General features: G+C 39.3%; 1 protein-coding gene across 1 annotated transcript; it reads left to right on the top strand.

The window, feature by feature from the left end:
• Positions 1–9,142: 9,142 nt before the first annotated feature.
• basp1 (brain abundant, membrane attached signal protein 1) lies at positions 9,143–63,629 on the top strand. Its single transcript, XM_044219254.1, has 2 exons — positions 9,143–9,294; positions 60,041–63,629. Exon 2 carries the CDS (start codon positions 60,057–60,059, stop codon positions 60,708–60,710), a length of 654 nt encoding a protein of 217 aa, XP_044075189.1. The 5' UTR covers positions 9,143–9,294; positions 60,041–60,056; the 3' UTR covers positions 60,711–63,629.
• The last annotated feature ends 1,640 nt before the right edge of the window (positions 63,630–65,269 follow it).

The following is a 65,269-nucleotide window of genomic DNA, read 5'->3' as shown; positions in this document are numbered from 1 at the left end:
CACTGGGAGCCCAAAATATATTGAGAGAGGTTTATATCAAACAGAAACATTTACACAATAGTGATGATGAAATTCTCATTCCACCAAACGTTTGTCATGTTGCTGCTGGGGAAGTGAGTTCTTCTTTGCTTTGGCTTAAAATATGAATTCTGTCTTTTTTACGGCCCAGTGCACTTTTGGAAACCGCTTCAGGTTTTCTGGTTTTTATTCCAGATCTCATGGCAAACATTTGACAAGATTTGAATTTTTGAAGTCTGTGATTTGGCACGGAGCAGCAGTGTGTATAATCTGAAAATGAGCATTATCATTGCAGCTGTAGGTTTACAACACTGAGCCTTCATGTCTAATCCAACCATAGGATTGTGTGTGTGTGTGTGTGTGTGTGTGTGTGTGGTTTTCCCCTTGCCTTACTCAGCACACAGAATGACCCCTGACCTTGCTGATTTGGGCCCCGGGGCTCCGCCAGACGTCCATCCTGTCCTTTGGGATTTAGCGCCCCCTGCTGCTGTTTGGCAGGAGAGCAGCAACCCTGAGTGCCGCCCCCTGACCCACAGCCCTCGATTGTTATCATTACAAACAACCATGAATGCAATCACAGCACACAGTCCATAGCTTCCTTACGATTGCATAAAGAAATTGCAAGGCAGAAAGATGAGAGAGGAAGGTGTGGAGTTATTGATATTCTAGACTCCTGAACAGTTTTATTCATAACCTCATGAGATGCAGGAGGCTTCTGAGCTGCTTCAGATGATATTCATGGTTTCACTGTGAAGCCTTTGTATTCAAACGCTATGGGCCTGTTTTGAACTTGTGCAACACCAAAATCACAATGTTGCATGTGGCTTTGCAATCCTGTGACTATCAGCAGCTGGTTAAAGAGTGGTAACACAATCTGAGCCAGCCACTGGGGGAAAAATGTAGGGGTGTATGAGAAGGAGGAGGTGGATGTTTGACATCTTATCCTCAGAAAGCTGAGCAGAAGAAGGTGAAGCAGGTCTGCAGTGATGCTCATATTCAGCTAATTCTACATGCGCTCTAACAGAAAGTCCATCAAGACAGCCACACAGATCGGGGTAGCTGCAGCTGAGGGGTTGGTGCACTTGGGTGTGTTCTGGCACCAGAGCCCATAGAAGGCTGCCAGATTTGAGAGGTTTTGAGGGGGCTCACTTGCACGCTGAATTGGGCTGAGAGCTACTGTAGATCCAGCTTTGGAACAAATGTGACCTTATTTCGCACACCATACACCTCGAATCTGGTATAGCTATATCTGCCGACAAGCATGCTAAATTTAGGCCAAAGCTGGACCGAGAATTTTTGGACCGAGAACTTCAGTCATCCTCATCTATGATTTGTTGTTTGTACTTTGTTTTGATAATCATATCAACTCTTTCCAAAATGCAGTATTTTAGATATGGAGTAACTGAGGTAAGTTTGATTAAAATATGAAAGCATGTTTAGACATCTTTCTATTGTTTCAGCAGCATTTCCATGACTATATATATATATACTATATAATGTCTAATTAGGACCCTTTTCACATTGAAATATAGTCATTAAGATCAAAGAACCGTTAAATATAACCTTGACATCTAAAAACCTCTCAATTTTTAACCAAAATGATCTCAGTTTTAACCCTCATGTCTCAACGTGACCTGCAAATCATCAAATCAATGCTGGGAAATGGAAGAAATATTAAAATTGCTACATTGCCAGCAATTCCAGTCTGGTTCAGACCAAAGAAAACCAAATGTAGGTGGGATGTCAATCTGAAATTATTCTTAAAAACAATACCTGATGGTGGACCTCCAAGTAAGTGCCTGCAGTTATTAGGCACTGGGTGTTTTTTCCCTTACCTCACCTCTTGTAAATGCATCTTCACAGCTGTCCTCTCTCCGAGGTGTTCTCCACCTGTTTTCACTCTCCACAGGTCACCTGTCTGGGCAATGTCACCTCAGTCACCCTTGACCTCTAATTCCCCACCGCTGACAGAAGTTAAGTAACACTCATTCCTTGTGGCGATGGTCTTTAAGCCTCTGAGGATTCCTCAGTCAGGGTCAAACTGGATTTAGTGAGGGGAATGAGCTCAACTCACCTTTACAAATGCACAATAAGGTGAACACAGCTCCACCTCTGGTCTCGAGCTTTTGTGTCAAGGATTTTTGGGCGTTGACATGTAGGTGTTGAGCTTGAGTGATGAAGAGTAATCCGTCTCTTGAGTGATGAGGAGCTGCAGAACCACTTAGCTGTTTGGCAACCTCTGCATGTTTTAGCCTGTTTACTACAAATCACACATGCCTTACATCACATGATGCTGGTTTTAGACATTCAAATGTTGTTTTTTTCTACTTTTCCAGGAATGCGTTGACACATCAATTTGCACTTTACATGACCAACAACTGTAACATCGACACAGAAATGTATATCCACTGTATTACACAAAGTTTCAAGAGTTTTCTATTTGAATTGAAACCCGAATCAGAAATGACTGGGAACCAGAAGATGCTCTGAGGTAGTTTGATGTTATGAATTCTTTTCCCTCCATTGCCTTCTCAATTCTCATGAAGTTTCTTACATGATCTATCATGAGTGTGGGAGTGTATCACGCCTAGATTAAAGCCACTACTGTATACGTAGAAATTGAAAATTTCCAGTGGTGGGATCAAAAAAGATACTACTACAGACTGCACGCTGGCAAGAACGGCATAAAAATGAACACGTAAAGCAACTGAACATCAGCACAAAATATTGACTTTTGACAGCTGAAATAAAGTATATCAGTACAGGCGGAGATCTCTGTCTGGTCAAACAAGCAGCAGCATGGCAGTAGATGGGACCACTTCTCCCTTGTTTCCCTGGACAGATCATCTCATCGCCGAGTACTGGAGGATTATAGGAGCCAGTTGCCTCTTGTTGTTTGATTCTTTGCCAGCATCTCCAAACTTCCAAACGCCCCAAAAACAGGATGAGGAAGACAAACATTTCCTGTGGCTGTTTCAGACTTCTACCAAAGATGTGAGATAACGTGGCCGGAATATTTGTTTCCCCTGCTAAGTGTGTTAGTGGTGAAGCCAAAAGAGACTTCCTCCAACCGGCATCATGCTGAGAGGAAGACAGAGAGTGGAGGACTGACACTGACATATAACAGACATACAACATCTGGAGTAGAAGGAGAGGATGGAGAGCCAGGTAATGTAAATTTGACCTTTTGTGTCACTTGCAAATTACAGAAAAATCACCAGATTTTCAACAGGATTTCTCATACAGTGTAAATAAACTGTCCACCCCTTGTTCATGAACAGTAGACCCTGCAGTGAAGATCATATGATAATCACATTTACAAAGTATCGCCTATCATCGTGCAGATTGAATATTAAACTAGAAAGATGGACTCAAATAAACGCCTGTGCTTGTGTGGCACTGACTTACAGAATGAACAATATGTACTATTATGTCCTCAAACTCATGTAATAAAATGAGCAACTTCAAAAGTCTTAGTATACTTGGCTGGAAATGTTGGAACATGGTCGTGTTGTGTTGATGTTTTATTTATGTTCTGACAGTTTGTATTTGTTTGGACATCAGCTTTGGAGCCTACGCATGGCAGCTACGCTGTGGCTGCCATTCACATACACATCAGGTCTGTGACGTCTACAGAGATACCTGTGTTTGTTTGTGTTCTCTCCTACAAGTTTATGATGCTGGTGGAGATTGTTGAGAGTGAAGACAACATTAAGTAAAGTGAAGAAAGTTATCGGCTCCTTTTCAGTGATACACATCAAAAACCATTTCCACTGCAAACCTTCCGCTCACCACGATCGTTGCGCTCTATCACAGTGAAAGAAACTGCACAGCAATAGTCTCCTATTCAGGAATGACTAGCTAACTAACTGTGACAAGACAGAGATTTGATTTTTCAAAGTGTTCTTTTATATCGAGGTTTACCAAAAGGACCCGTATGAAGTGTGAATGTGCCGCATGAAACGCAGCTGTTGGGGTTTAAATTCCAAATCACATGACCTGCCCAGCTAATGCTACTTTATTGCAAAATCACAGCATCGTGATATATTTTCATGGTGGGTCTCGCAAAGTAGCATGATGACATATAATTTATAAAATTAAGACACATTACACTCATTTTGTTGACAACTGCCTCAAAAACTGTGGACCAGCCCCGTACAATCCCGTCATTAATCATTTGGAGATGCCCTCAGTGGCTCCTGGTAAACCTACAAGGACCTCAACCCCCCCAAAGACTCCTGAAAGTCTCCTCAAAGACTGAAGGAGGGAGAGAGATAGAGGTTGACAATTACTTGCAGTCAAGCCTGTCTTCAACTCCCTGTGATTACCGAAGGCTAAATGTTAATCTTAACCACTTAACGACAAATGATGCCGCAGCAAACTATTTCAATCTGGGCAGGGCAGGACGAGCCCAGTTATTACTATTAACCCCGAACACTTGGAAATATAGAACGAAGGAGTGTTCTTCGTGGTCTGTTTTTTAGACTTACTTGTAAAGGCATTACATCGTTGCAGATGTTTGTCCACACTGATGTGGCAGTGTGTCTGTGTAAGTTAATCTCAGTCGTTCAGGTGGTATGAAGTCTGGAGAAAGTGGAATATAGATCAACAGAGTGAAGGTTTGATTTTGATTGAAATGGAAAGTGATTTGGTTACAAGTTAAAAATGAAAAAGTGGGAAAAGTAGATAACCTCATAATCATTAATAAAATGAACCATATTTAAAGAAGGAAAAAAGTCATCATAGCTAAAGCTGTTATGACATTTATAGCTACACTGATAAATACCCTTACACCCTTACTTAATTTCACTGAAACTGACGTAACATTCAATTGATGTGACGAAGGTCAGGTGAGGTGATTCCTGGAGGAATGCTATGTTGATTAGCAAGGAACATTGATAGTGCTAGCAGGGCCGCCCTCAGCAAGTCATAATATCACAACTACCCTTCCCGAGTTGATACAATGTTTTAAAAACCTAATAAATGGCATCAACACTTAATCATGTTATGTAGGACAGCAGGACATGCCTATGCATGAAAATGCCTGTATACTCTTTTCTGTCAGGTGGAAGTACTTCCAGTTACTCATGAAGTCCAGGCAGAGCTCCGAGGAAATGCCAGGTGCAAAACAAACACCCCCAAAGTGCACAAAACTTATATATATATAAATATTTATTCTAGCAGCCTTAATTATGGAAGTGCAACTGACTAACTCTTGAAACTGAAGACACTTGACTAGTTTGTGTGTGTAATAATAAAACTAAAAGATTTGTTACTGGCACAGGAAAGAGAAAAAATATGTCAACGGTTACAGTATACCAGCTCTGGCAAAACTTTTATCTCACCATGAAGTTATCACACATTATAGGTTAGCTGGTTAGACTAGCTTAGCCTCCAAGTTTAAGCCAGCCATATTAGCCTGCAGCTAGCCATGTAAGCTAGAAAGTGAGCCACTTTCAAAACGCATCTGATCATGAATGAAAATGGGGATTGATATTTAGATTTTTTATGTATTTATTTTGACCACAATTCGTTCTTTACCTTAGAGTTTCTCATAAATTACACAATGACAAAATCTGGTAATGTGGGTCCACCCAATGTCGTTTAACTCAACCAATGAAATCATGTAAGACTCTGAACTTCTATTTATGGTAATAAAATTAGACATTAAAAAGAATTGTAACGTTATAATCAAGCATTATTTGGTATACTGAATAAACAGCAGCAGTTCATGAAGCAGACTTTTAAGTTGAGGACAATCTGCACAGTATAATTAATGCTTAAATAACGGTGATGTCTGTGGTTTGTCTGTCATGGCTCGTCCACACCACACCACCAGAACCAAATGCTTCAAAGCTGCTTTTGAACTTGACTCAGATGTTTGAAAAAGGTTCTTCTTTTAACCTCAGGCCTAATCTTCTCTTCACTAAATGACGGACTCTTCAATTCAGAACAATAATCAAAGGTGTAGAAGTACCTTCATGATGAAGCACAGGAAGGGAAAGGCTGTCAAGTTGTGCTTGTCGTTGGTGCTCACATCATCACATGCACCCTTAGTTATCACAGGCTGTTGTGCACCAAACTTGCACCAAATTAACTGATATGTAAAGATAAAAATCCCATAAAAAGATGAATGAATAAAAATTAATGATTTGTGCAGGGAAGACAAACAATACAACTTTTTTTTACCTCAATACAGGCAAAAGAAGTGAGGAGAAGCAAAATGACATGCAAAGACACAACATGGTGGAACAACAAAGTTTAAATGACAGTAGTTGACATGATCGGGAAATGAAATCTCTCAGAAGAAGGGACGTACTTTGCTGTTGCTTTTCATGTTGGTATATTGTCAGAATGATTGGAATCTCAACTCTACTCCCAAATAAGTTTGTGTTTTCTGTTATGTTAAAAAAAAATGCAGCTGTAATAAAACGATTACTACAGTTATCCCATAATGCAATGCAATAGCATCTTTTACTAGACTACAGTGTCTCAAGGATGTTTCAAGCCCAATCAGAGATGACCCTGATGACATCATAAGGATTATTTTGACAAAACTGACAAAGTTCACCCAGAGTCACCGAAGACGTTAACTGTTTTCACAATATGAGTAGTGCAGTGGTAAAATTGGTGGAGTGTGCCTTTAACATAAACTACAATTAATTCCCTCCATTGTCCTCATGTGGTGGCATATCTCAGCACATGGCTTGATACCACTGTCAGTAAGTGAGTGTGTTTGCAATTTGGGTGAACTGACCCTTTAAGATAAAGAGAGGCTTGTGCAGCCATGTTGGTGGTATGTGCTCAGTGCTTTCAGGGTCAACACTGGATGTTAGGAAACAGAGAAGGGTGCGGGATCTGAAGGGTCAGTTATAGTTCATAAGCAGTCCTCTGCAGTGGGATCATCTCAGGACAGGCAGGATTTAGATGCAGCCATGAGCAGAGGTCAGGTACAGCCGGGTCAGTCAGGTCACAGCGTCTTCCAGAACAAACCGACCTCGCCCTAATCCGCTCATACTTCCTGCTGGGGGGAGGGGAGGGGGCTGCAGTTACCTGGTCTTCACCCTGGGAATCCCTCCAGAGCAGCTGAGATGTTGATAACAAACTGCTGAATCTCACTAACAATGGAGGAAGGCGTACAGTACTGTGCAAAAGGCACAGGCAGTTCAATTCAATTCAGTTTTATTTATATAGCGCCAATTCATAACAGAAGTGATCTCATTGCACTTTTCCTATAGAGCAGGTCTAGCTCTTTATAATATTAATTACAGAGACCCAACACCGTTCCTAAAAGGTTGGCCTTTTGGAGACACAAGGTTGTTTTCCTGCAGCACCCTAGTAATCTCGTCCTGAATGTCAACTTTTACTTTACAGAGTAACCAGCTGCTCCACTAAACGTCCAATTAAAAAGTAGAAGCACAGAACTGGAGGAAATGTGCTTCACAAAATGAAAGGTTCACAAAAAGCTTAAGGTACAGAAGAGGCGAGTTCATGGCTTAACACATTAATTCGCACACAGTCCCTTCAGGTAAGCTGACTGTTAGAGTGCTGGTTTTCATTGGTTCAATCAAACAAACACACGGGATCATCAGGAGACACTTCCTCAGCAGAATGTTTCATAGAGACAAATGAGATGTCTCAATTCTTTGCAAACACTACCATCTGGTGTCTAAGTGTCAGTACTGCAAAGAAACCACTGAGCAGCATGGAAAGCCCTGACATTGCACATTTTATTTTCAGCCAACAAGTACGACATTGACGCCTTCTTTTGGTAAACACAAAGTGCATCTTGAGACGCCTTCAGTAACTCTGGCAAAAGCACCAAACTCTTACTGTATCACTGTCATCTCTATCATTTTGTAGCAATTCTAGAAATTGGTTTAATCAAATGGATCGAACAGTTATATTTATGTATATATATATATATATATGTAATATATTACATTTTATTGAGCTTCATTTTGACACAGGAGATGTCAGGCCATGTTTTAGTATTATTACAATAACAAACAATAAGTCGAATCATTGATTTGTCAATGGACATAAATTCATTATAAAAAAAGATAATCGAGTCATCACATAGTTATTTATTATTAGTATTTATCAAGGCAGTATGCCCAATATCTTTTGGTTCCAGCTTCTCAAATGTGAGGCTTTACTGCTTCTCTCTGTTTTATATCATTGTGAACTAGAATATATTTAGATTTTAAACGTTTGGTGAAAACAAAGCACCGTACGTTCTCCAAACCTTTTCCACTGTGACAAAACAGATTATATCTGTGAGCTGGATGAAAAGGCTTTTGTTGCTTGAATGTAATGAACTAATAGTTATGATGCTTTACACAGATTAAACCCAACTTTGCTTACACACTAATGTATAAATAATTTAACATCCAGAAAGGGGAAAAACCTCCGAATGATGAACGGATTCTAGGTACATTTCACTTTCTTTCTTTTTCTTAACCTAAAATGCAGGACAAATGGAGTATTTACTGATCAGAGAGTTTAATTAGCTAAAGGATCGGAGTTCTAGTTCCACCTGTAGGGTGTCAAGTGCATCCAGAGTACCAACAAGTCCTCCACACTAAAGACAGGAACAGTCTGGAGCTGCAGTGAATGGCAGGGGGCGCACAGAGACAACAAACATTGAGACAGACTTATGATGGAGGAGTATTTCCACTAAAACAAGCGCAGAGACATTTACATTCCCATCCAGAGCGCAATAAAACATCTCGGGTAATTATTTACCAATAACACAAATCCACCACGAAGAAGAGATTTTACAAATACACATCAAGTGCCCTAAATATATTTGGTGCAAGTAACTTCCTCTTTGGAAACAGAGCTATTGTGATAAATGTTGGAATATTGTAGGAACATTACAGTGGTAGCACTGGCGATGAAATTACCATAAAGTACAATTGAATATCGTATATGATCATGAATCACCATAAAGTACCGTATTGTCTGCACAAACTCGCTCAAACTGTTGACGCGTCATAACGCTTTATTAGATATTATAGAAAGACCGTAAACCACATTTTCCTCGAGGGGACAATTTGGGTTGTGCATCTACTGTGTGCGTGCGTGCACAATGGACGCGCGTGCGTGTGCGTTTGGGTGCGTGTGCGCGCAGGCGGAGGATCGCCGAGTCGAACCGTACCGTGCAGCAGGCACAAGCCGCTGGGCGCGCAGGAGAAGCCGCAAAAAATTACAGCAGCCGCTACTTGAAACTGCGAGGAGAGCAGAGGGAGCGTCGGAACTTCAGTGTGCACGGTAAGGGTCCGTTTATTCCCCTCTGTTTCCCTCCAAAAGAGCGCTTTGGGTTGTGGCTATTTTATTTTTCTGTATTTTTTCATCCCTTTTGTCTTTTTTCCATCTCTCCATCTGGGGAGCCGGGGCGCACGCTGCGTGGATGAGTGTAGGAAATGAGACAAAAGATCCGGTCAATTTGATGGCAAAAAGCAAAACAACAAAAACTGAGCTGAATTGGAAAATTTAGAAATTCCAGAAATGTATTCTTCTTCTATCCTCCTTTTTTCCAGGCGAAAAAAAAAATGTGCACGAGCTTAAAAAAGGGGTGTGTACAGTCTCGAGGAACACGCGCTTCACCTTCAGACACAGATTCTCGTTTTTCACACTTTTATTGAGGAAAAATGCGCTTCGACTGCGCACAGAAGCGTCTCCTCACGCGCAACACGCACTGTATTATTTATTGATTGCCCTGAAATTGTTTATGATTATATAATTTCCGCAGGCTGCTAGGCAACGCAAAGGGGAGCGTTTTTTCTTCATAATTTACAGCCAGTAAACAGTTCAACATCCAGAGCCGAGAAGAGCCCTCTTCTGCTCGCCCCACCTCTTTGTCTGTGTGGAGGTGTGACACCATTTGGCTGCATGCAACTGGCACGCACGTATACACACTCTCACACACATTCAGTCTCTAACCAGATTATGTCATGATTCAGATGAATTATTGATCTCATATTTCCGTTTTATTGCACTGAGAAGGAGGGGGTGTCGATGGAGAATTGGCGGTTTACCTGAATCCCCCCCCCCCACGTACACAGACATTAAGTTCATCCTTTCACTCCGCTTCTGTTACTGCTGCGTCGATGTTGGATGTTATTTCAGCAGCAAACTTTATTAGCCATGTTCCGTCGGATAATTGCCTGGTCCTTTGTTTGCCGCGGCACGCATGCGCACTGGGAGTAGGGTGTGGATGGGAGAGATGCCACCTTGCCTATCAATAGGATGGAGAGGAGGAGGATGGAGAGATTTTAATTCTTGGTCTATTTGTTTGTTCAGTCCAGAGGAAAAAAAGATGATAGAAATAAAATGAGCTGCTTTTTGTTGCGGTGAGATCGCGCGCGCGTGTGTGTGTGTGTGTGTGTGTGTGTGTTGGAGGATGCTAGACGGAGCTTTGTGGGTGAATGGAGCCACAGTGATAGTGATGCTGTATCAGATGCTGTATTTTCACTGTAATATCATGCTGAAATAATGATTCAATTGGTCGATTAACCGATTAGTTGATGTAAAGAAAATTAATAAAGAGCAATGCTGATAATCAATTAATCGTTAAAGCAAAAATGCCAAATATTCTCTGCTTCCAGCTTTTCAGATGTGAAGATTTGCTGCTTTTCACTGCATTCTATCATTGTAAACTGAATATTTTTGGGTGTTGATGGAGATTTTTCAGTATCTTTCTGTCCTTTTATAGACTAAATGACTAATCGATTATTCAAAGAAATAAAAATTAGCATTAGCTGAAGCCCGAACTCCACCATGTGAGGTCAGTATAAAGGAATCCGACAGGACAGGTGCTTATACTGACCCAGATGGATGTCAGGTACTTTCTACCTCTATGATTTTCCTATGGTAGTCATATAGGGTATTGCTTATCTGCTGAATTCAACGTTGATATTTTAGTGAAATTGTTGTATGTAATATGTTTGTTATCTTCCATTATGTCACCATAATATACATGCAAAATGTATGTAATATTCCTTTAGGGTCATTAATTGTTTAATGATCTGCATTGATGAAAAGTAACTAAGCATTACTCAATTACAATTACAATTCTGGTGCTTGTGCGTGAGTATTTCCACTTAATGCTGCATTATATTTCTACTACACAACATTTTGCGAAATATACTTTTTACTCCACTGCAGCTTTAGTCACTAGTTACTTTACAGATTAACATTTTACATACAAAACCCATGATAAGCTTATTCAAAAATCATTAACCGTTTTATATCCTGTTGTAGGGTTTAAAATGAGCTCCACCATGACCAACTAATACATTCAAATGATGTTTACATGTTAACGCATCAGAACTACTAATCCAATTGTAGGTTATTGTATACTGGTCCATTCTGCATGTTGAGCATACTGAAGTACATTTAGCTGATAATTACTCCATTTTTGTTTAAGGAACAGCTGTGATTGCTGACGTGCACCTGCACATTGTGTTATTGTTTTCTTTACTTTAGAAAGTAATCAGAATATTTTGTCCGTAATCTGATTTCATACAGTAGTACTGTCCTATACAATGACTCTAATAGGTTTATAGTTTGTCCGGTATACTCAAAAACATAATTAATGGTATATTTTAATTTCCTTTGTATTACCACAACGTCCATGTAATATTGCAGTAGAGACTGGTTTTCTGCCTATGAAAATCAATGATGAGCTTTTAACTCTCTCATGGTATAGTTTGTGGTATACTAATAATACTCCAATATGGACTTATAGTATGTCTGTAGTGAGATTGTGCTCCCAGTTATGGGTTAGTTAGTTATTATAAGTATGGGTTCTTTCAGAAGGTTTTTAAACAGAAAAAAGTCATTAATAATGTGAATGTATGGAGCGTTCTGATTGGCTCATACACTGCAATGTGACTGTGATGTCATATGTCCTTATCATCATTGTATATCACGATATTAGAAAAAGCTAAAACCCAGACAATATCCAGTCTCGTATTGTGACATCAGTGTTACATCAATATACAACTCAGCTCTAACTCTAATATTCATGCAAAGCTCTATAGGTACTTGTTGAACTGGCGAAGTGTTTGCAGCAATGGTCTCCCTCTGAGCCATGTTATAAGATCTCCATGGTAACGGGGCGACTGTAGTAATGTGTCTGTCTGCTGATTGGCTCTCATAAATCCAGCCCTGAGTCCGCTCATTCATCCTGCTGGACGGAGACAAACAGCAACCTGATGAGAAGTTATGACGGTGTCTTATCCATTACCGCCACTGTCGGCTGCTCACGGTGTGTGTGTGAGAGAGAGAGAGAGAGAGAGAGAGAGAGACAGACTGTGTGTGTGTCAGAGAGCAGAGCAGAGACATAGGAATGATACCTCGCTCGCCCTCTCTCTCTGTGTGTCACATATACTGTCTGACACATGTACTGTCTATGACGACAGGACGTTATAGGGGTCGTAACAGAGATGTCCACAAACTTTTGTCAAACTAACAAGAGAGGCAGACAGACAGACAAATAAGTCCCCTCTTTGTCTGTCTTTGTGGTTCCCTCGTTGCAGAGATTTCAAATCTTTAAAAAAACAAATGCACTCTTTGACGAGGCTCCAGAGAGTCATGTGATCAACAGGATGAGTTTCATACGACGCAGCGTCCGTCTTAATTAAACCGTCAGCCTGTATGTGATGCAGACAGAGGCTCGTTAACTTACAGGAGAGGAGATGAAGCAGGATAATGGGAGGCTGCAGCTGCTGCTTAACGCACATGCAACTGAGTGTGTGCCTGTGTGTGTGTGTGTGTGTATGCAATGGATGCAGCTGCAGGTTGAGTCACCACTGCTGTTACTATTGTCACTGTACTGCTGAAAAAAATGTACATTCTGACACAAAAACTATGTTTTTGGGCCTAAAATTCTCATAAGATTCAGCATCTTGAAACACGACAGAATAAGGGTGATTGCTGCCTTAGAATGAAGGAAAAAATGGCCCTTTACTCTAGAAAAGTCTTGCATCAAGTTCTACAATAAGTATAAGAAACAGCAGGTGAAATAATCTCACCTCAATCTTTGATTTCTGGGATAGAGTGACAGACAAAATGAGCTGATGATGATGATGTCAGGTGGTGCTGTAAGACAGATTGCAGGAGTGCAGAGGGTGTGTCTCATGTTTAAGTACAGCAGGTATTATGGTAGCAGGCTGTGTTGTGTTTTACGCTATAAGGAAGTGCAGAGCTAGGGGGCCAGACGCTGACTGCCTTGCAGCATGCAGCGGTATCTGACTTGGGGCGCTGTTGAGGCTGGGATACTCTAAAACCAGCATGTTTAATTAATGTGGAGGGAGCTTTATTGTATTGTGTGTGCTTATGGCATGAACGTGAGGACATTTGAGGCTTATCTTGGTTGGCATGACTGGGCGTATGCTAAACGTTTATTGTGTTAGTGTGTGCATGTTTTATGTATTTGTTTGCTGTGTTGTATTTAATACATTTTCTCATTTTGGGGGAAATATGTGAAAAAAGCCTATTGTGGCTTCAGAGGTAGCTGCACAAAATATGATCAATGCCAGTTGGAGCTGAAGACTACAAGTCTGAAAAAGAAATAAATCTGGAGGCGTGGAGTTAGAAAGCAGTGAGCTTACCAGACCTCTGTAGCCCGCTGCTCATCTCTGCTGCAGGCTACAGGCTCCAGGCTACATTAGCCGCTAATAGCATGACACACCCGGATCTCTGGATTTGTTTGAGGAGTGGAAATTCCAAAAAACTGTCACTGTTGTAACAATATTTGTGCTATTCTTTGCAAATTAAAATGCAGCTTGTGTGGTGACAACCATTTTAGTGATTATCAGATGAACACGTAAAGAAATAATTTCTGATGAAGTGATCTGGCTAGGCTGCCTCCATTAGTGTGGGAACACATTCATGCAGCATAAACATAACAGCGAATGACAGCTGCCACTATTACTACTGCCATTAATGACGTGACGCCTGCGAGCTAGTTCAGGCAGTCAATTCGAATCAGCCGCTAGTCTCACATAACCTTTTCACTGCAATTTACATCTATATCCAACACTATATCCTAGCATGGTCATGCTACTGCACTTAAGCAGTCTCACCTGAAAGCTCTGCTGTCACTCGCTGCTCCTGCTGCCGTGGCTGCTGCTGATGTTCTTATAGCATTTCAAAAGCCACGTCTTCGCCCAGCATCCACCTGTAGACTCTGAGTTTACAGTCCCTGCTTGGTGCTTCCTAGTGGGGAGTGACGAGGTGAGAGCCTAGACCATATCATCATATCATATATTATATCATAATCCACTGAGTTGGCTGACTCAACTATTTTTTACTGCTACTAGGGCTACAACTAGTGAATTTCTCACATGTTAAGAATGTATTTATGGTTGTCCAACATCCAACATTTGGTCAAGAGTCAACAACCAATAAAACGTTTAAGTTCCACAGAGTTAAAATGTACTATTAGAACAGTTTTATTGGGATGCATTAATGTACATGTGTTTCTATTTTTCTGGTCACTCAATTTAATGCTAATGAGTACAGCTCCTATTTATATTAAATGAGTTTGGGTGTGAAATGGGGAAGTACATTTTTTTGGAAAGTAGCCACATAAATGTTGAGTGTTGGCTGAGTGTTTATTCTCTTAAAGAGTCCATGAGCTGCAGGGAAACCAGGAGAAGTAGCTGTTTCACACTTAGCTTTTAAACTCGATAAGACTTTCAGACTCTGCATTTGGCCAAACTGCCTTCATTTGATAACTGTTAAGTGTCCGTCCCTGCAGCATGCTGGTCTGACAGGAATGAGGAAGTTTTCATTTCATTGCAAAGGAAGCATGACACTGTATTAAATGCCTTTTCTAAAAGTTTATTTTGGTGCTGTGTATGCTGTAGTGGAGTCACAGTTCAGCAGAGGGTTTACAGGGAAGATGGAGGCGGTGTGACGATCATTAGGAATTTTCATTTCCCAACAACATGGTCATCTGCTGCCTCACAGTTTATATCTAACTCTCTTTTTATAGATGTTATAATGACTAGCACAGAGTCATAGTATGTCCCACTGAGCACACTGAGGTCGTGTCCTCACTGTTTTCTCTGGGAAGTTGGTGGTTTTAGTGACCTGAAGGAGATGATTACAGTTGAAAATTGAAAAGCAGGATTTTTTAAAGGCCGAGTCTAAATCCATTTTTAGATTCAGTATCTTTAAATATGACCACCTTTTACACAATTTTTATGTAATTCGTAGAAAATAGTTTCCACTGATTTTTTGCTATCCCATATATCTTGCATATGTGTTATCCTGAATAACCAGGACATTGTCTCTGGACAGGCATTGTAAAAATAAAATAAGATTCTGTTCACCTCCATTGTATTGGGGTGCTGGCAGAAAACCTTGCAGCAGAGATATCCAAAAGTCTGGAAGTAATACCAGAACCAGTAGAAATTAGCAGTGGGCGATATAGATACAATCCTCCATCACAGTATATGTACTTTTATATCATGATATCGATATATGTTGTGAGTCCATTTTCTGAAAAATCAAATGAGTGTTTTCAGATAAAATTGGCCTTATCCTGTGAATGATATCCCTGACAAATCAAGAAACTCACCTGACTTTTGTAGGGAACATTTTGGCTTCTTTTAGCCGTTAGTTTTGGTTTTAAGCTTTAACTAAATCTGAGTGCACCTTTAATTAATTAAAGGTCCAGTATGTAACATTTAGGAGGAGCTAATGGCAGAATTATGTATTAAAGTATGTTTTCATTAGTGTATAATCATCTGAAAATAAGAATTGTTGTGTTTTCATTACCTTAGAATAAGCCATTTTTATCGACAGAGGGAGCGGGTCCCCTTCCACGGAGGTCGCCATGTTGCACAGCCATGTTTCTACAGTAGCCCAGAATGGACAAACCAATCACTGGCTGTAGATAGGCCCTCACATAAGCTAAGCTCATGTCTTTGACCCAGGTTTTGATGTGTCTTGCAGTCAGTGTTTCTGCAGCAAAAGTGCAAGAAAATGAAAGTGGAAGTGGCTGCCGGCCCCTCCTTGTGTCCCTGCCTGCTCCAGTCCCGCCGGAGGTTTGACGGCGGTGCAACATGTCCTCGTCCTCAGCAGCTCTTTCACCATGAGCGCCATCTGTCACATTGCGCCTCGTCTTCCAGGAAATTACAGCTCAAACCGAAAGCGACAATGTTATCTGATATGTACCCCGGCGGGGTGGGAATGAACTCAGCAATCTCAGCTTGCTCTCTGCTGAATCCCAAAATCCACTCACTCACTCAGTCGTTCTTGTGGATTTGAAAATCATTTTGCAGAGGGCAGATAAAGGGACAATCCGGCCATATTTCTTCCACCGACCTGTCTGTCTGTGGAGGAGACAGACAGGTCTTCTCCACAGATTTCATCCTAAAAGCAAAGCAGGAATTACAACATTTTGAAAGTTATGACATTTTAATAACCTAACAATTTAATTTCAGACTTACTTAGAAAACTGGCACATGTTATTGCAAAGTAATTGCTATGAAAGTGGAACAGATTATGAAGTATTGTTAAGGTTTTGCAGCTATATCAACACCTGTGCTTGCAAAACAGGACCATTTTTACAGAGATATCTCTTGTGGTTTTGTTAAATAATAACCCTTGGCTTTGAATGAAAGTGAGTTTTTTCTCACCGGCTTCAGACTTGTTGACTTGAATGTACCCAGCAGGCACAGAGCAGTGAATCCAGTGAAAACCAAAAAATACGTGGCATTCCTGTCTCATGATTTCACCAGTTACAAGACTTCAGTAGACGCATTTCTGATATTTTATGTAAGAGTTCATTATTAACTGCTGGAATTTCCTGGTGCAAATACGCAGTGTGAATTATAGATCAGTGGGAACCTCAATAAAAGTTCACAGTCATGTTTGCTGGCTGCTGAACATATTCTTTTATCAGTGAGGTGGGCAGCAGCCATCTTGTTTCGGCCGACCAGTGCAACTGAGCACAAGCCTGTAACACCAATCTGATGCATAGCAGTGCTGCTGACAAACACTGATTACGTGTGTTTCCATAACAGTACTCTTAATCATCAGTGTCAGGTGATAATTTGATTGGAAGTAACAATATTGCAGCCTCACATGGATTAATTTAATCATCTGACAAATTAAATCATCAGTATTTGACACATAGCCTACATTTAACACTTGGTTGTGTGGAATAAATCAGACTGTTGCTTCAAGCAGCAATTTTATGTAGTTAATCATGTACTTCACTTACTAATATCGTCATTCTCTTTCTTCATATTGTTCAGTCGCTCCGCCATTTTGGTCCAGACTAAAATAACTTGATAATTGTTGTATGGATTACCATGAAATTATGTACAGACATTCATGGTCCTGAGAGGAAGAATCCTACTGACTTCGGTGATTGTCCGACTTTTCATCTAACGCCACCATGAGGTCAAAATTTCACTTTGTTTGTTATTAAATGCCTGCAAAACTAATGACATTCCCATCAGCCTCAGCTGTACTTTGTGTTTAGTGCTAATTAGCAAATGTTAGCATGCTAACACACTAAACTAAAATGGTAAACATTGTAAACATTACCATCTAAACATCAGCAAGATAGCATTGTCACTGTGAGCCTGTTAGCATGCTGACATTAGCATTTAGCTCAAAGCACCGCTGTGCCTGAGTACAGCCACACAGAACTGCGATCATGGCTGAAGGCTTCTAGGTGTGTTAGCTGTTGAGGAGGGTTTTTGTGTAGTTAGAGGGTGTCGTACGCCCTCTCAGACAGCGATGTGGTTTCGGGCATTATGAATAAAACGGAACTGACTTGAGCAAAAACAAGTGATCTTAGTGACATTAAAAGCAGCGTTATGGCTGGTAGTGGGCACTATTAAAAAGTACGCAAGTGTACGTAATAAAATAGTTACTAGGTGTAAAAAAAGAAGATCAGGCAAAAAAGAGAAGTCAGGGTGCATCAGCCAGATCATGTTTGATCTCATAATAATCTTACTTTGCTAAAAATAATTAGATATTAACACGACAGCTTTTGTAGTTGAGGTATTTCATTAATCAAGTAAAGATTTAATTAGAAGTGTATATAAGTGAGGACTGAACCAGTGACTGATCAGAATAAAATGCTTACAAAATAGTATTACCCAAAAACTTTGAAATCGATCATTGCTCATCGGGCCAGAAATTAGAATTTACAAATGAGGAAGCTCCTTCCAACGAGAATCAATTGATGGTCCAACAGATTGGATGAAAATGTCTCTTAAACCTGAAACCTTTTTTGGCCACTTCGGGGCAGCAGAAACAAGTTGTGAACGCAACATTGACATATCATCACATTTAAGTTGATATGTTGAACTTGTTATCAAACAGTTGCATATTTACACATCCAGCAGTTACGGAGCTACATAATCATTCATTTGGAGACGTGTTTGTGTCCATCTGATGAACGTGAGTCCAATTTTCATTCTTTTAGCTCTGTTTTTGGTCTCCACCAACTCCTGAGGGGAATATCTGGCTCTTCAGCAGCTAAATGCTCCACTATGTTCACCAGCTGCTCTCTGTGTCTGTCTGCTGTCTGCTGCTGAGCAGGTAGTGTACAGTGGCTTTTTACAGCTTTTTCTCTGAAAAACAGCTGCCTACGAAGCTCCATAAAGCCGAGCAGAGCTGCAGTTTGTTTTCATGTTGTTTTTACATTGTGTCACATTGTTTTCACATTGTCATTTCAGACATTGTTATTGTAAAAACTTTGATTATATTTTAGAATATTTTGTATTATATTTAAATCGACCATTTTCACCAAATATACTGTATTTGGTTCAAATTGGAGGACACTGAAATGCATTTAAAGGCAATGGTCAGCTCAGTGCAATAATAGAGCCAAGTACATTGAACAAAGGAGACAAAAAAACACAAAAATATACACACAGTAATACTAAAAAGGGAAGGTTCAATTCACTGAGGTGAAAAATCTCTCTATCAGAATGTCTCTCTATAAAAGACAGCAGATAGAAACATTACCATGTTTTGCCTGTTCAGAATCAACTTTTTTTTAGCAGCTCCTGTTATGGTTAGCATACAGCTGGAAAAATTGGACAAATAACATTATTCTATTCAGCAGTCACAATGAACATGGTGACAACATTTTGAGCTCCACAGCCTTCAGCAACTATCAGCATCCTCCATCTTCCTCTCTGTCTTAACATTTCTCTGTAAATCTGGACTACCAAGTCTAAAACATTACGGGCGCTGCTCTTTATGTGAATCTTAAACAGTCCAGAGACAGAGTCTGAGAATAATGAGATGGTACAACAGAGTTTAGACTCATAGGTGCTCGGCCTCCTCGCGTCTGTGTTGCAGTCCCAGTTCTGTCAGCTCCCATCAACAAGAGAGAAACTGACGACGAGAAGAAAATTACAAGAATATCTCTCACCGGGTATTTTTTTCCTCAAGTGCGAGACGTGATCAAGGGCTTGTCTCAAACACTCAGCGAACTGTGTGTGCGACATTAGACTATGAGGAGGTGGATATGTGTGTTTTCTACATGCATGCTAACAGTAAGGGTCTGATTTTACAACGATTTCTCAGTTTGGAGAAATCTTAGTGCTGTATTATTCAATATTTGACTATACTTATTAATTAATTTAAAAAATAATGTATTATTTCTTTGAATATTTTTTAAGAATAAAATAAATGCATTAATTGATAATTGTTTGAATAATATCTTAATAAATTATCATTGTAAAAAAATATTTATATTATTTATTTTTATTTTTTATTTTCTTAATAATCTAAATTTTTGAATTATTTAAAAATACATTAAAAATAAATATATTATAATTCACTGTCCCTCTTAAAAGCAGAATTATAATTAATTCTAATTTCAATTATATTTTTAATAGAAATTTTATGTAATAAAATATTTAAATAAATATTTTTAAAATTTGCATTTAACAACATTAATTTTAATTAAATCATATATGATGACAACACTTAATTTATCTGTTCATTTGAAGATCTAATAATTCTGAATATATAAAACCTGAATTATATATATATATATATATATATATATATATATATATATATTATATTTTGGGCTTAAACTTAAACCGATAACAAGCTTGGCATTGTTTAAACGACTGGATACCTAATTTTCCTACTTGCTCAGCTATAACACAGTTGATACCAGAAAGACCAATTAGAGGCCGTCTAGACTCTGTGCCCTGTGTCCTCAGTGAGCCCAGCCTGCCTGCGTGGTGCTGGATGATGTGTGTCTTGGCTCTCACCCCCCTGTGGCTCTTTTTCGGGGTTAGCTGGAGTTTAGAGTCGACTTTGTCCCGTCTCCTCGCCTGGCCTGCCACCCAGCGTCGCTGACTGCAGGGCTGCCCTCTCTCCCTCTCTCACTGTCTCACTGTTGTGGCTGGGGACAGCGGTCGCCCGCCACGTCCAATTTCGCTCCACCGGCGTCTGGCCACGAGCTGCCGACGCGCTGGTGACAGGGGTCATTTAGATGCGCCGCTGAGAGGGCCAGTTTAGCCAAGCCAGCCAGTCAGACAGACACACAGACAGACAAATGTAGGAAAACAAGGCTGGGGTGGATGTCTGAGTCTGCAGCTGATATGTTTGTAAGAAACAGATGCAGTTGTGTTGTTAGAGCACAGCCTGAAGTCCGTTTTTACTGCTGCGTCTGTGTATTTGAAGCTGAGTCCTGTTTCTGATGCCATTTTGAGGTCACAGTTGCCTTTCCTTCCTTCAGTTTGAGCTCTGGTGGAGACCAGGCAGGAGGTTCACGTGCAGCTTATTTATTAGACACTTCTGTTGACCTGTCAGCCCTCCAGGAGAGACATTTTGACATCAAAGGAAGTTCTTCTCTTGTAAGAACAAAGTAAGAAAGTTAGAAATAGAGGATGTAATAAAAGTGTGATATTTGCTGGCAGTTTTAAAGATGTGGATGCTCTTTTTGTTGTTGTCCACTATTTACTTGTGACCAAACTGCTAAAAGGCAATTATTAAAAATGTTGGGAACAAAACGACATCCTCCAGTCCAGTTCACCCCAAAGGTGTTGGATGGGGTGGAGGGCAGGGCTCTGTGCAGGCCAGTCCAGTTCTTCCACACCAAACTGGGAAAACCTTTTCTTTATGGAGCTGGCTTTGTGCACGGGGGCCCTGTCATGTTGAAAGAGGAAAAGGACAAACACAAACTGTTAATACAGAGTTGAATATATCATTGTATGCTTTGGCTTTAAGATTTCCCTTCATTGTAAATAAGAGACACAAACAAGGAAGAAAACAGAGTGCACTAAAGTATGTGAACAGGGGTGTCCTTTAAATAATTTTAAAGGTCTGAAGAAGTAAAACCATACAGTATTTACACATCACGTTTTATTTTTCTGTCATTTTCGATCCTGGTAGGTCTCAAACCCTAGCCTGGAAACCATTGGGTTAGATTGCATGTCACTCCTAATGAAATGCACTGCAATTCTCCCTGAAAGAGGGAAGTGAAAAATGCAGAGTGAGTGTGACATGTTTGGTCTGCGTGGGCAGTAGCAGCACTTGATAAGAGCTGTTTTTTTTAACAATAATCTTATGCTTGTGAACTCGCTGCCTCCTTTAAATGTCTGAGGGAATCTTTCTCTCCCTTCATGCGTCAGATTTATGGAAAGATATTAAAGATGATTCCAGTGAAGGTGCTTTATGTTTTCCTGTGCACTCGGATCTACAGTAGCTGGTAAAGCGGATCATAAACATCACAGAAAAGTCCCCAGAAAGCAGTCAGGAGTTATTACCTCCGTCTCTGGGCTCAGAGGCAGGAGGGGTAGAGCGTCAAAAGGATTTTTATAACAGACAGCCTGTGTCCTCAGTTCTGATTGACTGAGTCACATTTTAAGTCTTGTAAAATGCCCAAACAAACACAAACTTTTGACTAGCACATAAGTATCAAAGCCAGTCGGGTTGACAACAACAAGTACAATTATGAACACACTGAGAAGACTTTTCAGCCTTTATGCTGTACTTAATAATGTGAGCAGCCATGTTGGATATGGTTAGAGTCTGTTTGGTTGCTTTATGGCACAAAACAGGAACCTTTCGTAGTTCTTCATTCAAGTTCCACCATTCAAACTGCATAGTTTCATTACCATTTCAGTATGATTAATATTAACATTTTTTTGTCCAAGCCACTTTATCACCATAGGATGATGCAGGTAAATGCAGAGAGAGTTTAACATACTCTCAATGTGTAGTCCTGGCTGCTGAAACTCAGGAAATCAAACCCAGGATCAGCCAGAATAAGGCTGTGTCTGAAGTCACTCCCTATTTGCTACTTAGAGCACTTTTACCCTCAACCATTTTATTTGAATATCCAAACTGTGATTGTGAAATTTACGCATAACTGAGTGCTCAAGTTCCCATTTGATCATCGGGAAACGATGAATATCTCTGCAAGATTTTGGGCAATCCATCAAATACAGTGGTGTGCAAAAGTGTTTGCCCCCTTCCTGACTTCTTAATTTTTTGCATGTTTGTCACACTTAAATGTTTCAGATTATCAAACAAATTTTAATATTAGTCAAAGATAACACAAGTAAACACAAAATGCAGTTTTTAAATGAAGGTTGTTATTATTAAGGGAAAACAAAATCCAAACCAAACCTACATGGCCCTGTGTGAAAAAGCGATTGCCCCCTAAACCTAATAACTGGTTGGGCCACCCTTTCGAGCATGAACTGCCTTTTTAAGGTCATGCCACAGCATCTCAATAGGATTCAGGTCAGGACTTTGACTAGGCCACTCCAAAGTCTTCATTTTGTTCTTCAGCCATTCAGAGACCCCACAACAACATCCAAAGAACTGCAGGCCTCACTTGCCTCAGTTAAGGTCAGTGTTCATGACTCCACCATAAGAAAGAGACTGGGCAAAAATGGCCTGCATGGCAGAGTTCCAAGACGAAAACCACTGCTGAGCAAAAAGAACATTAAGGCTCGTCTCATTTTTGCCAGAAAACATCTTGATGATCCCCAAGACTTTTGGGAAAATACTCTGTGGACTGACGAGACAAAAGTTGAACTTTTTGGAAGGTGTGTGTCCCATTACATCTGGCGTAAAAGTAACATCGCATTTCAGAAAAAGAACATCATACCAACAGTAAAATATGGTGGTGGTAGTGTGATGGTCTGGGGCTGTTTTGCTGCTTCAGGACCTGGAAGACTTGCTGTGATAAATGGAACCATGAATTCTGCTGTCTACTAAAAATCTCCTGAAGGAGAATGTCTGGCCATCTGTTCGTGACCTCAAGCTGAAGCGAACTTGGGAAGCGAACACCTCTGAATGGCTGAAGAAGAACAAAATGAAGACTTTGGAGTGGCCTAGTCAAAGTCCTGACCTGAATCCTATTGTGATGCTGTGGCATGACCTTAAAAAGGCAGTTCATGCTCGAAAACCCTCCAATGTGGCTGAATTACAACAATTCTGCAAAGATGAGTGGGCCAAAATTCCTCCACAGCGCTGTAAAAGACTCACTGCAAGTTATCGTAAACGCTTGATTGCAGTTGTTGCTGCTAAGGGTGGCCCAACCAGTTATTAGGTTTAGGGGGCAATCACTTTTTCACACAGGGCCATGTAGGTTTGGATTTAGTTTTCCCTTAATAATAACAACCTTCATTTAAAAACTGCATTTTGTGTTTACTTGTGTTATCTTTGACTAATATTTAAATTTGTTTGATGATCTGAAAAATTTAAGTGTGACAAACATGCAAAAAAATAAGAAGTCAGCAAGGGGGCAAACACTTTTGCACACCACTGTATGTGTGAAGATATTTCAGTTAGATAATGTTTCATACCAACCATCTGACTGACATTGCCATAGAGCAACACCACTGTCATGGCTAAAAACAGCAGGAAGATTGTAAAGAGCAAATGTGAATTTGTTATTTTCTTGCATTAAAAAGCATTGCTCTTGAGCAAAAAATATGACTCTTAAACCTCCTCCTTTACTATGCAATGAAAAAGTAAGAAATAAAGTAGACGAGATGTTGTTTATCTCAGGCAAGTTTCTAGTCAATATGAATCCCATTCTGTACTGGAATAAATGGAAAACAATTGCTTTCTGAAAAGTAAGAAGCTTATGTAAAAACTGATGATAGTCATGGAAAATATGTGCACAATTTGCAGTTAATGAGCTAAAACATGCAAAACAACTGATAGTCATTTAAAATCCCTTTCCCGTCAGAATTTCTTGTTCCATTCCCAGAACTTTCTCAGAAATGTCACTCGGCTCTGATCCGTTCTGAGAAACCCGCTCTGCTCACCAGTGCAGCCCTGCAGAGATATTGATTGATGTTAGACCATGTCTGGCTCCGGGTGGAAGCCGGGGGCCTCAGGGATCCGTGCAGACAGATGGAAAGGAGGATGGTATGGGACACTGGGATGGCAGAGCTGCTAGTGGTGGGCTTAAAGCTGCAGTGCTATTGATTGACACAAGAGATAGAGCCCTCCAAAGCCAAGCTGATAGCTAGACAAAGAGAAAAGAAATATGCTGCTGTGAAATGATCCCTGAGTGGTTTTAGTTCGCCAAATGGAGCCTCTACCCCTATGTGATATGTGGAGATTATATCTACCTCTATAATATTTTTAGGACTCTCACTGGAGTTGGACAATGCTTCAGGAAACAGCAGATAAGCAGTAATTAGACATATCCCCAATCCAATATCTTATCACAGAAAAATAATCTACCTCTCAGTCTGACTTCTGATTTTCTCATTTCTTATAAAACTTTGGTCACTTCAAGGTTACAGTAATATTCACTGTTGTTCTTTGTACTGTTAATAATTCAGGAACTGAAGCATACTTTATCGTTGCCTTCACTGGAGAAAAAACAACTCTGCACACTTGAATCCAGTGCAATAAAGTTGAGCTTTCAGGCACTAAATCTTCATCAGGGCAAATGTTTGTCCCAGAGCTTATAATGGCATCAAATAAAACACACCTATGCTTTGTCATGCAGGTATGGGAAATGTAGTTCACAATTGTACCGTAGTTACTCTGGTATGTAACATGTAACAAAAACTGAGGATAACTCAATCAGGAAATCAAAAGAATGCAGAATGCAGAACTGAAGTGCTAAAAGGGAAGGAAATATTATACTGTTGCCTCGCTGTAAGCTGTTCTGGGTAACAGTGTCAGATAAATGTAAGATGTAAATGTGATTACCCCTTTTGGGAAAGCAGGCTGAACACAAACACCACAAATCTCAAACCAATCAGGAGACATTCTGACATCAATTAACTCTAACCTACAGGGCTCAGAGCTGTACTCATGCACCCTGATGAAATATTTCCATTTCTGTTGTGCATGTTTATTGTGTCGATGAAGGTTCATCTCAAACATTCAGGTGCTACAATCTCAAGTAAAAAAATAAGTAAAAATCCAAATCACTGGATTGGAGTTAAAATTTTTATTGTTCAATGATGTATAAATATGCAGCTACATTTACATAAACTACATTTTCAGAAAGGTGAAAAAAATAACCAGTAGAAGTATTAGAAATCACTCTTATAGTATGCACGATTTGTGAGACGATAGCTAACATTTGCTAGTTGTCAGTGTCCAGATGCACCATGGTTAGAAATAGTGACAAAGAACATGTGATGGAAGCATTTTATGGACGGACCTGAGAGAAATGGTGATACATCCTAACACAGTCAGAAAGTGAACATGAATCACTCACTAATGCTTTACACGTTACCATATTGTGAGTATGTACAGCATGTTACCACACCAGCAATGTTACATGCTCAATCTTTTAATGGCCAATAGTTTTAATAAGCATGCTAATATTAGCACACTAGTGTCAAGAACAGCAAAGTGCATGCAGCTCATGTTGGAGAAATGCAATCCTATAATTATATTCACAACACTGAACACACACAGTATTGATTCTATCATTTCACATGTCAAATATGTATATATATATATATATATATATATATATATATATATATTTCATGTCAAATGTCTGAAAGTCACATGCCTGTGTAATGTGAATTTTCATCACATAACATCTCATATGAAATAGTTGTTTTCACATGTGACATAATGTGAAAAATCTCATGTGAAATGTTGTTTCTGTTTCGCACGTAATAAATTAACATATTGTGTATGTATTTTGCATTGTGTGATAGTAACTCAAAATCCTGTCTGCTTAGAATCTCTGACAGATATCTAGTTATTAATAAACCCATTTTTATAATCAGATTACTGTAATTCCTTTATGTGTGTACTGTTGCTTCACATCTCTGTCTGTTGCTCTGTTAAACTACTCTACAGTGGTTCTTTGTCTCTTTATTGACACTGAACACCTGTTCAGGATTTTCTGGTATTCTATTGTTCTCTGTGTGCTTAAAACAAGACAGAAAAGGGAAGGTATTCAAATAATGCAAAGAACAAAGCTGCTGTATATTATCAATAGCATGCAAGCACAGCTGAGAACACAAAGCCCTTAGTCCTCAGTATTACATAATACAAACAGGGGTTATAACGAAGTGCACCATGTTTATGGGCTTATTTAAATCATTTTTTAATATATAATATAATCAATTAATTGTGGGCCATAAAATGAAAGTATCTGCATGCTTCCATTTATTTAGCAGGTGTTTTGTGTGTTTGGGATACCCAGTTTTCATAATGACCACACCACAGGTACATCAGATTTTTTCCACAGGTTGCCAGGTCAAAGGTGAACAAGTAATCCAAGTATATGGCTGGTGATTCACTGTTTATTCCCCAGTCTTGAGTCAAAAACGTCAAAAAAACACCCAGCTTGCCAGGCGGGTGGGCCTTCTCATTTAAATTCAGCAGCGCCTGCGAGGAAAGATGCAGAGACAAGATCACGATTCCTTTGAAAGTACACAAACTGAGTACTTGACAGCACTTGAAGTCTCCTGTCTTAACAGCGTGTATCTGAGGCTGGGTGGCGGCGGTGGTGTGTGTTGGGAGGAAGGATTATTGGCAGGAGCCTGTGATGGAGTGGAAGATAGAGCCGGCTGTCACAACACTTTGAGAAGAATCACTTTGAAATGACAGATAGGACTAATACATCCACCCTGCGCCGTCTCCGACTCCACTCAGGGTCCATTTTGATTTGCGGTTTATGATGTGCACTTTATTGCAGCTCATCTTACTGTACAGTGTGCACTACTGCTCAAAATGGCTGCCGTGTGGACTGATCAAAAAGGATGGCAGACCCTCAGCAAAGGACCATCATGCAACAGCTTTCCAGAAGGAAAAAAACTTGTGACAGCATGAACGCATCAAAGTATAAACAAAGGGAAATGAAGGTCCCATTCTGAGATTTCTCATTAGCATATATCATCCAGCTCAGCTAAGAATGAAAAACACACTTGAGATTAAAATTAACGTAGTCATTGATATACCACGAGGAATCCTGAAAACCAAGTCTGACTCGATAATTAGAAAGCTAATTTTATTCGGACAAACTGAGGAGAAAATTGACTTCACATTAAATTGAATGTTTTATGGAGATGAATGAGTTTAGTCTGTGATATTCCACCAACGCACTGCAGACACTAATTGCCAAACATCCTCATGCCCTTGTAGCTGGTCTATTACACTGTGATATAACACCAAAACACTGCAGTTAGTTTGGAAGATGTTTTCTTTTTGCCGCCTGATTTATCATGGTCTGAATGCAATTGACCCAACAAGCTTCCTGACAGTGTCATTGAATCAGACACGGTCTCAGTATTTAAGCCTATGGCCTACTATCCAAGAAAATATATTTGCACCGGGGCCAATCACATTTATGTTACGCTACAGTCAACATGGCTCTACATCCATTCAATTTAGGTTTAATTACCTTGAACGACAGACTTTGGCTAACATCAGTTTTTGTTTGCTTTTCAGCCACTTTTGTATTTATTTGGCATTTTTTGCCTTTATTGAATAGTGACAGGTAGAGGCATACAGGAAATGGGGAGAGAGAGAGAGGGGTATGACATGCAACAAAGGTCACCAGATGGAACCAAACCGCCAACGGTTGCAACTATGCAGCTATGCGGCATGCACTGTTACCATTCGGCTACCAAGGCTCTCCCGCTTTTGTATTTAAGCGCTAAGTTGGATATATCCGAGCTTTCAGGGATAGCAGAGTTGTCAGTTGTATTTATGACTTTGATGTTGATGTGAACGGTAACTCCCTCATGACATGAATGTGGGATCATGTCTAATGCTCTTTAAATGGAAACACCACTATCCTGTGATCCTGTGATCCTGTGATGAGGACCCTATGACAGAGTTGTGCATTTATCAGAAAATAACACATCTTAACTTTCTGCCAATTAATAGTGAATATAGTTTAGTAGGAAACAGGTGGCTATAGATAACAAACTAAAAGTTAGACACCTGACACAAGTGTAGTGGGGATCGCTGGTTCTGTAACTTTCTGAGTCAAAAAAATTACAAAACAAAATACAATATATCAATATATGTATTTTTTTATTATTACAGTAAACTGACTTGTCTAACTCCAAAGCCCGGTTAACCAAGATACATGCAGCAAAGTAAGTGCAGTAAAGTTGACTACTATAGCCACAGCTAACACTAGCTTGCACAAGCATTAGCTAGCTTGTCTACAGTAAAGCTCATATTTACCATATCTGCGTAGCTGTAAGGGTCTGGGTAGCGTAACATTTCGCCAGCTGCTAATGTCTGCAAGGATGCCCATTCAGGGGTTCAATCAAAATGTATGACTGGACTGCATGCACCTACAAGTGTGCAAACTGCACATGTGTGAAACACATCCGTGTACACAGACACCCAATGTAGTATTACAGAACTGTGTCCATGTCTGCATCCACTGTATACTGTCTATCTGGCAGTCCATGTCCATTTATATCAGAGACTTAATGGTTAGCTGACAACTCTGATTAGCTAACAATCTGCAAATATGAAAACACAAAATCAACCAGTAGCGAAATGATCACACAGCACATATACAGATATTAATCCAAGGAGGCTTTACTTCCTATTTGTTGAGAACTGTCTAGTTCAAACAATCAGCCATTCTTACTCGCCATTACCCATGATTGAGGCCCTCCAATATGGCTGCCAGAGACTGCATTATGTCAGCTGAAAGCCGTCAAACATTTAACATTAACAAAGACAATATAGAACAGCTGATCCATGACACACACTGTGTTCTTGTAAGACTGACACAATACTGGTCATTGTGTGGGCATAGACACAGAACAGGGAGTGAGCAGACAGTGCGCTCTGGTAGGAAGTGAGAATGGTTGCAAGTATGACTAATATGGTTGATCAGCCCATGCAGTCATATAAAAACTGTGACTGGTCAGGATTTACAGAATGTAAAAATATCCAAAAGTAACCAGAAGCACATGAAAATCTTTATTCAAACCTTGGTGTCATAACCAAAAGGTTTGATACTTAAACCAAAAGAAAGCTTAAACATTCACAGAGTTTATTAGAGGTTGTGAGTGGTGGCTGTCTGACAGGATCTCTGCAAAGATGTGATCCGTCCCTTTTCTGTTTATACATTATTAACATAATTAAAATGTGATGAATAATCAGGCTGCTTCCAAATCGACTCCATACCATTTCACTATTATTTAGAGAAAAAAAGAAAATATGTGTCAAAAGGATTGTTTATTTTGTGTTTTTTATTATTAATGACTGTACAAAAGGCAGCACAGACTTACATATTCGTTCTTCTATAAATGCATCTTCATTGCTTTTTCAAGTGTAGTCCTTCACTCAGCTGAAAAGGACTGTATAAATGAATATTTTATGGAAAAGAACACAGTGCTGCAGCCGCACTAGCCACTAATTTGCATCCCCATGTGCAGACTGCTATTCATTACTCTGTGGCATTTTCTATTTTCATACTCGACACATAATAGTCAGGATGGAAAGGATGGCTTTTTGTGTCCTTTTAGTACAAAATGAATAATTGCTAAATTTATAGCAGAAATTATGGCAAATTAAGTCCAGCGCTGCCCATATACATGGCATACAAAATGGACCCTCTACTAAATAGTAAGCATAAAATAATGACTTTGATTTCTTCAAAACTGATGTATAATGTTTGTAGCTCTCTAAAGCAGCATCACTTAATAGCTCTTGAGATTAGTACTTCAGCTTGTGTTTGGTTCCTCTTTGAAACCAAGAGACAATATTAATAAATTGGTATTATAAATAAATGACTCTGGCAGATTCACTGGTATGAAAACACCGGGGTGTTTTGGCTACACTTTGCAGCTCTCCTAATTGAGAGGATTCAGAGCAGAGGGGCAAGTTGCCAGACTGAAAACATTCGGAGGGTTGGCAGCATCCAGAGCTGCACTCAAAGGAAACGGCAGCGGGCAGCTCAGTGCTTCAATTATCGCTGTCTACATATTTGGTTCAATAGTCACTGATACGTAGTTGAGTTATAGTGTAGGTGTTGAATTGCTGATTTCTTAGGGCTGATATGGTTCATGTTGACAGTTGGGAGTTGTACATTGTTAACATATTAGTTTTCTGCAGATTTATTTGTTTGGTTTCTTTTGAAAAGGACATTTTTAAAGCTGCACTAAGCAATATTTTTGGAATGGATCAGATGACTATGGTGTTGCTTGTAGTGATAAACCCACAGAGAATCATCACCTGACTATGCATTCCCCTCAGCACTACAAAGCTTTTTAGCGTCTTCCAGCTAATTGTTTTGGTTGTACTACCCACAACTTTACTATATTGTTCAGTCTCATCGCTCTCATCAACCTCCTTTCCAGCAGAAGCAGGCAGCTGTTCTCAGCAAAACAGCTCTAATAAACGCACTGTACACGATCTGTTCAGCACCAAACGACAGACAAAAGTAATTTGCGACTAGCTGGTGAAGAAAGTGTAGCAGCTAAAGAGCCAAATATTTTTCTCAGGAGTTGGTGGAGACCAAACCAGAGCTAAAAGGGCAGTGACTTGCATTCATCAGGTGGACACAAACACGACTCCAAATGAATGTTAATGTGTGAATAGTCTACTGTTTACTAGCATGTTAGCCATATCAACTTGTTTTGCTGACCCCCCAAAAAATCTATTTATGTTGCTTTAAAACTGGAAATAAACCAAAAGAAGCATGTTGCCTCTGGTTGAATTTGATTCTGTATTAAGACAAAACTAATGTGTTTATACAACTTTTTTAGTTCCAGTCTTTAAAGTACCGATTCCAGGAACTGAAGCTCAGTTTCCATTCACTCTTCTTGCTAAACATTAGGCGCAATAATCCTGACCTGTAGTGTACCTGATCAGGATGCTAAAGCTACAGTCTAATTTAAAGTGTTGATCATTCTATATTTGTTTGCTTGTTTATCGTCTTTGAAATACATCTATTCATATATATATATATCCGGTTTCCCAATAAATATGAGTCACAGTGTGAACAGGAAGCTGTTATCTGCCCACACAACCAGTTCCTCTTCCGTCGATTTACTTCCGGACGCAGTGAAACTGAAGAACCTCATCAGACTCTTTGTCAGTCCAACAGGCCGAGCACCCAACCAGAACAAATGTCGTCTCACTGTAAGGCTGTCACATTTGTCTGCATGGTCCGTGTGTGTGTGTGTGTGTGTGTGTGTGTGTTCAAGCAGTTGCCTGCTTTGCACGGTTGGTAATCCAGCCTTGCACAACATAAACCAAACATCTCAATATTAAATATTGTTTAAACACAAGTATCTGTACAAGAACTTAACCTATAAAACTCATAACTGAGTTTCTCAGCTCTTTTTCAGTATTTTGAGATAAGTCTGAGTTGGTTTATCCATCTGCAGCATGATGTGATAAAGTATCAAGCATTCAACAAACAAATACAAAAATATTAATATATAATATCCTGTTGCATAATGTCAGGCAAACGCTCATATAGTTTAGAGTTGTAGCTCCACTTGCCCTTTTGAAGTAATTACTGAAAAGATCAACATTTGGCCAGACATTTTCATGTGGGGCAGGACACGTCTGAAAGTCCCTCTCAGGTCCCGTCACCGGGACATCAAAAAATGTAACAATTACCTCATCTGCTCCAAATAGTGACCCATAAGACCAGAAGTGATACAATACAGTTACATTTGAATGATTTCATAATCTGAAGACTGAAGATCTCCAGCTGTGTGCTTCAGGTTGCCTAAATGGACAATTTGTCTAGTTACAACAGGGTGATGGGGGAGTGTAGAAGCCTGGGTGTAGCTTAACCAAAAACGTGTGATAACTCTGCTCTGAAAAACATGACAAGAAGGTAAATGGCCTTTTTCAAGGAAGACATTTTGACATGTCACAGCAGGAAAAGCACAGGTGTGAATAATAAGGTCCAGGGTCCTGGTATTATGCATGCTGGCTCACTGTCACACTGTCATGGCTTACCAAGACACTTGGATAGAAAGGAGCCATTGTCAATGTTATTAGTAACATCCATGCTTTTCCTACTATGAAATCAAAATGTATGTTATGAAAAAGGCCAATTATAAATAGCACCAACACTTCTGAAGTGGAAATGGCAAGTTTTAAGAAATTAGTAAAATTGTGACATAAACTATTTGGAAACTTGCCGTCAACTCCATTTACCTTTTGTTGTTTGTTGTTGCTGAACAGTGCAATGAATTTGGCTTCAGTAACTTCTACAGCAAAAAGCTATCAGCCTTCTTCTCTCAGAGCTTCACCTGCTAGCATCCCTCTCCAACCATGATTGAAAACTCTGCCCTCATCCAGAGTCTTTCGAAGAAAAAGCAACAATACAACTGCGTGTGTTCAGTTTCTTTGAAGTGTGCCACAACTGTATTGCCAAGCACTTGCTAAGTGGTTTGTATTGTTTAGCTAGGATGTTGCTACAGTCTAACTAAGGCATTGCTAGGCTATTTGTGGATGGTTGCTAAAGTGTTGCTAAGTTGTTTCCACCTAAGGTAGAAGTAAGTGGTTGCCCGGTGGTTGCTAGGGTGTTCTGAGCTGCTGCTAGGTTATTACTATGCTCTTGTTTTGCTTTGCTGAGATAGGTAACATAATAAGGTTTACTGCAAACTATTAAAATACAGTAATAAATGATTCTGTAACAAAACCTCCTGTGAGCCAAGACTGATCATTTTAAAAACACTAATCCTCTTCACCATCACATCTACCCAAACAATATGAATTATTTATGTTATGATTCATAGTTTTATCCAGTATAAAAGAATAGAATAAAAGAAATGTATAACGCATTTCAGGGATTTGTTTTTCCTCATGGGGAACTCTCACTTGAAATAATTATATCTAATGATTGTGTTTTCAGGAGGAAATGTTCTGTTTCATGTGGACATGCTCCACTTTCTATTCCTGAAACCCATGATTTCCCAGAGGATCTGAATCCACTGAGGACTTTGCTGCTATTTTTGGAGAAACCATTTGGGAACATGCACATAAGTTTAATTTTCATAAAGAGGTAAATAAATGCATAAGTACTTTTTATGAGCTGCTCTTCTGCTTTGGCAATTTGGAGGCAAGTAACTCAAATATTTCTCTTCCCATGTTTTGTATCAAGTAGAACTAACTACAATGTATATCAGAAGGACACGAGTTTAATTTATCGCTTTCTTATCTTAAAACTCATCCAGACTCAACCAGTGCTCATTTCAGTGAGTTGTTTTTGAGAGTTGTTTCAGCTTCATATTCGAAGTATGTGAAGGTTTCTAGACTTTCTGCTTTCGAAACCAAAGCTGTCAAATCAAGGTTCATCAAGTTCATGACAACCCGAACAGGAAAGAAATACAAGAGTTATGGAAATCCATTAGCTCAAGTCCAGAGTAAACAGTGGAAATCACATAAACCAAACAACCAGGCAAGAAAGTAACTGAGACAGCGGCTCAGTAGCTTCCTCTTCTTCAAATTAAACTTGGTTTGTTTAAAGCTTCAAGTTTGCATGTGAGGGGAGAATGAGGCTGACAGCCAACATCCACAAACACAATGGATAGTTACAGTTCATTATTTCCAGTGTGACTTTTAATGCCATTGGTCTTGACCTTTTCTCTGCTGGTCATTAGGCATTGTTATTGTCATTAAACCTGTCAGTCAGCTTTTAGGTTAAAAAGGCACACTTCTGACCATAGTGGTGCAGGCTCAAATCTTAAGTGAAGAGGAAACATTTTCTCTCCCAACAGTAGACTGTTGCACGGAGCAGTATCTTGTTTGAATATCAAAGCAGGATGGAGCATACAGTGCATGGACATTGCATTCTTGGACATGGACAAAGCTGGGAGACTCTCCACTCAAGGGACCATTACGACCTGCAAGGCAAGGATCACGTGATCAACATAGGCAGCCAAGCTAGCAGTAGCGCTAATACTGCTAGCCTGTTTACTGTCGGCTGACCACTATAGGCTGTTGGAACTATTATTAGAATGTTATTTTATACAAATCACCATTGATGTTGTTTTATGGATTATTATTGAAAATTACATTTGATGACTTTTTACCTTTCTAAAAGATGTTGGAGATGTGCTTTTGCTGAACACCTCACATATCTGGAGAGTGTCGTCCCGAGAAGAACGTCAGAGCAAGCTGTTTCAAACCAACAGTCAACATTGTTTGGGGTTTTTTTTGTAAAGCGTGACCACAATCGTTCATAACTTTAACCAAGTGTTTACTATTGTCACCATGACGACGAAGCTCCCCTAACCTTAGCGAAGTCATTTTAACCCGAACCCAGATGTTTGCCTAACCTTTCCAAAGAAAAAAGATCGCATTCCAAACAAACCCTACAGCTTTTTCTCTTTACTGTAGATTTCTAACTTGCATAGACAGTTGTATTGTGCGCTTATCCAGTACAACATTTACAGTTCATATACCCCAGCTAGCAAGAAGGCTACCAAAAAGCCTGCGGATATTTTCAGCTGCCTCTGTCTGTAACGTCACTATCGCCTTGCAGGTAGCAGTCCCTTGAGTCTCCCATAAAACGCCCTTTAAACTGCACTATTTCCTCTTTGAGTATAGGATAAATTAACACTGTGTGACAACATTTTTATATATATATATTCTTTTCCTGCTTTTTCCAAGAGTTCATTGAAGCAATATCAAACTTAAAGTTTCAAACCCAAGAGGTTTCACCATTACATCAAAAGCTACAGGTCTTATATAAATTTCCCTGCAGTTCAGTGTGACTTGTGTCTTATCTTTGGAAATCTCCTGATGAGAATTTAAATTGAACTTCTGTCAGTTTGAGCAAGGCTTGGCCACTGAAAGTGTCTTGATGATGGAAACAATGTGTGGGAAAGAAAAAGCAAAAACGAAAGAAAGATAACTAACAAAGTCTTTAATATAAAAGTAAAGTACTTCAGGTTCGTGTAAAAAGGAAAACTTTTCTACCCTTTCACCCTGGCTTGTTTTCTTCTTTCAAGGTCTTTATTCTTTCATAGTCACGTTAAGAATACAGAAGTGTTTCATTGCCAAAGCGCTACCACTTTGACCTGAAGTGGTTTCTGTAATGCTGCTGATAGACAAAACTATCCTTATTGTGGGGACTGTATTTTGAAGGGCATCAGCTAAAAGTCTTAAATGTAGAAGGTGGTGCAGATTTGTCGAGGCCACTCGTGACATTTACTAGGTGACATGGAAGCAGGATCTGCTGATGGGGGTGACTGCTTAAAACCACTTCAGAGACAAAGAGAGGATAAGAAGAATAGATAAGGAGATAAAGTTTGATAAACGGCTGCAGAGGATCTGTTATCCACAGATACTGATGAAGGCTGCAGAGCTGAAGAATGAAATCTATGTAAACTGATCATAAAGGTTTCTCCATGTCATTTATGACAGTAGATAAGAAGTGCGATAGAGAACCACAAGTGGTTAACAGCAGATCACAAGTTCGGTCCTGTGAACATTGTGTGGGAGGTGGAGCCGGTACAAGTTTGTGCCTCACAGGTTATCATAGGATTATATTAGAACTATGATTCATATTTTTATTATTGTCAACAAATCCCATGAACAGTCTTCTCTACCCTGTCTGAGGCTCTCAGCTCCTGAAGATGTAAATCTTCACCTCACAAATATATAGTTTCATTTTTTTTGTATTTTTGGTCAAACATTACTCAAACAGGAGGAAATAGTACATTTGTTAGGATCTATTTTCAGCCGCGGATTTATACACAGATTGAAGATTCATTTTTATTTCTTTACCACAGTAAATATGCAACCTGATGAGTAAGAAGCAATCATTTCTGGCACCTTTGTTTGGTCATGCAATTCATTTGTGTAACAACCTAATGAGGTTAAGAAAAATGTTGACATACTGCTGACTGCCCTTTCTGAGGACATTGAGATGCTAGACATGCTTTGGGAGTGATCTGTGGCCATTATCATCATCTGAGCAAGTCCCTCCCTTAACTATATCTGAAGGAGTCTGATTATTAGATGATTTTGTCTTTATATATATGCTTGCTGATAAACTGCAGCTTTATGATTTGTCGTTTCCTGCACAGATGACACGTGATGGAGATAGTTCTATGAGAATAGCAGAAGTTTAGATGACAGGAAATGACCTGACAGGTAACTTGGTGACCTTATTTTGGGATTGACAATTTACCTGACACCGTCTGAACTGCACTGACGTAGTAAACACCACCCATCTGGTACTGCAGGCAGTTAAAAACAAACACCAAATATGGTCTGACCCTGGGCTTGTGCTGAAGGAGAGATGTGGAGAAGAGGAAAGGTAACTTCAGTCTCTCGTAGGGAGAGTCTTTGAATTATGGTCATGAGCTGGATCCAGACTATCCAGTCTATGAAATGTGTATATTCACTGGATTAAAACAAGGCCACAGGTCACCTACTGCTCCATAAATAGTACCACAAAGAGAGGAATGATGCTCTTTAGCTCATCCAGCTCATTCATGCGTCCGGCGAGGACTCCCACCCCGCGGCGTCTAGTAGAGCATATTCTACATCGCATGGCTTCTCATAAACAAGTGATGACTCATGGAGCAGCCTGAAGCTGCGGGTTGTCAGCAGGTTCAGCATCAGGACCTAAAATCACTCCCCTTCATGGAAAGTTAGAACCCAGTGAATCAGATCAGTCTGTATTTCCTCAGGTTCTATGTTTTATTGAGAGTAATTTATCAGTCTAAAGGTTAACACACGAGATGCTACAAGTCTTAGGTTTTTTTACCTTCTACATGGCTCTACCTTCTTCAGGCACTGCAGAATTCATGCGCTTATTTATTTTGTTCATCATGCAATTATCAGATTTATCTTTAAAGAACCATACCAGTTGTTTTGCATGTATTAACCCATTTACGACAAGTCATATGTCCTTTACATCTCAGTTAACTACTTTGCAAACAACGCTGTTGTGTTGTAGAAATTTTAACATATGAACATCCCACTATTATTTTTGTGGTAATGCAATGCAGATCTTTCAAGTCAATCTTGACCTTATAACCACCTCTCGCTGAATCTCTGACTCTCTGAAGAAAGTCTAAACTCAATTCATACCTGTTCCTCTGCAGACATTTTTAGCCGTGCTGCCTCTTTAAATGTGAATGTTTGGTTGAGTTTACATTTTGCAGCGCAGGGCCCCTTCTTGTTTTCTTAATGGCAACCTTGAGGCTGACGGATGGCTGTGTGTGTGTGTGTGTGTGTGTGTTAGCAGAGAGCAGAACTGTGGGCCAGTCAGAGGTCACATATTTCTCAGAAAAACTGTCCACATCACTCATTAATAAATATTGTGTGTGTTTATATTAGTATGTGTGTGTGTGTGTGTGTGTGTGTGTGTGTGAGAGAGAGAGAGAGAGAGAGAGAGCACATGCGTCAGTGGTGCCTCTGTGGCCTTCTGTAGAAACATAGATTGTCACACTGCTGACTAGAAACGTCTTATACTGTTTGGTTTTAATCACTTCCTAACCTTAACACACACACATTTGTACTTCTACACATGTGAGGACCCTCATTGGCATCATGCATTCTCTAGCCCCTAACCCCAACCTGATCTGAAGGGTTGTAAGATGATTATGGGACGAGAAAGAAAAAAAAGTAATTTTCTTTATCTTGATTGTCGCCAAAGGAAACAAGTTAACTAAGTTAGTCACATATCAGCTAAAATAAAAAAATAAAACAACTTTTCTCACTTTCTGACAAGCAAATAGTCAAAATTAGTGATAAGTGTTGCTTATTTCTTGTGAAATACTGATACTTTAACATATTCAGGCCTTGACAAAAACTTCAAATAAACAATCTGACTTGCTTCAACTGATCACAACTAATGTTGACACTAAGGCCATAAGGGCCACAGTTTTGCCAAAAAGGTCGGAAACCACTGCCCTAACCCCGGTTAACCTGAGCCTCATTCTAACATGAACCCCTAAAGTCTTAACCCTCAAACAGTCATTTGAAGAAGTGACGACCAGACAAAGCACCCTAAAATGACTAGAAAAGAATCAACACTTTCCAGAAATTCCCCCACTCTCAAGGTCTAGAGGTCAAAGGCCGTCACAAAGGCAGAACACACACACTAAATATTAAATATTTAATTCACCAAATTCATTGCTGAGGTCTGAGGATGCAGCAACGGCAGGGTAGGAGCACAAGCGGTCAGTTTAGTCATTTTATCTGAACTGACTGACATGTCTGAATGTGAAACAGAAAGTGAGGAGTTGAACCAGGGATGTTGCAATTGCATGCTCAGCATCTTAAACTCCTAGGTCACCCGGACTTCCCAGAAAGACACTTTTACAAACAACATGTGATATTAAATCAAAAGGACATATTTGATTTATTGATGCTGGTGGAAAGTCAGCAGGTCACCAAGTAATAGGTAACTAGATTATCTATACGGCTATAGGCTAGTTTCTATTTTATCTCTTAACATGTAGTAAGATCATTTCGTTAGAGTAGTTTTTCAGCTTTGAAGTATAACTCAGCTCAGTTGGGGCTTTGTTCACTTGAGTGCACTGATCAGACACTCTGACATGATGGAAAATCCTTCCCCTAACATCTGTACACTCACTGTTAAAATATTTAGAAAGGTGAGGCCACTGTATTCCCTTTTCCTCCGCACGTAACTGCTACAACTCTGACCTACAGTCACAGTACAAATGTATTACTCCAGCCTCCAGACACTGACACTTCTTCTCTACAGATATTTTAAGCCTTTGTGAGCTTACTATTTTGGCACACTTATTGTTGTTCAGATTCAGCGCTCTCATCATCAGGTTTCCAGCAGCACGCAGCTGTTTTCAGCAAACATACTCCAATAAATCCAATGTACACTACCAGTCCAGCACGAAACAGCAGACAAAGTTAGCGACTAGCTAACTTTTTTCAGGAGTTGGTGGAGACCAATCCAGAGCTAAAAGAGAATATTGGACTTACAGTCATCAGGTGTAAACAAACTGATAGAGTGATCATGTTGCTCTGTCTCCTGGATGTAGAAGTAGGAAAATGTTTGCTAACACATTAGCCATAAGCAATTAATAAGCTGACAATATGTCAGAGCTGTGTCTGTCAGCTTGTTATGGAGTTCTTCTGCCCCCTAGTGGCCAATAAATCAATAAATGCCTCTTTAAATATGATTTGGGACTAAAATGATCACAAAATGTGTAGCTTCAGATGGCTACACCGCCATCTGATCAGTCACTCTGAGCCAGAAAAGCCAAGTTTGAGCAAAAAGTAGAGTTGAGGTGGGACAAACAAGTGGAGGCCTCGACAGATGAGACAAACCCCCAAGCATCACCTTAATATCCTTTAAATCAAACAACAGTTTTCTAAACCACCGCTGACAGACACATTAGCAGAAGTGAAATTAGACATTGAGACCACTGAAACTCTTACGTTGTATTTTTATCAAGAAGTTGGGGTTTTAATGAGCACTAGAGGAACTTCAGACTGAAGAATAAAAAACACTACCAGTGTAGGATTACCAAAAAAAAAAACACCAAAAATGCACCAAACATCAATTGCTGCAGATGGTTTTGCCATCAGTCCTCTTTGCAGTGTCCTTAAAAACATGATGCGTCAGTCCATCACCGATGAATCAATCCAGAACAGCTCCCAAAAATCTTTAAAAAAAAAATAAAAATTTATGTTGTTGACAAACAGTTCATCAGGCCACCCAGGAAATGGATGCCAGCCAAACAGTGGCCCATTATTGCATTCAGTTAAATCAGACTGCATCAACCGAGTGGATGGAGTGAAAGTTGTTCTGTAGTTGAACTGTGAGGCTGCGTGTGTGCATGTTAACATTAGTCTTGGGGACACTGAGCTGCACACATTGTAGCTGAAATGCACAAAACTGCAAATCAAAGCGCTCAAATGGCACTGAATTTCAAGAACAACATGCAGTTTGGTTTTAGGGTGTGTTGTGATTGATTACTGCAACACAACACAGAAGAAGAAAATAGGACACAGTTCTCTTTTCCTTCCAAAAGTCAAAGTAGATGAGGTTTGCAAGAGAAAACTTTGTGACAAATGTGTTTTAATATTTAATCAGGAGTCAGCATTTTACTGGTGGCCTGCAACATGTTTCAGCCACAAATGTCTCCATGTAGATTTTTTGGTGCATTAATTATCAAAACCTGGGGAGGCTCACATCCTATATGTTGGTCAAAACTTGTATTCGCACTACACTGCTCTGACATTTAATCATCACATTCAAACATCATCCTGTTTCAGAAACCTGGATAAGCTCATTTCCCAGTTTTGAGAAACCTGGATATGCTAGCTGAAGTACCCCAATAGAGACCAGGATACTATGGCTGCTAAATACCTTCTCCAGGTTTTTGGTCACTGTCTGCTATCTAGTCAAGTGCATCCTCAACTCAAGTTTCATATTAGTTTGTCAATAAAACAAAAAATAGGACTATACAGAATGATTGCAAACATACTGAAATTAACACATTTGGTGATTAAATGGAGAAGCTAAATCTAACAGTAGTAAAAACATGAGTTCTATAGCTGCAGTTTTATAACGAGAGCATTCTGAATTGTCACATATATTTATGAATCGACTGTTGGGATGAACAGTTTCTCCTGATTATCAGACATATTATGAACTGTAAGCTGCAGCTTGTGTGTGTGTGTGTGGGTGGTGGTGGTGGTGGTGGTGGTGGGGTGGCTGTAAACTCTCTGGATGGGAATGGAACCTTTCCCTTTCAGAAGAAATATGGCAGAGTTTGATTTCCTGCCAATAAACAATAGTCCTGTGTTGGTTGCACTGCAGTCCTCTCTTTTTAACCGCATCTGCCATATGCGGCTCATGAATATATGTATGTGCACATGTAAACCAGTGCACACAGTTATCTACTTATGATCAGATATCTGTGTCATCCATTGGATCGATGGGCCTCCTGTTTTAATACAGTACTACTGGCGTTACTGAGCAGACAACTGTCCCTCTGTTGCCGTGAAAGCAATGACTGTACCTGTTGAAAAATAGCTCCCCTGAGGAAGTTGCATCACTTGGAAATGTGGCATGAAGCGCTCGTAAATAAAAAACAACTGTAGCAAGAGTGATGGGTCTTCACTGGAGAATGCCTTTGATTAACTCAAGTTGGCAAGGTTGCACAAAGTGAGTATAGATAGTAAAACATATCTAAAATTGAATTACTAAATTATTTGTTGAAAGGGCTTTTCAATGTTTTAGTATATTATTTGTGGAATTAAAAGTAAAATATCAATTGTTTCTCAAAACCATACAATGTAGAAATGTAGAGTGAGCTAATATAAAGTATGCTATATGAATATGTTGCATTCCTCACCTCCATTTGTCCAAGATAAAGAGGAAGCCTCATGCTCTCTGTGTTAACTCCGACCTGTTTGCTCTCAAAGACTGAACTTGAACTTGACTGAGCTACATATGGATAAGTTACATATTTACCTCTGAAGTTCATGTTTGTCCAGCGTTATCCTGTGTTGCCTCATCTTATCTTCTCGTTATATGCTGTATGGGTCAATACAGGTGTCATAGTTAGTGCTGCTCACATAACAACATGTGTATCAGATGTTTAGAGCCCACAAGAAGGGTCTTTCTTTTTTTCCTTGTGTCCCACTGATTTTTATGGAATTTGATTGGATTTGAAGTCCAGTTGCTCCCAGTGTTGTCCGTCTTGATTTTATACTCAAGGGTTCTTAGTCGCAGTAATCTAGGTATACGTTTCTGGTTCTGCAGTGTTAGCTGATATCGCTAGTCTACTTAGTCTTGTAAGCCAAAGGTCAAGAGTTTTATCCCTGTCCATGTTTTCAAATGAAACGTGAATGCAAGTGCAAACTACTTGTCAGGCAGTTTGGAGTGAGTTTGGAAATATGAACATACCACTGGGATAGAAATATAAAGGTGCATTGCATTCATTAGTGTCCTGCACGGTAGCACTGAACAGCTTTCTCTATAGCTCAGATGTTAAATATACTTATTCTAAGAGGCTTAGGACAAAATTCAAACAAATGTTGTGTAATTTAAAAATTGAGGGACAAAACCCTCGTTGCACACCAAAACCTTTTGCATGACGGCTTTGTTGCTCGAACTTGAAAACTAGGTAGGCTTTTTATAGCCCAAACAATTATGTTAAAAAGAGAGTACCTTTGGAAAGTACACGCTTCAATCAGCTAACTGTTAGTGCTGAAGCATATTTTAGCTTAAGCTGAATGTTGAAATGTGTTTTTTGCTAAATGAGGATTGTAGACTTGCGGATTGTGGATTTGTGTCCCTCACATCCTAGTGTGGACTAGGTAGTGTACGTAGAACCAAAATTGCTTTCTACATGTTATGTGCAGTAAGGATAAAATCAGGATAGAGTTTACAAACCTAGCCTCACTACGTACTTTCATGCTAGCTCTGCTCAAGAAGATCCATTTCTACTCTTTGCAATCAACATTATCTGGATCAGGTGTGAGGAGCTGGAACAAAACACACACCTGGACTCTTGACTTGAAATCACACGGCTTCAGAGACCAAAGGTTGAACGCTGTACATATTTTTTCAGACTATGGATCCGTACGAGCATCTTCAGAGCTGCAGCCTCTCTGTCGCTGCCACATCCATCAGGAATGTGTAAAGTTCAAACGCAGGTCGATTTGCGGTATTCATGCAATTCACAAAGAACTAAAAAGTCAGTGTGTCACCCTACATATTTCTGAAGACGTGTAGAAGACGCCTGTCTTCTCTGAATGCCCTCACAGCTCTCTTAACTGTTAAATCATTAAAGTCTAATTGTCTAATGTTCTGAAGTTTGAAAGAGGCAGACAAGTCACATCAATGCTCATTACGTAACAATACTTCTCCATAAACATGTTTGCATTGTGGAGTTGTCAAGTATTATACAGATGTACCGGACACTTTAAAGTAGCCTGGTGGTGCGAACACAGTCAAGTTAACATAAAATGTATTTACAGTGTGACGCTGCTGCTCGCTCAAAATGGAGACCATTTTCATCATTTGTTTGCTCCATCCAGCTTCTATGTACTCAACTGCTTTTTCACTGTGATGAATTCAGGAGGGTTTAGTGAGCAGTTTTTTCTCCACCAGCAGGGTATTTAAAATGCCAAAGTGCTACAGCTATATTTGGAGAATAGGTAAAGTAAGCGTCAGCAGAATACGCAAAAGAAGTTCTTCTCAAACTCCTACAGTTTGAGACGAAAACTTTTGATGTGCAATATGCTGCAGAATGATTATAAACTGAAGAAACTGGTGAAGCTTACTGAATCGAAAGCAATTGCCAGACCTGATGCTTCTGTAGTGTCCATGTTGTTTAATGTTTGTTGTGAACCATAAAACTCTTTGCTCAGTTGGTTAAATGTCGCTGGTGATCTAAATCTTTCTTTAGCTACAGCTATTATGCTGCGTTCATGTGCTTGTCTGAAAGTCCTCATTCCCCAGTTGACCTGTGAAGCAGTGTTGCATTCACACACCTTTTTGTTACAAAGTGATGAAAAAGAAAACATTACCTGTTCCAGAAGATGCAGCTTTGTGTTTAAAATTGTTCACCTTTGGTGGAAGTTTGTGTTCTACCATGTATTGTTAGTTTTGTCATGTCTGCCTCTAACTGTCTGAGCTGTTGACATTTTGGCATCTAAACGAATCAGAGATTAAAAAGTCACATTCAATGTTGCATAACTTTACATAATTTGTTGTTGGAAAATTACTTATTTTTCAACCTATGTCTTCATAGTTTTGTCCATTCTTCCTATCAGTTATGATACGATTTTAAATGATTTTATCATCTAAAACACTTCTTTGGTGGGGAAACTGAAAGCTTTATCAAACCCAAAATATTGGTTATAATTTCTTGCTGCAAATAAAAACTACGTGCATTGTTGAACCAGTCGGTCTACAAGATGTTTGATTATCTAACTGCTCATATTCCTGTCCTTTTTGATCCCAACATCTCATTGAGTTAAATGTTTTCAAAATTATTAGAAATGATGCCCAAAGTATAAAAATAAGACCCAGGACTCAACAAAAATGTAATTTTCCTTTAAGTACTGATGTGACAGTAAACTAATCACTACACACACGACAGCCAATAAAATTTGAATGTAGCATTTTGATTGGCGAGTCGGATCATGCCTCTTCACACAGCTCCTCACCGGGGTACAGACTGAGGCTCAGTCCCTGTGGATCTCGGAGCTTACAGCCATTATGAAGGCTGATACACCTGAGGCTCTTCAAATGAACAGATGATGAGTCTCCAGGTCCGGGCGTGTTGGCAGTCATCGATAATGTCAGTGAATTAATTCATAATTATCTCAAGAATTTACTTCATAATGCATTCCAAACAGGAAGAACATGTATAAGTATTAATTCAGAAATCATCAAAGTCATGTCTCCAGTTGAGAAAACAAATTAGACAGCGCTTCTCTGAGGCTGGCTGGTCAGACAGAACTGTCCGTGAAAACACTGAACAGGCCTTGGGGTTCACTGGCGAGCCCTGGCTTCCCTGAGTCTCTTATCTGCCTGAGAAAACAGCTGAGGCACCGAACGCATCTGACAAGTCCAATCAGTCACATTAACCGCAGCGTTGGTGGGATCTACTGTCTTTACAAGTAAACAACGTGAAGTGGCCAGGTGTGGAGGTATTGTATTACAGTGCACGTGACATTCATTGCCTTTATAGCTGACTGCTAATCATGAACCTTTAAATGTTAGAAGCTGACAATTCACATGAGCTTTGTCACTGCGTCCATTTTGTTTAATGGTTGTTTTGTTCACATTTTAAAATTTTCAGTCAACACAAAAAAAATCTAAGAATTGTGATATAATTTGGAAAGTGGCCAGCTGCTAATATTTTTAATACTACTAATATTTTTGTTTTATGATTTTAAAATATGCATATTATGCATACCTTTTTTATTATACTGCTTCTAATTTCGTTTTTTTTTTTTGTCACCCAGTGAGCTACATTTCAAATTATTATCATTACATTTTTTGTAAAATGGCGCCCTCCAGTGGTAGATTAAATAGAACAGGCATTGTGGCTCACAGCTATGAACACAGCAGTTTGCCAAACTAAATTGAACGAAATTCAAGTCAAGAGTCAAGTAAAAAATTTAGACTGATCAAGTCAAAATTGTAACAAAATATCAGATAATGAGGACTTTGTAAGTTGAAAGTTTTCTCCAACCGTCTAAATGCTTTCCCAATAAAAAATTTTCATTTAGTATCTTTTTTATTTAGTTTCTCGTAATGACATAATATGATATACTGTATAATGTATGTGTATAGATAAATAGATAGATAGATTAAATATCCATATACACAGAACCAATCACCTGAAAATCCCGTTCTCACTCCGAGTACATCAAATATGCCCGCACGCTTCAAACTATGACGCCGTAGGTACCCTTAGCGTCGGTTTTGTACATGCAGGGCTCTGCTGTCAAGTTAGCAATAATAAATAATAATAATAATAAATATGCAACATACGCTTAGACTTTCAAAATAAAGCTTGCTGAGAAACATTTTGTCACACGTTAACGTTGTGAAACGGTCACAGTTTAGTTAGGTTTAGGCACCATAACTACTTGGTTAGGTTTAGGAAAAGCTCATGGTTTGGATTAAAATAAGTACTTTAGTTACTTAAGTTAAAAAGAAGTCAGCATTGACTATTGGTTTCACACGGGAAACGAACAGCAGTCGCATGGGTGTAAGTCCTGTGTTTGACACATCTGACTACCCCGACCCCCGTACGTGTCTGAGGAAATGTGCAAATGACAATCTGAGAAGCAAAAGACACGTTATTGATATGAAAAAATAGTCATTTTTTCTGTCTGGCTGTATAAACTGATGCTGATCATTTTGTAGCTGATAGTAGCATAGTAGCATACTTGATGTTAGTGCCCATTCAGATACATAGAAATATACTATGATATAGTAGTCATTATTGTTTGGAAGTTCAAAGGTGGAAAGAAGACTGTAACATTTTCAAAACTACACATTTTAGATAGATTTTGAGGTCAATAAACCATCGGGATTACTAGAAGTTTTCTACTGTTGCTACATAAGACATGTGTGAATGATTGGCTCAGAGGTGTCCATTTAAACTGCATATCAGGAAGTTTGAGATACTGTGGTTCGGGTCAATAGTTTAACCACTGTTCTGATGGTAACCGTGGCAATAATATTGATGCACCAGGTTAACATTTAACTTCCTGTTGAAACTTAAAGTTACACTGAACTTAACACATGAACTTAAAGTTCATGAAAAATGACAATTTACAGTAACTATAGCCTCGTTTTTCCTTTGGAGTTCCTTATTGCTATTATACCACAGCCACTTAACAAAGTGTTCCAATATAATAAAATATTGGACTGAAATATTCTGCTTCTCGTCGTGGTGTTTTTTCACCTCCACTTCATCAGTTATTTTCTTGTCCATTATTTCCTTATTTCCATGGTGCATTATCATTATAATGATCATAACATAGTGCATGTATACAGGTTTTTAGTTAAATATATATTACTATATACTATATATACTATTCAGTCATAAAACTCCAAAACTCTGCTTTTCTTTCTTAAAGAATAATTTAAAATGTAGTTTGACAAAAACAATAACTACTCAAACAGCTGTTTCCATAAATGAACTTTCTCTCATTTAAAAGTAGTTTTGGTACAGAAATCTACAAAAGCAGAGTATTTCCATCCAGACAAACTTCTGCCAGCTTTGCAGACATGGAGGTCATTTGAGTGTTTGAGGAGGAGAGGATTCTGCAGAGTGAAATGCCACTGAATCCACAGAGAGGGACGTAATCCGTTTCACTTTTGTGTTTTGTTTTGTCTGCTTTTGGTTTCCTCTGCAGCCAACAACGCGTTCAGAGCGATTTTGTATTCAGTAATAAACGTCTCAGTAAAAACCATCACAAAGCGCCTCGCTGGCTTTCATCTATGCTGAGTGCATCCTCTGACTCGTAAGCAGCAGCTGAACACACAGCGGCACTCTGTGGTCGCACCGCACTGATCAATAACCATTTCCAACCCAGGAGTTTTCTCAAGCTCTGTCAATTTGAGGATTGATCCTCTAAACACCATTGAATGTGTGTGTGTGTGTTTACTCATCGCTGTGTATGTGTGTTTAGCATTTGTTTGAATGCACATGGTTGTGTGTGTGTGTGTGTGTTCAGCCCGAGGCCACGATAAGCAATGGGCAGTCTGTGTGTACTCTGGGTAATTAGACTGCTCTCCAGAACAAAGTGACAACTTTGTTTCGATCACTTACTGCTTCAGTATAAAATCCAAAACAAGCTAACAGGTCCACTGTTCAAAAATAAAGTAATACTTGACAAAATAAACGCTGTCTCAAAAATAAAACTTGGAGGTAAGACACACCAAAAATGTTGCTTTACTTCCTTTGTGCCAAATGTATTAACATTCAAAACAAGTAAAATAAATACAAGAATTTCAACGTGAAACTGTAGCCTATTTGCAAGGATTGATTTGCAAGCATTCTTTCAGTTTCACCAGTTTTAGCCACAGTAGCAGCTATGGTAATCGGTCGGCCATTTTGTTTTAGAGTAAAATATCTCAACAACTACATGGTCCCTATTGGATGAAATCTAATAACTGTGGTGATCCCCTGACTTTTCATCTAGCGCCATCATCAGGTCAAAATTTCTGTTTGGTTTATGATCAAATGCTTGCAAACCAATGACATTCCCATCAGCTTCAACTGTACTTTGTGTTTAGTGCTAATTAGCAAATTTTAGCATGCTAACATGTCAAACACCATAAACATGACCTTCAAAATCTCACCATGCATGTTGGCATGCTGAGTTTTCTAAGTTGGCTAATAACATGAATTAAAATAAGTTTTCCTTTTTGATGAATCTTGGCTACTCTGATCACTGATTCATTCATTAATATTAGCAGATTAGCAATCAACATCAAACATAAAACAGGACCTGTTTTTGGTCTGCAAAAAAAATCTTTATTCCAATTTTCTGACTCAAGTTTTAACTTCATATTACTTTACTTGGTTTAAATTGGTTGACTTTAACTCATATCCTCCTTTTGATCCTTAAAACCAACGAATTGGAAAGTTAGCACCGTACTCTTTGCAACATAAAGGTAAGGTTTCATGGGAAACATACTTCTTACGTTTGAGACACACAATTCTATATGTAGCAGCTTCAAACACATTAATTCTCCTGTTAATCCTGAGTTACACATGAAATTAGCTTCACGCAGCTGGAAGCCACTGTAGGCTGAAAGTGTTTACTGTTGGACAGAAATAGCTGTAGCTGCCGGTCCTGCTGCTTGCTTTGACACAGGGGACCAGTACTGACTTCCACTGATGTTACGCTTTGTGACTACCACTATATCCTGAAAATTCAGTAGCAGCTCTACGTTTTCAGGCTGGAATAAAAGTGCTAAATATGTGGTGGGAACGGTGGGAGAAAATACTTTAGCATCATATTTGGCTCTGATGGCGTAAGGCTCGCCAGGGTTCGCAGCGCTGCGTTTTAAAATAGCACACTTCTGTGGGAAAATCATGTGAGAATCTCACCTCCTGAAACCTTCGTCATGGACTCCAATCTGTCATCTAGCTACTTAAATATTTCAAATCGGCCTGTGCTGACTGTGAGCTCCCAACTCCCAGCATCCTTTGCTTCCCCCTGTTTCTTCCAACTCAGTGCAGAGAACCAGTGCAGAAGTTCTTTTTTTTTTTTTTTATTTGTGTGTCTGTGTGTGTGTGACTGGGCCAAATTTTCTGCTCCAGTTTTCCAGCCTGTCCACTCAGCTCCCTGCACTCGCCTGCTGCAGTTTGGTGAAACAGACTCGTCTTAAATCAGCCAGCTACATGGCAGCGGGAGGAAGTGTTCAGGCCTGTGTTAAGAATTATAGTGTTACATTCATGTTGGGAGCACACAGGGCAGATACTTCACTGAACTACTCGTATTCCTTCACATATCAATGGCTTTAGATGGTTTTAAATGAAATAATATTATTACATTTATTTATGTAGCAATTTTACAACATACTTTACAAAATGACACATCAAAACGACAATTTGTGCTTTTAAGGGGAGTTTTGTGCTGGAACTGTTTCTTCGCGGCGCACTGACTGTGTGCTGCTTCCTGAGGTCGTGTTGTAACAGTAAGGTGTCCAGGTTAGGAGCATATACAGACAACAAAATCAAAATAATAAAACCTTGGCGACCATATCTGGCAAACTGGGCTATATATCCGAGACACTGCAAAGAATTGTTGGGCGGATGGATAAACTGCTGTTCTTCAAGAAGTAGTTCCAGCGTGTAAACCACAAATTGTCATTTTTACATTTATGCTTGTGTACGGGTTACACAGACAAGATTCGTGTTGATTAGTAAACTTTACAGGTGCTGGTGGTTTTTCACTTATGCAGAGCCAGGATAGCTGTTTCTCCCTGCTTCCAATATTTATGCTAAGCTAGGCTAACCATATCAATCTGAATCCAGCTCAATATACAGAAGATTAGATGGATATCAATATTTGCATCTATCTCTCAGAAAGAAAGCAAATAAGCATATTTCCCTCAATGTTTTCAACTATTCCAATTACGTCTTTTTCATACTGTCATTTGACATTTGTTAAAACATGAATTTCACAAGTGCCTTTTTGTAAGGCATAATGAAATCAGTCAATACCTAATTTCCAACATGTGTTTTCAGAAGTGACTTTTTTTTTAATGCAGTTTGCCGCCCTGATCAAGTCATTTCAAAGTCCAGAAGAGCTGCACAGCAAGAGCAGCAAGAGAATTTATTATATATAACCTCATTAATTAGACAACCAGCAGGTAGCCATGATTTCACTTTAGGACTAATAAGATCTAAATTAGTTTTGATGTGCAGAGTAATAACATCAGAGCACGATAGAACAAGTTAGCTAAGAGAGAAATAGGTTTTCACAGGTTTACAGGTTTCACCGATGTGTGATTACAATACAGACAAAACCCCCAATATTCTCTGTTTACAGCTGGTATACTTATTTATGCGTGATTTGTAATTTTTAGTATTCAACAGTAATTTGTTCAGGTATTTGTTCGGGTATTATGTATATTAAAACATGCATATACAAAAATATTTATGTTACAGAACATGCACATGCAAATGTGTACTGTTAGGTATGCACGCTAAAAACATGAAAAACACTATGTGAAGCTTTGGAGTTGCGTTATTAATCTGACAGCTGCTGTGTCATAGAGGTCAGGTGAAGAACTGACTGGGCACTGACGCCAACCAGGCTGAAACAGATCGGTTCAGTAACACTCTGATAAGGCAGAACTGTTTGAAAATGGAGGTCATTGTAACATGGGAGGTGAAACTGTGTTCAGCCACAGGCTGGATTCAAAATGGCATACTATCTCTGTCAGTGTCCCTTGAAAACCATGTTTCTCCAAAATGTTTCTTGGAACAAAGAAACAGTTCTGCTAATGCCAAGTGATGCATTTGTGATTTTTTGTCATTAAAGCCAAGTTTTTTTTAATAGGCCAGTATCACATACAGTGTCTCAGTGGGTTTACAGGCGGACAACAGCGACAGTTCCTGACGGAGCCCAAGCTCTAGCGCTAGTTCGTTTACTCTGGTCCGAATCAGTGGATGAGCTGGTAAACCCGATGCATTTTCCCCTTGGTTCAGCCAGGGACCAAAATGCATCCCTAAAAGCCAGGTGAGAACATTCACTACGCTCTTTGGTTAGATATCTGGGGCACAAGCGAGAAAGTAAACCCAGGAAGAATGTCCTGAAGAAAGTCCTACCTGTATCAAGAAGACAACATACTCGGTTGCTAGTCCAGGTCAGACCTCATGCCGTCTAGGCTCTGACCCTGTCACTCCCCACAAGAACAGACCAAGCTTAGCACAGCAAGGAGTGGGGAGTGACGATAATGTGACAACAAATTCTTTCTAGGATGGAAGGGAAAAGGGGTGCTTGTTTTGTTACGCCCTTGTGGCCAGTATGGGTGGTAATGCTCTCTGCAGTCTTGCTCACATGGCCGTCACCTGGACATTGTTCTCAATTTTATCTGCAAACGTCAAAATGGGCACTAATGGCATTTCCCAGCAATAGTAATAAACTACACAAGCGGACCGAGGATTGCAACGACAGTAAACAAGTCTCCAGCGATCAAACTCTGATTAGGACTCAAACTAACAAAAACAGTGTAAAAATACTCTAAAAGACAACACTAGACGAAACCTTAGAAAAGAAATTGAATAAAAGAAACTGATTCTCGCTTCTTGGGAGGGTGGGGTAGAAGAAGAGCCTTACAGAAAAAGTTCAACTGTACTGTGAAAAATTATAATGTATGACTAATGGTGAATCCAGTATTAAGAAGTCAAACACAGAACACACAAGTCTAGTACAAACACACAGCAATGAAGCTGGGGAATGTGAAACACCAGGTGAAGGTGACGGGTCTGTTCTTTTCACTTTTCATCAAGTCCCAGAAGACAGAGTGGGAGCTCAGCGGCAATTGTTTTACTTTATTTTATGCAGATGTGGAGGGGGAAAATAGATTTTCATGACATGATCTAAAAAAAGCATCATCTAGTTCCTTGGTCCCGAAAACCAAACTGTCGTAAGTGCTCCTGCAACTCCTCCTGCTTTCTGCTGTCAAGTTGATTTTCCAAGTGTGACCGAGCAGGACGGGGAGTCGGGCAGTGACAGCTTTGACCTTTAACGTGTCATCTTGGACGGCAGGAACAGAGAACCTGCCAGGTCGGGCTCTCCACTGCTCAGATTTACTGAGACCCCAGGACCTCCTGGAGACCTCCATCTGCCTGACCAGAGGGACAGGAGAAAGGGATTACAATCTGACCTGCAAAAAAATGTGCCAAGAGGAATACAATATCTGGGCACTATTTACACTTACCTCTTCAATCTTGCCAAAACCATGTGTGTGAGGAGTGAAAGTGAAAACCAAAACCATCAATTCACAGTCTGAGCTAAAATCAAATACAGCACCAGGTAGCTAGGGTTCCAGAGGTTAAGGGCTATTCATTTCCCCCAAAGATGGCTGTCAAATGGAGCGTTTTGATGGAGACGAGACTCTTCTTGTTGAAACAATTAACAGCTAAAAAATGACATCAAGCACTTGTAGGTTGAAAAGTCAACTACATTCCCCAGAGAGCATTGCTTTAAGAAACATCCAATCACTGATCTTAAAATGATGTTGCGTGCGGCAAATAGCAGCGTGAAGTGAAGTTAGGGGTTGAACTTTGTAGACTTTGTTTAGTATAATTCAGCAATTCTAATCAATTCACTTTTGGATTTTGAGTTAAGTTAAAACACAGTTCATAAACATCTGTAACATACTGTAACATTTTAATACTATAAGGTTGAATTTATCCAGGAGATTTATCTTTCTGTGTGAGAAAAAAAATTGATCTCGAGAAAAATCTTTAAAGCTACATTTATTTAGCCTCTTTACATCGGCTCCCTGTTTGTTTTAGGATCGATTTTAAGATCTTGTTGATTACTTTTAAGGCTCTTCATGGCCTGGCTCCAGACTATATTTTAGACCTTGTAATCCCTTATGAACCTTCACGTAGTCTGAGATCTTCGGGCAGGAGTCTCCTGTCTGTTCCTGAGTCCAGGATGGAAACTAAGGGGGACATAGCTTTTGCTATCAGGGCCCCGAGGCTCTGGAACAACGAAGAAATTAGGTTGTCTGAGTCAGTGTCTTCGTTTACGTCTTGTCTCAAAACACATTTTTATCTGAAAGCAGATCCTGATTTTACCTGAACTGGCTGTTTATTTTACTGTTTATTTTATTGCTTTTGTGTATATCGTGTGTTTTATTTCTTGTGGTATTTTATTTCTCTTGTTGTGAAACACTTTGTACTTTGTTTTGAGTACAAGTGCTCTATAAATAAAGTTTTATTATTATTTTATTATTTTTTATGTATTTGTTTTTGGCCACTTGGGGGCAGCGGAACAATATTGACATTATCACCATATAAAGTTGTTGTGGCAAACTTGTTAGCAAGCAATTGCCTATTTACGCATTAAAGCTATTGCAGGTAACGTTGGAGAAACTAGCAAGAGACAATTATTTGAAAGTATCCAACTGAAGAAATCCCACCCCTTCCCTTCAGGCTTCCCTCCAAAGCTACTTCCCCAAAACACATATTCATGCGCAATGAGTGCACGGGCAGAGTGCGCGCAGGTAGGCAGGTAGGCAGGCAGGTAGGGCAGGCCTGCGAGACCCACAGATACCAGATTTTTTTCAGAGCATTTGATTTATTCTTCTGAAACACATGACCTACTCTAGCTTTAAGAAAGAAGAGGATCCAGCTGAGAGAAAACACAGAGAAGGTGCATCCACAGACTGAAAGAGAAAGAGAAAAATAATCCCAGGAGAGAGAGTCAAATTTAGATGTGCCAAAGAAAATATGAAGAGAGAGAGACTGGCTGCAGAGTAGGGAGGCGAAGCAATTCGGAGGATTGAAATTACACACTCAGGACAGAAAACACTGCAGGTGACGACGAGAGCAAAGACATGGAGAGGAGGGGAGGCTGGAGTGATGATGGAGGGATTATTGCATGGAGAAGAAAGTCGGAGGCGAGTGGTGTAACGTATAGACGGGGAAAAGAGAGCAGAGCCGAGCGGTGGCGTCAGTGTGTGGGCGTGACAGATAACTCGCCAGAGAGAGTGAGAGTTTGAGAAAAATCTGAGGAGAACTATCTGTTCCTTCAGGGATTTTTGCTCATCTTAAACCGCTTTGCCATCTTTCGACTCGCCAGACACAAATTTGATCATTCATTAATAATGTTGTAAACATACTTTTTCACTGAACGCCGCTGTGATCAATCATGTGTTTTGTTAACTCAGCAGCTTGCAGGGTTGAGGGATTGGAGAGTCGGTGGTTAAGGGAGGCAACTGCTGAACACAGTGGAAAATACAGGAGGAAAAAATGCAGGTGGTGTTAATCATGGTATGTGCACTCTCAGGAAAAATAAATGGACCTTAGTTTTCACTGAGGTCTGTAAAGATTGCATTAAAAAACAGAGTGCAGAGCCTTAAAGGAATCTCAGTAGTGTCTAAAATTCATCTGATCATGAAACTCATTGCAACAAGTCCTCATCCCTAAATCACAAAACAGGTTGTTTGTCAGTGCCTTCCAAAACAAATCATATCAGTGATTTCTTACGTGCCACCTCTATTGTTAAGTTTTGGTTAAGTTTAAGCAACTAACACCACTCGGTTAAGGTTGTTCATGGTTAAAAGAAACCAACGTTAACTGTTGGTTGGAAGTAGTACGTGAAAAATGGTCCTCAGTGTCAAAGTCAGGCACAGAAGAGTGCACATGTAACAGTCACATCACTGCAGCAAGTGAAACCACCGCAGGGCAGCAAACTGAAGGCTGTTGAGTTACTCTTAAGGTGTTTGAACAAATTATTTTTTCGTAGTTTTTCTGGTGAGCATGGTCTCTTAAATTGAATTCACAAGGTCCTCATTGATCTGATCTGATCTCTTTTGGGGGGGTTTCTTGAATAATATTAAAAATAATTTATTTTCCAAAAAAGTGTTTAAAGTATTTAATTTAACCCTGAAAAGAAGTGCAGAGGTTTCTGGGCAGGGCCAAAAATGAACGGACAAATTGTTTAATGGCAGGTGAAATCTTTTTGACTAATAGTTTTATACAGATCAACCTTGGTCAGGAAACAAGAACTTATTTCACAGTGATTGAGATCCGGGATTTACATGGTTAGAGGATTAGCTTTTTACAACTGTAACAATGAAATTGTCTAAATAGATTGAGACACTTGATTCCAAATTCTTATGAAAGGTCAGAAAACCAATTTAACTTAATTAATTTAAAGATGAAATGATAGGAATGATGTCTTTGGGTGTAACGGCAAGTTAGAGAATTTGTTTAGACCTTGGACATTTGCTCATTGCCTTGTAGTTGTATTTTTTTCTCAGGGATCTATAGGTTTCACTTTTTCCTGATTGTCACTTTCAAGCTGTCCCATCCAGGAATTTAACATTATGCTTCTGTTGGACTCATTCCATGACATTTATCATCTCAATTTAAGACACTTTGGGTAGGAGTGTCAGCTAAACGTCTACCCAAACTTGTGTTTTTCCTCAGCACTGATACCATCATCCACATAAAGTGATGCTGGAAGTCCACAGCTGGCAGATCAGACTTCCTTTTGTGCTTCCTTGACTGTAGTTTGCAGGTTAAATTAAGTCTTTTGTGCGACCCAGAGCATTTTCTCCAGGTTGTCTCGGCCCTGCCCCAGCTCTTCAAACACTAAAACCACACGCCCAGCAGCGAGAAAGCGTGCCTTTGGTTGAAAAGAAGCCATTGTCTGCCCCAGATGATTGTGAGTCATTGTGCTGGCAGCACAAGCTGGGAGTCAAATGATGTGATGTAGCAGAGACCTCCATTGTGGCTCGTATAAAGCTGGGGCAGGAACGCCAGCCCTGGCAGATACCGACTGTTGGACGTTCAGGGGAGTTTTGCATGAATAGAGGAGTAATTCAGTCAGTGGCGACGAGGTGATTAGCATTTTGAGTGGATTCACCGCCGGCTCTGTCCCATTCACAGGGCGAATCTGTGAGTAGCCAGCAGAATCTCTCAGTGGTCTGGTTTGTTTGAGAGGAAAAGATCACGTCTGCTTTCAGAGACGTTTTGACAGATTTCACATTTACAGATGGCAGAACAAATATTATTTTGGTGTCAACCAAGAATAAGGTCAAGGTGAAGTTAGTCCATAAAAATCACCACATTTGAAAAACATGACTTTCATATGGTGATTTTACATTTTACACCATTTTCATTCAGTGCTGTTTTAGCTATTTACAATAGCTTCTGTTTAAACAGTTTTTTTAAATGGTCAAGAAAACTAATATTGGCCATTTTATAACATTTGCACTTTGAGATGTACACATTACAAAATGCCATGCCAACTAGCAAAATAATGGTGTGCTTGTTTACCCTGAGACTGGGGACCAGGCTCATTCAAGTTCTTTTTATTGCTCATACATTTATAACTCATTTTATGTGGGAAAAACTCAAAAAGTAGGACGCATGGAAAATGAATGAAAAAGAACATTCATAAATATGTAAATTTAACAATTTCTTCCCAAAATGCACAATTTACCATTTGAGAAACTCAAACTGAGAAAGCAAGGAGGGTGTGTTTTTTGTTCCCTTTTGCTTCCTAGTCAGCAAAATATCTCAAAGCTTGTTGACAAGGCAAGTGCTTTACAAATTGCATAATAGAAGTTAAATGGGATACGACACAATAAAACTACAAACCTTAGTGGAGACAGAAGTTCAAAAGTTCACTTGCATGCAACGGTTCTGGTCTGATTCACCTGATTTTATGAAATTTGGACGAAGTTCAAAAAGAACCAACTGATTACAGTTGAATCCAGGAATTTTTTAAAGGATTTCTTAACATTGTGAGATATTTTCACTATTTTCTCATGAGCTGCTGCACATAGTTGAATAAATGAAAGAGATTTGGCACTTATATCCCATGGCTGTCTGTCACTTTGAGCGTTTAGATGCATCTTCGGATCCAAGAGTAGACTGAACACGTTTATACTATAAAAAAGCAAATTATGAGGATTGTGTTTAGGCGGAGGTATGTGCTCTCTTGAGTGCTTTCTAGTCATAAAACTAAGATTGTTGCTTTTTTAGGGACAATAAGTAAATAGTTTATGTATTTCCTTGTCAAAATACTGTCAAGGTTGGAAAACAGATCTTTAGTTTTTAGGTTGGCAGTTTGGAATTCAGAGGCAGAATTTTAAACATACACAGCACATTTCTTTCTGGCTTTTCCTAATGAGCAGGATATACTGCCAAGTTGTTTTTGGCAGTTTTAAGCATCAACATACATACATACATATACAACAAATTGTACCGTTCTTGAGTCTTTGCTCCTAATAAGCCTGATTTGTTGTGTCATTGAAGTCCTCTCCCCCATCGAGCAGACAGATGGTAATATCCATGAAAAAATGCTTCAACTGAAGGAGTAAGCCAGGAATCTGCAGGTGTGTGTGTGTGTGTGTGTGTGTGTGTGTGTATTGAGCCTGCCTACACACAGTGTTATCTACCGGCGCAATGACTGTTTACCTACAGCTCTTAATCACATGAAATACAATCTTGGAGTCCCTTCACACAGAGCTCTACAGATCCCATTCAGTTTGCTAAAAAAATTATTCTTTTGCTGATGATACAATATTTTACATGTTTTACAATATCTACATCCATTTGGATACTGCTGGTAGCTTTGTCATGTTTTTTGATTTCATAAGTTAAATGTCAGCCAACTCATGTGGAATGGGTTTCTTATTAAAGGATTGTTTTACCCAAATAACATAAAAAAAAATATTTTCTCACTTACCCACGGTGTTATCAATTCAGGCAGATAGTTATGGTTTTATTTGCTTTGTTTTTTGAGACAATGATTCTGAAAACAGATGTTGCTGTTGAATCTTTTAATGCTGTGAGCACCGCAAGCAAAATTCCATTTATCACCATTGTAATGTATTGGAGGTAAACATCTCAGAGACAAATCCTGCCGCCTTAAAAATACATTTTATACTACTAAATGGTTTTGTTAAATAGGTTTTGGAGGAAACGTAATTTTTGTCCACTGTCAATCAGTATGACTGGGAGGTTCTTGTACCACACAGACGTCGTAGGGAGGTGGTTGGGGTGAATAGTTGGACAAAGCTTAGGACTTCGATACCAGTGACCAGGGTGTGTGTCCTGCGTCCCATGTGTGGATAAGGTTAAAGAAAGTTTGCAGTTTTGGTTAAATATTGAAAAAGGTCTTACGCTTGAAGTTACTGTTGACTTTTTCAATATTTAACCAAAATGACGATCTTTCTCTAACCTTAACCAAGTGCTTTGAGTTGCCTAAATATAACTATAGAAACATTAACCATACTTTTGTTGCTACAAGCTGATATTATTTTTTTTTAAACTATTGACATTTCCAGATATGTTCAATATGAACATATATATGTTTGTTAAAATATTTCTTCATTATGTTGATGAAAAAGAAACATAATCCGGAGGGCATTATTTTTCCCTCAAAACATGTTTTTTTTTTTGCTGCAAATTAGTTATATATAAGAGTAATTTTCAGGATATAGGATTTCAAGGAGAGGTGTCTCCAAACCTGGACAAATAAAACCAAAATGATCTGCACCGCTAAGTGCCACTAGTAAGTAAAGAAAGAAAGAAAATATCTTTTCGTAATTTGGGTGAACAGAACTTTTAAGTTAATGCAGATAAGTACAGAATGTATATTTTGCATCAAAACTCTGACCTTGTCACTCCCTATCACGATATACTAAACTCAGAAGTGATCAGAAGAGATTGGGGAGTGATGATAAAAACTTCACTCCCAAAAATCCCATTCCACAGAGCTACGGCCAAAAATAAATTTTTTCATGCTTTCCTTAAAAAAATAAATAAATAAAAAAGATTAGATTTGTTACAAATAGCCGAATTTTAACTCTTTCCTATTGACCAACTATTGATTGTTCATTGAGGATGAATTTGAGAATTCATTCTCCGAGTCTAATTCACTACATGAGTAGCATGTAAAAAGTATTCAAATGTATTACTAGCTTAGCTTAAAACGCTATTTGACAGCAGTGTCGTCTCAGTAACAGATATTTTAATTTCCTCTTGCTCTTAGCATCTCAGCCGTGGAAGTACTTTTTGCATACTTCATTAGAAGTTCTTGATCTGAGAGGTGAGAAACTAGATGAGAGAGTCACTGTAGTCCAGGATGATGGAATATATGACCAAGTTTGTCTCTTTTTGTTATTTGCATTTATACTGTAAAGGCCTCAGCATATTTTTCAAGATGAACATCACAGATTCTAACTACTATTACTGTTTTCTTCAGTTTTTTTTTTCTCTGTAGCATTTGAACTCACATTACTGTCTCCTCTCCTCATGTTTAAATAAGCTTTGCCAGATCTGGAAGAGGAAAATATCATGCTGAGAGGGTCTCTGAGGAGCATGTGGTTCAGGTTGGGAGAATACATCAAAAATGCAATATGAGAGATGTTTCTCCATAAATGCATGACTACTGCATAATTTGTGTATGCATTTTGATGAGCATTTTATTCTTCTTCTTCTTGATCTGTTCCCTTATGAAAGCTCATGCAGACATGTCAAATTGTGCACTTGCTGTCTCATACAGAAAAGTCTGTACACTGTGAGGCTGCTGGTGCAATAAATAGATTCATTGTTACCACAGAGAGAGACTGCTCTTCATCATAAATCATCTTCTGAAGTAGAAGTAGAGCAGTGCTTGAAACATCTCTTAGTCATTTGTGATATTTCATTATTTTCTATCAGGAGCTTCCGATGTGCTCAAGACTTGATTTTTGTGGTTCTTGCTCACATTTGGGTCCTTGGTCTATTTGTGTAGAATGTGCTTCCTTCTTATTGTACTTTCGTAATGAATGAGTAATTGTTTCTATTATAAACATTATTATATACATTTCTATTATAATGAATTATTAAAATTCATTTATTTTTATTTCCTGTTTCAGAGGCCAGAGATCTAAAATGGGAGGCAAGCTCAGCAAAAAGAAGAAGGGATACAACGTAAACGATGACAAGGCCAAAGACAAGGATGCCAAAGCAGAGGGGGCCTCTGCTGAGGAGAGCGAAGCACCGAAAGACAACAAAGATGAGGCCCCGGCTGCCACCGATGCTAAGGAGGTAGCGAACGACACGGCGGCCAAGGAGGCGCCGGCAGCAGATGCTGCAGCGCCCAAAGAGGAGGAAAAGAACGCAGCTCCCGCTGCAAAGGAGCCCGAGAAACCTGCCGCCAACGCTGAGCCGAAAACAGAGGCGTCCAAGAGCGCAGAGCCCGCCAAGGCTGAGGAGAAACCAGCTGCCCCCGCCCCGGCCAAAGAATCGGCCCCTGCCGCCAAGGAGCCCGAGGCTAAGGCCGCGGCGCCCGCCCCAGCTGCTGAGAGTAAAGATGAGGCCGATGCCAAAAAGACTGAGGCCCCCGCGGCACCAGCAGCCAAAGCCGAGGCAGCCCCTGCTACCTCCCCTGACCCCAAGCCCACAGAGGCGGCAGTGGCAGCTCCCGCACCGGCAAAGGAGGCCGCTGCAGCCCCTATTTCAACACCAGCCGCCGAGCCACCCACCAAGGAGGCGAACGCCACAGAGGCACCAAGCAAGGATCAAACCGTAGCAGTTCAAGATTAATGGACAGCTTCTTTTCGGAAATGAAAAAATAAAGTACCTAACTCAACGACGATGAAGATTAAAAAAAAAGAAAATGAAATTAACTAGCCCACCCATATTATGATAATAATAATAATAATAATTGTAATGATGATGATTTGTTGAATGAGGAGGACTGGAGCAACCACCTGGAGAAGTTTCCCACCGCTGCAGATGATTATTGCTATTATTATTGTTATGTTTTATTTTATTTTTTTCTGCTGTAGTATTTGAACTTTGATACGAGTCTGTGTTGGCCACATGCCATTCCACATCCATCATCCCTCTCCCTCATACAGTCAAGAGGTTTAATCTGACTCCCATCTCAGCCCACAGAAGGCCTGTGCTCATACATTCACCTGCACCCTCGCTCTGTGGATGTCAGAATATCAAAATTTGGGGAAATGGGACTGAGGGAAGGGGGGGGGTGTAAGAAATCACGTAACCAGCTGGACTTCCATCGAATCTGTCCACTCTTCAGCTCTCCCCCTTCCACTCATCCTCCTCTTCAAAGTATTGTGTTCTCGGCTTTGGCCTGGTACCTCCAGTTTTTCGGTGCCGTGGAATTGTGGTTGTATCCTTTTTTACCCCCCCGCTTTTTAGTATTGTTGGGTTGTGTTGCTACCCATTTTCCTCTCTCGGTTACACGCCACTTTCTCCGAATGGAAAAAACTGAGAAGAACTCTTAAGGGAGTTTAAATTTATTGTGAGGACTGAGAATGTTCAGGCTTTTAAGACATTTCGGAGGTTGAATAAGGCTGGCTTTGCAGAGCAAAACACATTCTTAGACGTATAAAACAGTCGTAGGAATTTTTCAGATAAACTTCTAGATTTTGTACTGAAACCCTTAGGCATATTGTAAGTGAACTAAGTGGGTTTTTAACATTTGTAATACGCTTATACAATCTGCAAAGCCTCGCTGAAAAGATCTCTGCAGTGTTCTTAGAAAGTATGATGGAAATCTCTGATCCTCCATCCAAATCTTATGACAAATTTTAACAGATTTGTATTTTAAAAGACATATCTACTGCTGACCTGGGTGAAATAGGCTTTACGATCACGTCCTAGAGGTAGTTTGATCTTGTTTAGAATACCAAGTTAGAGACATTTACTGTATCATCAGGAGAGTTCAGATAGCATCCGTTCAGTTGTGTCTCTCAAAAGAAAATAGACTAAACTGGCTCTTAAGCTCCTTTCTGGGATTGTCTACAGTTTCTAGTGTTGCAGGAAGAACTCAAACCCTTCACTTACTTAAGTATAAGTGGCATACCACAAAGTAGACATACTTAAATATACTGTAAGTAAAAGTCTCACATTCTACTTAAATTAAGGATTAGCAGCAAAAAATATACTTACGAAGCAAAAATATATTGTAAAAGTATATGTGATAGGAGGAATGGCCTGCAATAATAGAATAATGCAGAAAAATGTGACAACCAATAGATTAATTTAAAATTGGCATATTATGCAATGAAAGTTTCATATGATTATAGCAGGAACATCAGTAAAGCAGTCTGTCCTGTGGAGCAAATGTCACCAGTTTGGTATGTAAGCAGGTGAAAACACCCCAGATGAGGTCATTTACAGGTGCTGTTTGGCCCAGGTCTGTTTTCCTGCATTTTGTTCCGTGTAGCTCTGTGACTCTCAGTCATTTGGAGTCTGATCCTATCAAGGACAAGAGGAGGATTTTAGTGAATGATCAGAGCCATCGCCAACCTACTCGATCTACTATGGTCCATGTTTCTATGGCAACCGTACGCCATGCTATCATTATGGGATGGAAAAGCCTTGCACATGAAAAGGGAGCTTCTGATATCGTCATTTTCACCCCTCATGCATTTTCCTTTACTTTTCAGGAATATATATTACATATATGTACACATTTGCAGCAGTGGAAGACAAAGTACTTACATCTTTTACTCAAGTAAATTTTACTGAGGAAAAAGTATCCAACTTAAAAGTATTGATGGTGAAGAAGAAAGTTCGTATCTTGTTAGGATTAGCCGAAAGGAAGGAAGAAAGAAGAAATTAAAAAGTACTTAAGCATCCAAAGTTTAAGTACTAATAGTTAAGAAGAAACTTTGTTTTTGTTTTGGTGATTTTCATGCTTTTATATGAGCTGAAAAAAGAAATGAAGGAAAGAAGTAATGACAGATTGAAAGAAAGAATGGAGATATAGAAACAAGGAAAGAGTGAATGAAGAAAAAATGAAGGAAGGAAGAAGTAAAGGAAAGGAATAAAGAAAGATTAAAGGACAAGAAATAAAGATATTTCACAGTCTTATCTCATGATGAAATCTGAATTTGCATAGTAAGTTGTTGAATAAATATACTGGAGTAAATATTCCAAAATTGCCCTTTTATATGTTATGAATTGAACTAAATAGAAACAGTCATATAAGGAACCACCATCCCAAAATTGTACATAACTATAGTGCTTGAGTAAATGTACTTTTGCAATTTCCACCTTTGCATATATGTAGGTATATATGTATATATATACTCATCTCATCATCCATTTGCCAACTTTTCAGTTTCATCCAACTGGCACACGTTTTCCTCCCAGCACTTGTCAAACCGTAGCAGAAACAAACACTTGAGGAGCGTTGTGTCACTTGGTTCAGTTTTTCTTCCTCTCTTGACTCAGTAAATTGCATGTCCGTGGTTGGGTGAACCTGTAGTCCTGTCTTTTTGGTCAAGTGGAAAAAAATAATTTCTCAGTCTGCATCCATGGCAACTACAGTTGATATTTTCATTCCATGTCTCACCACTGCTATTTCCACACCACACGTTCATTCAAAACAAACAAAAAGATGATATGGAAATTGATGCATTCAAAATTATATGTACTTGTATAAATGGTGCAACAGTAATAAAATGTAAGAAATTGACTGAAACTCGAGGATTTTGTGCAAGTCAACTTTTTTCATGCACTCACAAGTAAACAAAACAAATATCATTTCTGATTCAAAGGATTAGGTGTAACTGTCAACAAATCCAATGAAAAGACCAAAACAATGTGTTGGCCCGTCTCTCAGTATTTCCTCACTTCCGTCTGTGGCTCTAAGCCCGTTTGTTCCCACTGAAGACGTAGATCTTTAAAAACGGCTCACAAATATGTAGTTTCATTTTTTTAAAAAGGCTCAGTAATTTCCCAAAATAGCTGGTCACTGTAGTTTTTATCAAATGTTACTCAAACAGGAGGAAATGGTGCATTTGTTGGGGACTATTTCCAGACGCGGATTAATCCACATTTGCTGTAGTGAGTATTTGGGATTGAGTCAAAACAAATGACAGTGTGTGTGTTCAAATGTAAAAAAAGTGTGTTTTGCCCTGCCTTTACCTCTCATATGGGTAAAACATTCAGGCTCATCTGTGCAAAGTGATTCACAATATTCTAACACTTGAAGCACCTGGCACAGTTTCAGCAGCACTCAGCCTCTTCGTCTCGGGAGCGTCAGACATTAATACTAGGACAGACTTATTTTAAGGATCCAAGAGTGAAATTTGGGTTAGATCAGTGATGGATCTACTATCCACTGATGGATCTGAATTATGAAACAGACTGTATTCATAGTATAGGATGGAAATACAGACTAGTAAAAGACTATTAAGGAGTTATCTGTAAAGAAAGACGAAGTTTTCATTTCATTTTTACTTAGGAAAGAAGGAGCCACCATATTTTATGTGCAAAGGAAAAATTAACAAGAGACACCAAAAGGATCACAATAACAATTTGTCAAACGACAATGTGAAAACAATTTGACAAAAGGGTTCTCTTGTAGTGATACAGGGAATCAGATGAATAAAGCCCTAAAAACCCACTGTACATTATTTGCAGACAAACACAGTTAGAGAGCAGCTGGTGAACATAGTGGAGCATTTAGCAGCTGAAGAGCCAGATATTTCCCTCAGGAGTTGGTGGAGACCAAAAACAGAGCAAAAAGAGAGAGAATATTGAACTTACATTCATCATTTGGACACTAACAATTCCAAATGAATGATCATTTTGCTCTGTAACTGCTGGATGTGTAAATAAGTAACTGTTTGCTAACAAGTACACCATTATCAACTCAAACACTGATGATATGTCAATGTTGTGTTTACAACTTGTGTCTGCACTCAAGTGGCCAAAGAAAATCAGTTATTGCAGTTTTAACCAGAAACGATAGCGAATAGCTATGACAGCTAGCTGTGTGAATACCAGCTGGCCCTTACCATGCAACACATTAGCACTTAAACAATTAGCAGATTGACTAGTCAATCGAACAAAACATTTATAGCAAACAATTTTGATGATCAATTAATCATTTAAGTCATTCATCAAGCAAAACTATCCAACGCTCTCTGGCTCCAGCTTCTAAATGTCAAGTGTTTTTCACTGTTTGGATTTTGGACAAAAAAGCAAGCTGAAGAAGACATCTTGGGAACTTGTCATGGGCATTTTTCAGCATTTTTTTTCAAACATTGTATAGACTAAATGATCAATCAAATAATCTAAAAATAGTCAGAAGATTAATGGATCATATATAATGTACAACA

The sequence above is a fragment of the Siniperca chuatsi genome, linkage group LG13 (assembly GCF_020085105.1).
Source record: "Siniperca chuatsi isolate FFG_IHB_CAS linkage group LG13, ASM2008510v1, whole genome shotgun sequence".
NCBI classification, from domain to species: Eukaryota; Metazoa; Chordata; class Actinopteri; order Centrarchiformes; family Sinipercidae; genus Siniperca; species Siniperca chuatsi.
The sequence above is the reverse complement of the archived record's forward strand: the minus strand, read 5'-3'. Positions and strand labels throughout refer to the sequence as shown.

What these genes read in the sequence shown, in the direction of transcription:
- basp1 (XM_044219254.1), top strand. Translation starts at nt 60,057, where the DNA reads ATGGGAGGCAAGCTCAGCAAAAAGAAGAAGGGATACAACGTAAACGAT.